A 72,089-nucleotide genomic window follows, 5' to 3' on the forward strand; every position below is an offset into this window, starting at 1 on the left:
ATTTATGTGGCCGAACACACACATGTCTATGTTAAGGCCGATTGCAACACTCAATACATTCTACAAGTATGGACACTTGCATTGACTAAACACCATTTCTATTATTTTTACTCCAAAGCCGAATGCCTCTCAAGCCCTAAGCTCATGATCCTTTCATCATTAAGCAAGTGTTATAGCACAACTAACATCCATTTTCAATTTGAACACCAACATAAAAATATTAAACATGAAAATCCATAGCCGAAACCTATACATGACATTACTCATTCCACCCATCGAAACAATATTTGTTCAAGACATCAAGCATTTTTATTTGGGTATTACATATATGAGCATTTAGAATTTATATTTTTAGCAAGATCAATTTCTTTCCTCAACACATTCTTCATCAAAACTTTAAGGAAGTAATCAAATTTCCTTCTTTAATAGCCATAGCCGAATGCTCCATCCATCCATCAAAGTTAAAAATTTTGCATGGTCTAAGTAAGAACCATGATAATTAACCTAAAACAAGCTAAAATTTCACAACTTTAACACAATATACTAACCTTATTAAGCATTCAAATGGTCGAAAGTTCTTTGCCCCTATTCCTTCCTTCAATTCGGCCAAGAAGACAAGGATGAAGCCTTTTTTTTTCATTTGCTTTCTTTCTTACTTTCACGGCAATGGGGAGGGGAAGAAACAATTACACACATCCTTTCCTTTTTCCACTTCTTTATTCCCCATACTTCTTATTATATTTTATCCTACATACCTCACTAGGCCAACATGTTCCCAACATGTTTCCACCCATAGCATGGCCGGCCACTACATATTAGGGAGGGGGAATTTGACATGCAAGTCCCGTTTTTCTTCCACATGCACTAATAGGTCCTCATGCATTGACCTATCACATTTTAAAATTTCTCATATAAGTCCTATTGACTAAATTCACATGCAATCGACTAAATCGAAGCTTGAAATTTTCACACATTCCTGATTACATATTCTAGACAATAAACATCACATTTAAACCTTTCGGTGACTCGGTTTAGCGGTCCCGAAACCACTTCCCGACTAGGGTCAATTTGGGCTGTTACAACTCTCCCCCACTCAGGAAATTTTCGTCCCCGAAAATCTTACCGGTAAATAGGTTTGGGTATCGTTCTTTCATCGAGCTCTCGGTTTCCCAAGTAGCTTCCTCGATCCCGTGTTTGAGCCATAACACCTTTACTAACGGAACCCTTTTGTTTCGCAACCCCTTCACTTCACGAGCTAGGATACGCATCGGCTCTTCTTCATAACTCATACCAGCCTGAATTTCAACCTCCGACGGACTAATTATGTGCGAAGGATCAGATCTATAGCGCCGAAGCATCGAAACATGAAAGACATCGTGCATCCTTTCAAGTTCAGGGGGCAAAATCAATCTATATGCAACCGGCCCCACTCGTTCGGAAATTTCGTACGGCCCAATGAATCTCGGGCTCAACTTGCCTTTACGGCCAAATCTGAGTACCTTCTTCCAAGGTGACACTTTAAGAAACACTTTATCTCCCACCTGATATTCAATGTCCTTTCGTTTTAAATCCGCATACGATTTTTGACGATCTGTGGCTACCTTCAGACTTTCGCGGATTACCTTTACTTTTTGTTCGGCATCTTAATCAAATCAACTCCGAAAATTTTACTTTCACCGAGCTTGGTCCAAAACAATGGCGTACGGCATTTACGACCGTACAAAGCCTCATAAGGTGCCATCTTAATACTTGATTGAAAACTATTGTTGTAAGCGAATTCAATCAAAGGTAAATACCGTTCCCATGAACTACTGAACTCGAGGATGCAACATCTCAACATATCCTCAAGTATCTGAATTATCCGCTCGGATTGACCATCGGTTTGGGGGTGAAAAGCGGTGCTAAAATGCAGCTTGGTACCCAAAGCTTCTTGCAATTTCTTCCAAAATCGTGAGGTAAATCTCGGATCTCTATCCGACACGATAGAAATAGGTACTCCATGTAATCTCACAATCTGAGAGACATACAATTCGGCTAGTTTATCCAATGAAAGATCCATACGCACGGGGATAAAGTGAGCCGACTTAGTCAGCCTATCAACAACAACCCAAATCGCATCCTTCTTACTTGCGGACAATGGCAGTCCGGACACAAAGTCCATTGTGACTCGGTCCCATTTCCACTCGGGTATCATGATCGGCTGAAGTAACCCTGAAGGCACTTGATGTTCTGCTTTCACTTGTTGACATATTAAACATCTCGAAACAAAGTCGGAGATGTCTCGTTTCATACCATGCCACCAAAACCGACGTTTCAAGTCGTTGTACATTTTCGTGCTCCCCGGGTGAATTGACATTCGGCTACAATAGGCTTCGTTCAGAATCATCGGAATGAGTTCTGAATTCCTTGGAACACACAAACGACTTCTAAACCTCAAACAACCATCATCATCAATCTGAAACTCCGATTCCTTGTTCGGAACACACTCAGCTCATTTTGCAACCAATTCATCATCGACTTTCTGAGCTTCACGAATTTGATGAGTCAATAATGGTCTGGCTTTTAATTCAGCTACTAACACATTGTCAGGTAGAACATACAAGTGTACATTCATCGCTCGCAAAGCAAACAGTGATTTCCGGCTTAAGGCGTCCGCAACCACATTAGCCTTTCCCGGGTGGTAATCAATGACAAGCTCGAAATCTTTCAACAACTCAAGCCAACGTCTTTGTCGCAGATTCAAGTCTCGTTGAGTCATCAAATATTTGAGACTTTTGTGATCCGAAAACACATGGCACTTCTCACCAAACAAATAATGTCGCCATATTTTCAATGCAAACACAATGGCGGCTAGTTCGAGATCATGGGTTGGATAATTTCTCTCGTGTGGCTTCAATTGTCTCGACGCATAGGCCACAACTCGACCTTCTTGCATCAATACGCAACCCAACCCAAGTAGGGATGCGTCACTATAAATGACAAACTCTTTACCCGATTCGGGTTGCACCAAAATTGGAGCTTCAGTCAAATGAGTTTTCAGTTGATCGAAGCTTTTCTGACATTTCTCCGTCCATTCGAACTTAACATCCTTTTGAAGTAACTTCGTCATTGGTGTGGCCATCATCGAGAAACCTTTGACAAATCGTCGGTAATAACCGGCGAGTCCTAGAAAGCTCCGGACTTCGGTAACATTTCTCGGAGGCTTCTAGTTAAGTATGGCTGAAATTTTGCTCGGGTCAACTCGAATACCCGATGCGGATACCACATGACCCAAGAAGCTAACCTCTCTTAACCAGAACTCACACTTACTGAACTTAGCATATAACTGCTTATCCCACAAAATTTGTAACACTAGCCTCAGATGCTCAGCATGTTCGGTCTCATCTCTTGAATAGACCAAGATGTCATCAATGAACACAACTACGAACCGATCCAAATATGGTCTGAAGATCCGATTCATCAAATCCATAAACACCGCAGGGGCATTAGTGAGCCCAAACGGCATCACTAAGAACTCGTAGTGACCGTACCTCGTTCTGAAAGCAGTTTTGGGTACGTCCGAATCTCGAATCCGCAACTGATAATAACCCGATCTCAAATCTATCTTTGAAAACACCGATGCTCCCTTTAATTGATCGAACAGATCATCAATACGCGGTAACGGATACTTATTCTTTATCGTCACTTTATTCAGTTGACGATAGTCAATGCACAACCTCATGGTTCCGTCCTTCTTTTTTTTTACGAACAATACTGGTGCACCCCAAGGTGAGAAACTCGGTCGAGCGAAACCTCTATCCGTCAATTCTTGCAACTGAGCTTTCAACTCTTTTAACTCGGTTAGTGCCATACGATACGGAGCGATTGAAATTGGCGTAGTTCCAGGTACAAGCTCAATACCAAACTCTACCTCCCGAACAGGTGGCAAACACGGTAGCTCTTCAGGAAAAACATCCGGGTATTCACAAACCATCGGCACCGATTCGGGTTTCTTTTCTAACTCCTTGTCATCAAGTACATATGCGAGGTATGCTTCGCACCCTTTTCTTACATATTTCTGGGCCAACATTGCCGATATTACAGATGGCAATCCCCTTAAGTCCGTAGACTCAATTCGAATTATCTCGTTATTTGCGCACCTCAAATCAATGGTCTTGCTTTTGCAATTCACAACCGCATCATGCGCGGTCAACCAATCCAAACCAAGAATAACATCAAACTCGTCGAACGGCAAAAGCATCAAATCGGCCGGAAAACAGGATTCTCGGATTATTAAAGGGCATCTCTTACACACTTTATCAACAAGTACGCATTGACCCAAAGGGTTTGATACTCGAATTACGAGCTCAATAGACTCAACAGGTAGAGTCTTACTGGTTGCTAAGGTTTCGCATACATATGAATGAGTAGAACCAGGGTCAATCAATGCAATCACATTAGTATCAAAGAGAGTGAAGGTACCAGTGATGACGTCGGGGGAGGATGCCTCCTCTCGTGCGCGAATGGCATATGCTCTAGCAGGAGTACGGTTCTCGGCTCGATCGGCCGTATCAGAGGCCCCCCTCTGACTACCACCCCTGCCTCCTAAAATTCTCGGTGGTCTACCTCTAGATGTCACTCCACTAGGTCTTGCACCTTGAATCTTATTCTTCTCATCCAGCTCCGTGCAATCTCTAATGAAGTGGTCCTTCGAACCGCATCCGTAACAGGCCCTGCTAGTAGACTTGCCCCAACATTCACCTAGGTGTCGTCTTCCACATTGGGGACATTCAGGTTTCTCGTGACGATTATTGCCCACACTAGCTACCGAAGTAGCTCGGGAGCCCATCGATGGTCTTGCCCTGATGGAAATTCCCGCAGTCGCCCTCGACTTATTAATGTCCTCCCTGAACTTCTTTACAGCTGAGAACGGAGCTTTACCCGTCGATCTTTTACGATAATCTCTAGCTTCAAATTCAGCCTTCCTCTTCTCCTTTCCAAGTTCTTCCGCCTTGCAGGCTCGTTCGACTAGTGTTACGAATTCTTTTATTTCCAAAATACCCATTAGTAGCTTTAAATCTTCATTCAATCCTTCCTCGAATCTTTTGCACATAGCAACCTCATCAGCTACACACTCCCGGGCATACCTACTGAGTCTTACGAATTCATGTTCGTATTCAGATACAGTCATACGGCCTTGCTTGAGTTCCAAGAACTCCTTACGCTTCTGATCAATGAACCGTTGGCTAATAAATTTCTTTCGGAATTCCGTTTGAAAGAAGTCCCAAGTTACTCGCTCGTTCGGGACTATGGAAATCAAGGTCCTCCACCAATAGTAGGCTGAGTCTCGCAACAAGGATATAGCACACTTTAGACATTCATCGGGTGTGCATGACAGTTCATCAAACACCCGAATGGCGTTATCAAGCCAGAACTCGGCCCTTTCAGCATCATCAGTAACTATGGCCCTGAACTCCTCAGCCCCGCGCTTCCTAATCAAGTCTACAGGTGGCTTACTCAGCCTCACAGGATCAGTAACTGATGGCATTACTGGCTCCGGGGGTGGATTATTCAAATTTGGGAATTGTTGGACAGCCGGGTTGGTTCGGGCATATTGCGCGACCCACTCATTCATCATGGTAAAGAAGGCTTGTTTAGCCCCCTCACCTTGATTATTCGCAGATGACTGAGGTTCAACAGGCGGCGTCCCTTGTGCAGGAGCAGCCGCTACGCTCTCAACGTCATCCGCTAGGGTTCTTTCCACACCGGGATCCATTTACTAATCAAAACAAAAACATTTCAACCGTCGGAAGTCATCACACATTTAAACATTAACATTCGGCATGTATAGCTAGACTCATACGCGCTATGGTAGTCCTAGAACCGACTAAACCATAGCTCGGATACCAATAAAATGTAACGCCCCGAACCCGAGACCGACACCGGAGTCGGACACGAGATGTTAACAAACTTTGAAAAATTTTTCCAGACACTGCCCAGTCTGAGTACTAGTCGCTTCAAAAATCATATCTTGTGTTCCACAACTCGAAAATCAGTTTTGTGATTTTTCCCTGAAACTAGACTCATGTCCCCACCTATGTATTTTTTCTAGAATTTTTGGTCTGGCCAATTAGTACAGTTTATTAGTCAAAGTCTCCCATGTTACAGGGGTCGACTACACTGACCTTTTCCCATTACGACTTGGATATCTCTCTGCACAGAGCTTCAATACTGATGCCGTTTGTTTCTATGGAAACTAGACTCAGAGAGGAATCTGTACATATATGGTACGACCCCTAATTATCTCTGGTTAATTTATATTGAATTTCCAAAGTCGGAGCAGGGAATCCAGAAACCGTTCTGGCCCTGTCCCACAAAAATCTGATTATCTCTTAATATACTGCCCATATGATCTTTTCGTTACTTCCTCATGAAAATAGACTCATCGAGCTTCGATTACATAATTTATTCATCAATTAATTCCACTCCTACTATTTTTAGTGATTTTTTTCAATCTCATGACACTGCTGCTGCCAGCATCTGTTACGAAGGTAACTAGGTCCATTTCATGCCTACCCTTGATCCAACTCAATCGAACATTCGTGCCATCTTCGCATGGCTTAAAGTTTACATGCCAAAGTTCAAACACAACTTAATAGCTTATACATGCCAAAATGTTCTTCTAAGCCAACTAAGAAGAAAGTACCAAAACTTGCTATCCGGTGTGATGACTTCGGTGACGGCCTGACCCCGCAAAAATAGATGAGTCCAAGCAACCTATAATGGGTGACAAGGAAACACCGAGTGAGTTTATAACTCAGTAAGTCATAAGCTATGCACTACCATCCATCAATAACATTATCACAAGAGAAAACAAAATGGAACGAGGCTAATTACTCCATCCATTCCGAACCATACCATAGTTCCTCCAACCTATCGATTCAATTTCATATCAATTCATGCATTCACGTTCCATATACTCATCAATAGGACATTGAAGCATTTTCATAAATCAATTTATTTTCGTTACAATCAAACGACTAAACGGCCTTTCACCCATCCTACGATAAATTTTATGTACGTGACTTCAAGTATATTTGTCACATAGGTTCAAACTTACCGAGCTCAACACCAAGTATAAGCATAGCACCTATTAGCCATGTACTCAAGACACTTACCCGATCCGCTGTCCGCGATCGACTCAATAGTGTCGCACACATAGTGTCCATAATGATTCACGAATGTATATTGAGCCCGCACACTCAGTGCTATATAATCAACTCGCACACTTAGTGCTATGTAATCAAATCGCACACTTAGTGCTACATAGTCAAACTCGCACACTTAGTGCCGCATGGTCAATTCGCACACTTAGTGCATCATATTCATTTCGCACACTTAGTGCAACATAGTCAAATCGCACACTTAGTGCTGTACAATTTAATTCCCGCGCACTTAGCGCCAATCTCATGGTCATAAATGGTTATATCCGCACGTTTAGTGCCGAGATCAACATCTCAGTACATCTTACCTCTTTTCTTTTCATTCAACAATTTCATCATCACATACGTACATGCATATATATATATGTATATTTATTCATTCCATTCAGCATCAATACATAAACATTATGACCATTTGAAATAATACCAACTACATGCTTAATGACTTACCTTGTGTTGGGTAAGACGGTTCCAACTCGGCTACTCGATGACCTTTTCTTTGCCTTTGCTCGATTCACCACCTTTAACTCCTTGAGCTAAATCAAACAAATTTGACTCATTAAAGTCTCATTTTGCTAGCTTATGGCCGAATATGACAAGGAGTTTGATGGGTCATATGGCCACCTTTTAGCTCAAATACACAATGGTCATATGCATTTTTAATCACATCAAATGATTCAATACAATTCACTCGAACATCAAAAGAGAACCTCAAGGTACTTAGTCCATATACACATTAGACATTAGAGTCACATATGTACGAATTCACGAATCGAATTCGACATATTGGCTAATTTTCCCTTTAGCCGAACCTTCTAAGTCAAGATAAAGCCATCAACATGCTTACCTTTGGCCGAACATACACATCAACTTAGGTGCTCATTTATGTGGCCGAACACACACATGTCTATGTTAAGGCCGATTGCAACACTCAATACATTCTACAAGTATGGACACTTGCATTGACTAAACACCATTTCTATTATTTTTACTCCAAAGCCGAATGCCTCTCAAGCCCTAAGCTCATGATCCTTTCATCATTAAGCAAGTGTTATAGCACAACTAACATCCATTTTCAATTTGAACACCAACATAAAAATATTAAACATGAAAATCCATAGCCGAAACCTATACATGACATTACTCATTCCACCCATCGAAACAATATTTGTTCAAGACATCAAGCATTTTTATTTGGGTATTACATATATGAGCATTTAGAATTTATATTTTTAGCAAGATCAATTTCTTTCCTCAACACATTCTTCATCAAAACTTTAAGGAAGTAATCAAATTTCCTTCTTTAATAGCCATAGCCGAATGCTCCATCCATCCATCAAAGTTAAAAATTTTGCATGGTCTAAGTAAGAACCATGATAATTAACCTAAAACAAGCTAAAATTTCACAACTTTAACACAATATACTAACCTTATTAAGCATTCAAATGGCCGAAAGTTCTTTGCCCCTATTCCTTCCTTCAATTCGGCCAAGAAGACAAGGATGAAGCCTTTTTTTTTCATTTGCTTTCTTTCTTACTTTCACGGCAATGGGGAGGGGAAGAAACAATTACACACATCCTTTCCTTTTTCCACTTCTTTATTCCCCATACTTCTTATTATATTTTATCCTACATACCTCACTAGGCCAACATGTTCCCAACATGTTTCCACCCATAGCATGGCCGGCCACTACATATTAGGGAGGGGGAATTTGACATGCAAGTCCCCTTTTTCTTCCACATGCACTAATAGGTCCTCATGCATTGACCTATCACATTTTAAAATTTTCTCATATAAGTCCTATTGACTAAATTCACATGCAATCGACTAAATCGAAGCTTGAAATTTTCACACATTCCTGATTACATATTCTAGACAATAAACATCACATTTAAACCTTTCGGTGACTCGGTTTAGCGGTCCCGAAACCACTTCCCGACTAGGGTCAATTTGGGCTGTTACAACTTTCTTATACATACACATATGACATAACTCCCATCATCAAAATCATGTCATTCATTCAGGCAATGCAACATTCATGTTGGCTTACACAAATTTTCCTATTGTCCATTTAGACAATATACTTATGCATACATTCTATGTTTTCTAGATAGCTTTACTTATCCATTCATTTAATTAAATTAAGTCATGCTCATGACATCATATAAGACCAAACAAACATAGGTATTTGCATCACAATCACAACTTTCATTTCGTGCATCATCATGTACATATCATTACAATCATATAATTTAGTCCAACAATTTAACACAGATAAGTTCGTTTCATTATAATCCTTTATCTCATAAAAATTATATATCATTAGCATTCATCAACACTTGGCGTCCAAATCAAGACAAGGACATTTTCATTCGTATCATAATATTATGACTTTTATTCATACCTCTACTACTTTCTATTTATTCCGTTCATCTTATCAAGTAAGCCATATACACTACATCATATGAGCATGAAGCAAATATGGATATTTATCACATATGTATCATAAACTTTTATTCATACTTTTCTGAACCGAGACTTATCATAATCATAATTTTACTCAAATACCTTCACATAACATTGAACATGGTCGGCACAGCTCGGTTGGAGAGTACCCTGTCTAAATAAGACAGTACTCATACGCGTCGGAAGACATCACACTATCACAGATCAATGGCATGTATAGCTATACTTTTACACATTCTAGGTTAGTCCGAGAACCGACTAAAGTCAAACACGAGGTGTTAATAGACTTAATTCATTACTTAAATAGCTCAAACAATTTATTTTTAAAATTTTCAGTCAAGCTAACAATCTGCGTCATAGTCGCTTAAAAATTCATATCTCCAGTTACGAAACTCGAAATCCAATTTCGTAAATTTTCTCTAAAACTAGACTCATATATATATTTACTAATTTTTTATAGAATTTTTGGTCAAGAAAATTAGTACAGTTTATTAGTTAAAGTCTCCCTTGTTTCATAGTTTGGCTTCTCTGACCTCTGTGTATTACGAATCAAATATCTCCCTGTACAGAGTTTCAATGACTATACCGTTTGCTTCTAATAAAACTAGACTCAATAATAAATTTGTACATATAAATTATGACTTCTAATTATCTTTGAACAATTTATGGTGAATTTTCAAAGTCAGAATAGGGGATCCAGAAATTGCTCTGCCCTGTTTCACAAAAATTTAAACATCTCATAAAATATAACTCATATACCTGTTTTGTTCCATCCATATGAAAATAGACTCACAATTCTTCAATTCCATATATTATTCATCATCTAATTGTATCTCTACTATTTTTAGTGATTTTTCAAACTCACGTCACTGCTGCTGTCTGAATCTATTTTATGGTAAATTTTACCTATTTCATGGTTTCCATGGATTAGCTAGCAATTTAGCATACATAACACCAAATATGATCATGATTAGCCATTCCAATGGCTAATCATTACCAAGCATTTCCATACCACTCAATAACCATATCATAAGGCCATATACACAAAATGATTATAATGCTATAAATGCCATACTCAAAATATACAAGCCATTATGCCAAGATGGTATACGGATAGTGTGAGCGTGCCGCCGACCATTTTCGATTTCTGAGCTGGCTTGTCAACACTACAAGGAATGAAAAGGAGGGAGTAAGCATAAATGCTTAGTAAGTTCACATGCAAATAGCAAGTAACATAACTATATAAGCAAACATAAAACATCATTTGCATAATCATCACCGAGACATTCATATCACATTTTCATTTATCATCTTACCATATTGTTGTTATATCGAGTTTTCAACCCGAGGGTTAAGTACATACCTGTTCAAAGTATTCATTTCACAAAACTTACCAATACGTCCCTTTCATCTCGAGTATTCCTCCGCTTGAGTAAAATTTTACCCGTTGAACACATCGGAATATAATTCGGATACATGGAAAGTTTGCACATAAGTGCCACATATGTAGCCAAGCTACTATGTAACCTGCCCATAAGCGAACTCGGACTCAACTCAACGAGCTTGGGCGTTCGCATCCATGAGTGAACTCGGACTCAACTCAACGAGTTCGGATGCCTAGTTACATCTCACGAACTCGGACTCAACTCAACGAGTTCGGACATTTACATCCATAAGTGAACTCGGACTCAACTCAATGAGTTCGGATGCTCAACCATCCTAGTGACATGTCACTTGTATCCTAATCTATTCCTAAGGTTCAAACGGGATTTTCCTCGAACACATCTCCATGCCATCTTCCGTAAAATACCGAAACCAATACTCGGTAGCACTTTATATTTAACAAATAATTCACATAATTTGCATTTTATTCGAAAATAACCACAAAGCATATATTTCATGATAAAAATCAGCATATCATATAATTAACATCAATAACTTAAAAATAACAATTATACTACATTATTTACACATGAACTTACCTCGTATGCGAAAATGGCTACTTTTACCATTTCGTCCACAACTTGGTATTTTCCCCATTTTAGCCCGAATTTTAGTTTTCCTTGCTAATCGAGCTTGGAAGCTTGAAAAACCCTAGCCATGGTTTCTCATTGCTATATTCGGCCATGGGGTTGAAGATGAGCAAAATTGGCTTTTAATTTTGTATTTTAATTCATTTTACCCCTAAATGACCAAAATGCCCTTACTACTACTAAACTTTCCAAAAATTCCATCCATGTCCAATTTTTGTCCATAGACTTAGAAATTGGTAAAATTGCTATTTAAGACCTCCTAATTAATATTTCAAAACAATTTCATACTAGAAACTTCTAGAATGCAAGTTTTGCAAATTATTCGATTTAGTCCCTAATTTCAATTTAAGCACTTTATGCATAAAATTTCTTCACGAAATTTTCACACAATCATGCAATCATATCATAAACCTCAAAATAATCATAAAATAATTATTTCTATCTCGGATTTTATGGTCACGAAACCACTATTTCGACTAGGCCCAAAATCAGGATATTACAAAATTAATTATTTGAAATGATGAATGGCAGAAAACATTTGTACAATCAATAAGTGTGTTAATTTGCTTGGATTGAACTATGTGATTATGATGATATTACATTAATGATGAATACTAAGTTATATGTGTGTATTTATGAGAGTTAAGTAGAGGCTTTACAACCTCACCCCCTTACCAGTGTTGCAATGTAACGAAGATTCACGAGAATCATGTTGAATAAGTCCGTAAGTGTGAAACTAAAAAGTAAAGTGATAGAATAATTAGTAATGCAAACAAGATTGAAAATAATTTGATAAGTGAATATAGTTTGAAAGAGATATCATATTGTTCTAAAGATCATTTAGATTATGCAATGTCATGGTTAAAGAATTTAGTCTCGGCTAAACAACTAAGTTAGATATGGAGTCTAAAAATGTGTTTAACGAAAGTTCTTCTGAATCGATTTTCGCTGGTGAGCGAAATTGTAACAACCCGATTTTGGGCCTAGTCGGAACAGTGGTTTCGGGACCACAAATCCAACAAGGAAAAAAATATTTTTATTATATTTTTTATGGTCTACATTTCATGGAATGATTTCGTGAAAATTTCGTTCAAAAATTTTGATGTTTGGGCACTCAATTTAGTTAAAAGGACTAAATTGTAAAAAGTGCAAAAGTTGAGTTCTAAATGTTAGAGGTGTCCAATTATTATGAAATTTTAAATTGGAGGTCCTTAAATGGTAATTAGACCATTGGTTAATTTGTTGGGCAAGAATGGACATGAAATAGGTGAAATAGAATATTTTTAAGTTAGGAACATTTTGGTCATTTACTAATTAATATGAATTAAAAACAAAATTAAAAGCTAATTTTTGTCCATCTTCAACCCCATGGCCGAATTTCACAAGGGGAAACCATGGGTAGGGTTTTTCAAGCTTTCAAGCTCGACTGTAAGTCCATTCTAGCCTCATTTTTAATGATTTTTACATTTTTGAGATCCTCGTAACACTGTTTAGCTATTTCTACCATTAGTTTGAGCTAGGGTTTGTGTTTAAAATTTACCCATGGATGACATACATGTGTTTTGATGTTTTATGGAAGAATATGAAAGTTTGGAGTGTGATAAACAACTTTTACTAAGTGATTTTTGATGAAATTTCATAAAAGGACCTATTTGTAAAAGTTCAGACTTAGAATGAGGGAAAAACGAGTGTTGGACAATTTGGTCCTTTTCTCTATTTTAGGTCGAGGTAAGTTCATATGTTAATAAACGTTATTAATTTGTGTTAATTATGCAATATTATTATATATTTGACTAAATTGTGAAAATTAAAGTAGACGGTCGATTGAGTAAAAATGCAGGATCGATCACGATTGTTGCATAGTGAAATATAAATTGACGGTAAAAGACAATGGTTAGACCATGGCAATGTGCTAAGTGAAATAATTCCTTGGCATCTAAGTGAAATAAGTCCATGACATTGTGCTAAGTGAGAAATTTCCAGGTTGAACCTTAGGAATAAAATAGCTTTGGGCACAAGTGTGGTACTATGTGAAGGCCACTTTGTGAATATAATAGCTTTGGACACAAGTGTGGTACTATGTGAAGGCCACTTTTTGAATAAAATAGCTTTGGCTACAAGGGTGGTATTGTGTGAAGGCCACCATGTATCCGTTATTATTCCAATGTGTTCAATGGGAAATTACTAAATGTAAACAAATATGACTATGTGATGATTAAATGTGAAAGAATTATGAACCAATAATATTATTTGATGTTGAATTGAAATAATATGTTTTCATTGAGGTTTAGGTGTATCAACTAACATAGCCAAGATAAAAAAAAATGAAATAACTGATTTAAGCGATACAGGTACGTACGAAATCTATGTGAATGTTGAATGAAAGTTAATACAAAGAAAACATAAGAGAGTAAAATTAGCAATAAAATAGTTTTGGACAGCAACAGTTGTGTGACTTTGAAAAATCATCAAACATAGTGGAAATTTAATTAGAGGTTTAATAAGATATGAAATTAAATCTTATTGAGTCTATTTTCACATAAAATAAACGGTGTAAGAAAAAGAATTTTATATTATGAGATTTTTGAATTTTTGTGAGACAGGGTCAAAATGTTTTCGAAATCCCCTGTTATGACTTTTGAAAATCATTAAAAATTGTATAAAAATAATTATTGGTTATAGTTTATATTTTTAAAATTCTTATTGAGTCTATTTTCTTTCTTTTTCTTTCTTTTGAAAGAAAATGACCCGAGGGTCAACTCATTTTATAGCATCATTTAACACTAAATCATGAATATCCACCGGATAATCCATGCTAAAGTTTACAGTACAAATATTCGTCATAGCCAACTTACAAAGCTTATCTGCAATTTTATTACAACATCTTGGGGCCCACTTAAAAATAAAATAATTAAACGCATCCAACTTCATATGGATCTCACGCATGCGATGACCAAACGTAGTCAAATCAGAGTCTCTTTTATTATACCGATTAACAAGGCTGACACAATCGGTCTCCAATTCCATCTTGTTCCACCCCTTCGACAAACAGGAACATCATTCGAATCTCATACGTTGAGATAATTAATTTTTAGTGAAGAAGGGTTGAAACTATTAAATAGCAGAACAGGGGAGACTTTAAAGAATAAACTATACTTATTGGCTAGACCAAAAATTCTAAAAATTTTATAGTAAGAATATTTGTAAGTATAGTTTCAGGGAAAATTACCAGATCTTAATTTTGTGTTCCATAGCTCAAGATATAAATAATTTAGTGACTGTGACTCGAGTAGGCAGCTTGAGATGAACAAGAGTAAATAGTTGAACTATGTGCAAATATGATTGTATTATCTTGAGAACATATTGTGAGAATTGGTAAAAGCATGTTAATAAATTTCTTATTATTTACATACCAACTTACTAAGCTATATAGCTTACTCCGTTTATTTTCTGTGTTTATAATGTCATTAGGTTAGCTTGGGTTGGAAGTCACTGAAGAACCTATCATACGATCAAACTAACAAATTGGGTATTGATAATTCTTATACTTAAGGTCATGGCATGTATAGGGGACTTGGTTATTTATGTATGTGTCATAATTGTTTTGGCCTAAAATGTTGGCCTACGCTATTTGAAAGTTCATTGTTGTGTAAGGCCATTTGATGTTGGTATATTGGCTATATTATAAGTCCATGATGATGTATTTCAAGGATGTGTATGCTTACATATGTGGATGAATGAGTGGTGATATCTATGTGTGACGTATTTTTGTTCACAACAGCAAGCTAGATTAGTGCACGGGCAAGGTACATGACCATGCGAGCCACACAACCGTGTCCTAATATCACACGGGAGTGTGCCCCTATTTTTCATGAAATTTTTTAAAGTTTTCTAAAGTTCTCGGTTTGGTCCCGAACCGTTTCCAAAGCATGATTTGGGCTTCGTAGGCCTATATTAGGGACTTTAAATGAAATGTGAAAAGTTTTAAATTTGAAGCAAATTCATGACCCAGTTTTATACGATTGCATATGTTTATGTTCGATAATGCCTCATACCCTGTTCTGGTGTCAAACACAAATAAAGGGTGTTACAGAAATAATACAGGGTTTATGATAATAGAATTAGTTAGAAAAATGATGTTTGAGTTGTAAAGATGTCTATGTGTAACAGCTATGGTTGAATAGATTACGATGATCTCTTCTGAGTATTCTGTATATATATATTCATTCATCCTCAGGGGTTCAATGTCTGTTTTTTGATGAAATTCTTATCGAGTAAGAATGTTAACTAACTTTAATGTTAGGCAAAATTACTGATGGTCTGTTTGATTTATGGTTGGCACTGCCTTATCTCTTCGAGATTCAACCCTAAGATGTTGGAATGAAGTCGGTGATAAAATTTATGTGAGATTATTCATCTATTTCGATTGGAAGTTGTTTTGCTATATATATAAATATTTGGAAAGTGTATTACCTCTGTTACCATAGAATTCCAAAGCTGGAATATGGTGATTCTGGTATCAGGATTTCTCTAATTTTCGTGGAAGAAATTGACGTTGGGAAGGGTATAAATGGTGAGAGCACAAGCTTAAATTGTATGGTAGTTTTCTTTCCTCAGGTAAGTTTGAATAAGGTCGATGAATTCAAGCAGGATATTTATTTCCACAAACTAATACGATTACAAAGGTCTTTGATAGCATGATAAGAGAATTTTGAAAGATTGTGTGTTTGAATTGTTTTAATAGCATGAGAAAAATGAGCATTTTAATATGTTATTACTTGATAGTTGAGATCGACTCAGTTGTTTTGTCAGAACAAGCTGGTCAGCTAAAATGTGATGTGAGCTATATGTGTCCAAGTATGCCCTTAGATAAGAAAATGGATTTTGTGTATTCACGAGTATATCAATGTACAGTCTGAATGAAGAATTGATGATCTAGAGTGTGACAGCCCTAATTTGACCCTAGTCGGGAAGTGGTTTTGGGACCACAAAACTGAGTCATAAAAATAATTAATTGTTATATTCTATGCTTATTATATGTGTACATGCATATGTGAAAGTTTCATGCTCTAATTTTTTCATTTGTATGTGAAATTATTAAATAGGACTTATGTGAAATAATTGTGGAAGGTGATAGGTAATTTTAAAAAGAGGTCTATTAATGCATGTCACAAAAAGTTTGGACTTGCATGTCAAATATCCAATTTTTTATTATGGTGGCCGGCCATAATGATTGTTGATGGGCAATATATATGTTTAATTAAATATTATAATAAGAATTTGCATTATTTTGAAATAAAAATATTAATTGAAATAAGAAAAGAATAACAAAAGGTTTGGTTCATCTTCTTCCTTGCTTAGCCGAACCTTAAAGAAGAAAGAGGAGATAGCCATTCGGTAACTTTTGAGCTAGAATTAAGGTATGAAATTTATGTTCATTTTTTAAATTGTAGCATATATTAAGTTAGTTACTAAGTCCCTAACTTAGCCATGTCAAAATTTTGATATTTTAGTAGTGATATGAGTAATCGGCTATGGAAGATTTTTGAAGAGAAAAAGATTAAGGATGTCACCTGATTCTGGTTGCTGTTAAATTTTGCATATCTTGTACTGTGGGTAAAATGCACAAAATAAATATGGTTAGAACCAACATGCATTGCTGTTCGGTTTATGCTTGAGGAGTTTAAAAATTTGGGAGCTTAAAATTGTTTAAATTGCTATTTATATTGCTGCCCAAAAGTTTCAATTTTAGTAATGTCCCATTATTAATAGTTGAAACTAAGAAACAAGTATTTGATGAAAGGATGTAGGTGGCTAAATTGTCTGAAAATTTAATTGTTGTTAGCTCGAAAAGTATTCGAATGCGTGCTGGAAATTAATATCTAAAGGCATGCTAGAGTTTAATATGCCGAATATGAACAATTATAAGTTAAATTAAGGTTTGCTAAATTACAATTGTCATTGCCGAATATGTGCTTAATTAAAGAAGAATTTGTTGTTGAACGTTTTAAATGATTTAGATAGTTATAAATTAAGTCGAAGCTTGGTAAAATTGAATAATTGTGGCTTAATTGTTTAATGGCAATTGGCTATTATAGTGAAATGCAATGTTAATATTTAGTTGCTAGTGTTATATGTGTGTTAGCCGAATTTAAACTTGAATAATGATTTGAGCACGATGTATTGTATTGAGATTATGCTTTAGTGAAATTATAGATATATGTGATGAAATTGATTGGTGATTTACATGTTTAAATAACATGCATGCAAAGAATGTGTGAAAGAATGAATTGGTAATAAATCTGCTTTGGACAGCAACAGTAACGTGATTTTGGAAAATCACCATAAATTGTGGGAGTTGAGTTAGAAGCTGAATAAATTATGTAATTAAAGCTTAATGAGTCTATTTTTCTTATAAAAGAAACTGTGAAAGCAAAAGAATTTCCGATAATGAGATATTTGAAGTGATGTAGGACAAGGTCAAAATGACTTCTAGATCCCCTGTTCTGTATTTATAAAATCATGATAAATTGTACAAAAATGGTTATATGATGAAGTTTATATGCTTAGACTCCTTAATGAGTCTAGTTTCAAATGAAATAAATGAGGACATATTTTGAATTCTGTACAATGATAAATTTGATTTGTAGTGAAGAGTGGTCAGATTAGACAAACAGTGAAACAGGGGAATTTTTAAGAAACATCTGGTATTTATTGGCCAAGCTAAAAATTCTGAAAATTTTATGGATAAAATATATATGAGTCTATTTTCAGGGAAATTTTACAGAAATTGATTTGGAGTTTCGTAGCTCCAATTATAAATAATTTAGTGACTGTTGCTCAGGAAGACAGCTTATTGTGAATTTGTGATTATGTGGTAAATATTGAAAAAAATTTGTTAACGAGTTGCTTAATGCTTTCTTATAAACTTACTATGATCTATATGTGTGAAAGTCGTATGTATATTATATTCTGAAAGTAATGCTTGAATAGTCGAATAATGACTAGTTTAAAATTGTTGAATTTAAGCTCAAGAGCATAGAGAACTAAGGTTGGACAAGGGAAAAGAGAAAGTAGTTGGATAGCCAATCTGAGACTGTTCGAAAATATTTGAGGTAAGTTTTGAATAGTCACATTTAGTACTTAATTGGTAATGTCTTGATATGTGTATGATAACTGTCCTGCGAAGTGACAAATAATTTATGTTTAAGGCTTAAAGCCGAATAGACATTAGAAGTCCAGGTACGTATTACTTACTTATCGGTGAATTGATTTCGAATTGAATCATTAGCATCAAAGAAGAATATATATATATAAATATGATTGATGGTTATATTTGCGAATATGAGAATGATTTGATCGATCATGGTATATTTGTATATGAATTATATGTTAAAATTTCTTTATGTACTCATGTACATTCAGTCAATGATTTTGTGAATTATTAGTATCAAAGAATGATACTTAAGTGTGAATGATTGTTATATCTACGAGTAAAACAATGACCTATTCGGTCAAATGTTGTTATTATATGAGATTATGTGATTTAAATGCATTGCATGAACTTTTAGTAAAACAAAAATATGTGCTGAGAATCTATGTTTATGTTTATGTGTATCCGACCATGAAGCAATTTGAATTGAGAATAAGTCTGTTTAAATGAATGTTTTGATTTTCAATAAGTTTTAATTATTTGTGATGCTTAAAACTTACTAAGCTTTGAAAGCTTACTTCGTTTGTTACGTTCTCTGTTTTATAGATTGTTGATTCCAGTTACCTGCTCAGAAAAGGAATCGTCAGCTACTCGTCACACTATCTATCATTTTGGGGTACTACTATATTTTGGAGCTAGTATGGCATGTATGGAATAGACTTAAGCGAATGATATTTTGAGATGTACTTATATGTAAGCCATGTGAATATGGCTACTTTTGAATGTCGATACAAGTTTGAATTTTGATCTTTAACTGAGTTTGGCGATGTATATTTTTATTTTATTTTTATTGTGTATGTTTTTTTTAAATATTAAATTTTGGATCAGTAACTCTTTATAACCCACCCCGGTGACGGACACGGGTTATAGGGGTGTTACATAGAGAGTATGATACTGAGATATGCCTATTAGATTTATTCTAATCAGATGATGTTATTACGAACTGAAGTTGTTTTAAATGATAAATCATCACATTTATGAAAGATTGAATGATCTATGCATGTTAACGAAGTTGGAAACAATAGAAGGTATTATTAACCGAAGGTTCTAGTTCTGAGTTTAGTTTGAATTGAGTAAGGAATTTATGATTTTCAGCGATGTGCTATTGAACGAATTAGAATGTGCCTTAATACAAGAGTGTAAAAAGGTAGTTTATACTTTTAGAGGGTTAAAGTTACATCAAAAAGAACTGTTCGACTGGTGATTTAGAGACAACCACTTTTATGTCGCTATTGTGAATACGATGATATAGTGTGTTCAATAGAAAATGTTATATGTTTCCTGGTTCTAATGGTATAAAGTAGCTAATGTTACTGTAACACCGCTTACCCGTATTTGACACCGGGACAGGGTTCGAGGTATTATTGGACTTAAACATTCACAACATGCAAAATCGGGCCATAAAATTTTTTCCCAAAATTAAAATATCTCAAATACATGCATATCGTCCCTTATACAGGCCTTCGAAGCCTATAACATACATCGGGGTGGTTCGGGACTAAACCGAGAACTTTGAAAATCTTTGGGCAACTTAACCAATTTTCTTGCTTTGGAGTTGGGCCGTGTGGTCACATACGTCTGTGTGGCTTGGGACACGCCCATGTCCCCAGTCTGTGTAACTCTCTGTTTATGACATTAGCCAAACAAATTGATCCACACGGTCAAGCCACACGCCCGTGTGCTAGACCGTGTCCTCCACACGGCTGAGACACATGGCCATGTCTCTGCCCATGTGGCCAAAACTTAGGCTATTTTCCAAGCCTTATGTTTTCCTTAATTCTTTCCATACTTTACAAATCATGAACCCAAATTATAGCATCAATTTAATGATTAATCGACCTTGAGAAAGATTCAATTAAATAATTTGCATGTTGTCTTACAAGTGTTTATTACCCAGCACTTAATCTCTACACATTCTAAAATTGTCCATGTTTAATCATTATCAACTTACTACTAGGCCACATATTCATTCTATGGCCATGACCACCTTGAATGGTTATAGGGCATTCATCATATACATGTGTTATACTAATTATTCATAGCAACCAATTATAATCACACGACATGCATTAACCCATAGAAGGAATAATTAGGCTTACAAGCCATAACCATAATAAGCCACATCTCATGGCAATATACAATAGATTAATATAAGCCGATACATTTGGCTAATCATAACAACATCTAATATAAAAACTACACGTATAACAATACTCCTAAGTTGATAGCTTGATAGTGTGATGTTGTCTCCGACGATCTCCAACCCCGAGCCGACTTGGCAACACTAAAGAAATGGAGAGGAGAGAGTAAGCTTAAAGCTTAGTAAGTCCATATGAAAATAATAAGCATTATAACAACATGTTTCCTTAGGCAATCAACCATAATGACACTTTTACTCATATTTTGGTTAAGTTGTTTTCTCGAGCTGTAGTTACTAATTTATTTATATCTGGAACTACGGAACTCCAAATTAATATCCGTTAATTTTTCCTGAAACTAGACTCATTTATCTTCTTACAATAAAATTTCCAGAATTTTTGGTCTAGCCAATAAGTAAATTTTATTATTCAAATTCTCCCCTATTTTGTTGTTTGACAATTTTGACCTTTCTTCACTAAAATTTATTTATCTCATAGTACGAGACTCAGATAATGTTCATGTCTCTTTCCCCTGAAAGTAGATTGGATTTCAGTCATATGGTTCCTAAATCATAATTATTTTTGTACAATTTCTAGTGATTTTCTCAATTCAGAACAGGGGATTCCGAAATCATTCAGACTCTGTCTCACAAGAATTCAAATATCTCATAATATGAGATTCCTTTACTAGCACCATTTCCTTTATCTGAAACTAGACCCAATATGCTTTAATTTCAAATTTTATTCAGTCTCTAAATCAATTTCCACTATTTTTTGTGGATTTTCAAAATCAGACTATTGCTGCTGTCCAAAACTGTTTTAGTGCAAAATTCATAGTAACTATCATAAGCTCATTGATCATGGACTCATCATTTCATGAAACCCATATCTCATTACACAATGTAAATTAACATGATATTACAACACAATTCATAATCATAAGCATAAGGATAGTTCATCTTTCAAACCTTTTTACTTGTTTGTCATGTATACACATACATATGCGTGAATTCGCTTACTCATCATTTATCACATTTCAATAAGGCATCACTTATGAGTATAATGTATGTGCATGTACATATCCATAGCATATCAGTTAACTTTACCTTTATCACCACTCCCATCTCAGGACTTTTATCGCATTATTCATTCTAATACCCGTTGAATTTCTCAGAAATCTTGATGGATAGCTCATTTACCGTCAAGTCATACAAGTGATCGTTTTCAAGCAAGCACTCCCGCGAACCTTACATCTTACGGCGGGATTACCAGTCCAGGCTAAATCCCCCGTAATATAAGCTCATAGAGTGGTGTCGGGATTACCAGTCCAGGCTAAATCCCTTGTAATGGCAAACACTCTTAATGAGCTCGGATCTGAATTACCAGTCCAGGATAAATTCAAACCCTAATCGGATTACCCGTCCAGGCTAAATCCATAATGCACACATATTCTTCAGGAGGCTCCATCACTCAAGGAACACCCGTCCGAGCTAGATCCTTTCTATACCGAGACTAACGGATTACCCGTCCTGGCTAAATCCTTTTCTGCAACACATGCAGGATCTCGTATCATGTAAGAACAGCGTATCCATCAGATATCCCTTTATTTTCAACCGGGATTTTCTCTTTTCACCAAGTATACCAATAAGCATAGCTGATCATGCAATATACATTCAATTCAACACATTTTCATGTTTATTTAGACATTTGTCCATGAAATAAACATGATATTGCACATAATTATATTTAGGCATTTGTCACAATATATAATCTTCATATCAACTATATAAATATTCATCACAATGTTGGCACATCAATTTGAGTTCAGGCATGAACAATAATATCATTGCATTATCATTGACATAGGAAGTTACCTCGGTTTTGAGTACGACTATTTATTTCGAGTTTGTGCTTAGCCTTGTTCTACCTCGTTCTAAGCCCGAATCTTGTTTTCCTTGATCTATAATATCATATTTTGCCTACTAATTAGTCACATTATTCATATGGGTCCAAAAATCATATTTTCAAAAATTTGCATTTTGACCCCTAAACTTTCACATATTTGCACTTTTGCCCCAATGCTCGTAAAATGATTTTATTATTCAATTTCATTGCATTTCAAGCCTAGCCAAATCATTTTCATAACTATGGCAGCTCCCAATTTACACTAAATCACCATTTTATGACTAATTTTATAGCTTTTATGATTTAGTCCTTTTAAGTATTTTTACCTAAAATCACTTAGCAAAAGTCATTTATTACACACTGAGCCTTCATATTCTACTATTAAACATCAAAATACATGCATATCATTCATGGGTAAATTTTTAAACACAAACCCTAGCTAAAATAAATGGTAGAAATAGCTAAATCTTGTTACGAGGATTTTAAAAACGTAAAAATCATTAAAAACGGGGCAAGAACGGACTTACAATCGAGCTTGGAAGCTTGGAAAACCCTAGTAATGGTTTCTTCATGTCATATTTGGTCAAGGAAGAAGATGGACAAGAAATTTTGGCTTTTATTTTGTTTTTAACTCATTTTAATTACTAGATTACCAAAATGCCCCTAACTTAATAATATTCTATTTCACCCATTTCATATCCATTTTTGTCCAACAAATTATACAATGGTCTAATTACCATTTAAGGACCTCCCATTTAAAATTTCATAATAATTAGACACCTCTAACATGTAGAACTCAACTTTTGCACTTTTACAATTTAGTCCTTTTGACCAAATTGAATGCCCAAACGTCAAAATTTTCGAACGAAATTTTCACAAAATCATTTCGTGAAATCATAAACCATAAAAATATAATAAAAATAAATTTTCTTATGTCAGATTTGTAGTCCCGAAACCACTGTTCCGACTAGTCCCTAATTCGGGATGTACATTTCTCCCCCTTTTAAGGATTTTCGTCCCCGAAAATCTTACTAGAAGAGTGGTTTATTTCCTCATAATCTTTACTATCTCATAATTAGTGCTAAAGAACTTTTACTTTAGCCTTCAATAAAATCTAGGGTTTTATTTAGCTTTCCCAATAACCCATGATATATAAAAGTCCGGATCTCAATCCAATTAACCAGGACTAACTTTCCGATAAATTTGACAATCTCATAAATACATAATTCCATTAACACGTTGGCAGATTTAACATTTACTAAATTGATTTGCGAATTTCATCATATGTCAATCAGAAATCCATATATCCTTTTTCTCTTTCAAATATAAGAATAATCCTGACAAGAAGTCCATAATTATCTCGTTCTCATTTCCATTCTAATATCACTACTGACGAAGATCGTTCTGATATCACCCAATGTTAAGCAATAGTCCTGATAACCTTTCATGTATTCAATTACAAAAATCAGAAATGTTAAGTTCTAAACTCAATCATCAATGTATTACTCCTGTGATTTTTCTAGCAAACTCTCTGCATAACTGTAACACCCCAAACCCGGCCCAGACGTTACGGCCGAATCCGGTGTCATATTGAAGCATTACTGTATAGGTCATGTTTTATCTAAAATCTTTCTTAGTGATTTAAAGAGTATTTTCGTTATAGGTTAAAGTGAATGGAAGCTGTGCACCAGGTAGGATGCCAGAAAAAGAGGAGGTGAGTCTATTAGACTGCTTAAGTACCAAGCTCTCCACGGATCCACTCCTAGACATGCACACAACCATTGCCACATTTTAACTGAATGATTGTTCAGTAAAAACCATTTCGTTTTAAGCCTTTGAAAGCACTTATTAATTTTGAAAACGTTTTCCTTACAAAAGCTTTGCTTTGTTATCACGATATTTTGAAATCAAGTAACCTTTTTAAAACGCGCCCTAAAGCTAGTCAATTTCATACGATTAAAACAATATCATAACTAAGCTAACAAAACATACTAAAAACAATTAAAAATAATTAAAGCGGCCTTGTTACAACCCGAAATATAACTAAAAAATAATTTAAAGGAATACTAATTTAATTAAAAACCATCTGCACTGTCCACGTGGCCACCCTAAATCCTACCAGCCCCAAGTCCCCAGTTTAAGGCTCACCTACAAAGATGGGAAAAAGGGGGGTGAGTTTGGAAAACTCAGTCTATAAAATAAACCCAACTCGAGCCTAAATCAGTTCAAGCTTTACTGGGCCTAAGCCCTATTAAAAAATCAGAGTTAACTGGGCCTCAGCCCATAGCAATATTAATCTGGGCCGTAGCCCCTTACAGTATCAGAGTATACTGGGCCTAGCCCATATCAGAATCAATCTGGGCCGTAGCCCTATTACAAGTTGAGATATATTGGGCCTTCCCCATATCAACACAATTGGGCCCATTTCAATACAGTTGACCCATAACAAAACAGTCTCATATGATTAATGCATGATAACCCCATCCAACCTTGCACTTGCCTCCGTCCATCCCTACACTTCCTGTGGGGAATAAATCACCCACGCCATCCCTACACTTACAGTGTTAGCACCGGTTACGGCACTTGTAACACCCCTAGCCCGTATCCCTCGCCGGAATAGGGTTCGAGGTGTTACCCAACTTAAACTCAGTCAATCACACAAAAACCATGCTGAAAAATTTCAATCAATTTAAAACTTTTCTTTTCACATGTAATCTATCCATATATGGGCTTACGAGGCCCAAAACATCACTAGCCAACATAGGCCTATTTACATGGCCAAAACACTTTATCAATACAAGCCACCACCTTTGGCTAAATTATAATATCATATACTCAACATTAAAACCCTATACATGCCATAGACTCAAAATACTAGGATTTACTTACACCAATAGCGTGAGCTTGAAGTGTGATAATATCTCCGGCGAACTTTAACCTGAGCAAGTAACTGGAGCCAACAATCTATAAAACAGAGAACATAACAAACGGAGTAAGCTTTCATAAGCTTTGTAAGTTTTAAGCAGTGCAAACAATGAAATGCAATTATACTTTGATTATTCAATTTCTCAAAAGGCCATTTTCTAGGTATATTACCATTTGGCTGAATATACACAAGCACATAATGCACATTCAGCATTCTTATAACATTTAATATGAATTCATATAATATAAATAAATCAAATACTTTCACACCTTGACCGAATGTATCATGGTCATAGATATAGTTATAACATTTATTCACATGTGTATCACATTATACACTCGTGATTCCATTCAAATCGAACTCACATATGAATACATAGTGCGTACCTGGCCCACTTAACGTATTGAATGTATTCATTTGTCAAACTAATACGAGGTGCCTTAACCTTAGACTTTCATTCATTCACTGGCATTTTGCCTACTAGGCTCGAGGCCCAACATCATTTCACCGGCATTATAGCCTGCTAGGCTCGAAAGGCCCGAATAATGTCTCACCGGCATAATAGTTTGCTAGGCTCAAAGGCCCAAATATAATACCATCACTAGGCCTGCGGGATTTAACCCAGATATAATACCAGCACGAAGCCTGCGGGATTTAACCCGGATATATTACCAGTACGAAGCCTACGGGATTTAACCCGGATATATTACTAACACGAAGCCTGCGGGATTTAACCCGGATATAATACCAGCACGAAGCCTGTGGGATTTAACCCGGATATAATACCAGCACGAAGCCTGCGGGATTTAATCCAAATATATTACCAGCACGAAGCTTGCGGGATTTAACCCGGATATATTACCAGCATGAAGCCTGCGAGATTTAACCCGGATATCATATTTCGATAACAATTCACCTGTTCTTTCCCACTTTCATAACTTATACTTCAATCATGTATAACTGAAACACATATCTATGAACAAATATTTTCATCCTTTCAACCACATAGGGTTTAATTTCACATTGGAACGCATATCTTAGTACATCAGTTAATTGTATCAAATTCGACTAGATATGCTAGTCACATACGGCTCATAACTTAAAATTTAATGTTCATTCAACACAAAGAACATATGTATATTTTCACTGAAGCATCATCTCAATACAATACATCTTGTTCACTGATTCGCACGCAACCATTCAAATTAGCAATTATAAGATAGTTCCGCACATAGCCCATCCTTATCGATAATTAGGTTGTTCATACCTAAATAATTTACTTTACGGAACGAATCCACATATCGTAATATCTCTACCAGCACATATACGGCATAGTTTATTCATTATAACACTCATTTAGTGCATCAAATTTCCAAATCCAATTCAACTTAAGCATAATAGCCATAATCAGCTTATAGCCTTAAATCATTACATATTCGGCACATTAACTAAATAAAATTTACATTCTCTTTGCCATATTAATTTAACTCTTAGGCATATAAAAAGGAATCAAGCTTAAGCACTTAAGAACTTACCTTGAATGTTGCCAAATGATTACAACGGCTATTCGATTACTTTCTCTTTTCCCTTATTTGAACTTGCCCCTCCATGCTCTTGAGCTTGCACTTTCTTCCCCCTAGTGACCGAATTTGTCAAGAGCTTTCTCCTCTCTTGCTCTCCTATTTTCGGTTATGATGAACAAAGATGGACAAAACTTTGTCCTTCACTTCCTTTTGTTATTTTATTACTCTTTATTTATGACATAAAATGACACATATCAATTAGTACCATAACTTCATGTCTTAATTTATTATTATCAAGTGCACATGTTGTCTACCACCAACATTGTAACATCCTGATTTTCGGGTTTTTCGCGATTCCTGATATTTTAAGTAATTTTCTAAAATTTGGTATGTGATTATGGAATTCATAATTTGGGTGTGTAAATGGGCTTATGGAAGGCTTATGAGTTAGCCAAAACCCGGTTGAATTTTTTTAAATTTTGGACTTAGGAGTTAGGGGTTCTGGCTAGGTGCCCTTATATTAAGTTGTGGGTAAAGTGTATCACAAAAAGAGCTTTGGTAGAGTGGCAAGGGTGACACCACTAAGCTCCTAAAAAGGTGGCGTGTGGAGCATAAGGGAAGACCTGGGATCGATTCCCTGTGTTGGCAAATAAGAGTATTTATTTTTATGTGCAGGAAGGGTAAGTGTTGGAACCTAAGTGGATTCTGTAAGAGGAGAGTTGGATCAAGTCAAACGTATGGATTAAGGAGGGATAAGGGGAGAGATTTTAAGGATTTGAGAGAAGGATAGAGCTTAGCCGTTTGGAAGGGGTTAGAGAGGGGAATTCGGAAGAAGGGTATTAGGTTAGTAATTTCGGCATTGGGGTCTTAGCTGTGCCGTTTTCTCCTTTGTTTTAGTTTTTTTTCTCTTCTTTTTCTTCCCTAGCCAAATCTACCATCTTTCCTCTCATCTTTTCTCCCGTTTCTTTTGCAAAAACCAGCCCATTACTTTCCTCCACTCATTTATTATTTCTTTCCCTTATCTCTACTTCTGCCGAAGTACCGCAAAAAGCCGAAATCAGTGAAGATAGGGGGTGTCGATTCTTTGTGACCAGCAACCTTTTCTTTCCTTTTCAATTGTTGGCATTCAATTCCTTTACCTTTTAGGCATCCGGATTCAATAGGAGAGAGACTGTGGTAAGTGTTCAAACTCTAAACAATTCCTAGTGTAACTTTGGCCAAAAGCCGAAACCCCTCTAGTTTAGGGGGGTGGCCGAATGTAGGTATAGGCCTTATGGGGTCTTCTTTTAATATTTTTGTGGTTTATTTAGTGGAGGAGCAGCAAGGTGTAGTGTCGACTTGGAGTAGCTTGGATCACCGGAGTAGCTAGACCTAGTCATCAATCGCGACAAAGGTAAGATTCCTAAGGCCATTATGGATGGTGGCCGAATGTGTAAGTATTAGTATTAGATGATTTTTGGTTTGGTTCAATTATGGGAAGCTGATTATTAATGATGGATTATAGGAGAAATCGTGTAGGAGATCTCGTCGAGGAATATCGCCAAACAGGTGTGTAACGAACCCTTTTTCATAGCTTAAAGTGATAAAATGCCGAAAAGCCGAAATGCCGAAATTCTGGCATTTCGAGGACTTGTGAGCAAGCGAATGCTCACTAGTTAGTTAGAATCGATGAGATGATGATCGGGAACAATGGAAACGGTAAGGACGTGTTTTTGGCGTTCACGGTAAGTTGGGCCTCGAGGGGCTGAAATAGGGCCCAATAGGCTTTCGGGCCCATTTGGGTAAAATTGGTAGAAAACGAAAATATGTTAAATTGCATGTTAAGACTGTTAATACTGTTATGGATATAGGCTAAATGGGCCTAGATGACAAAATCAGCTGAGTAGGGCCCATTAGGGGTTTTTGGCCCAATAACTCGTTTTCGCTAAAAATGGGCCAGAATCACTGTATGCACCCATGAATTGTTTGTAACCGTTAATGAACATGGAAACCCTAATTTTTGGTAAAATTACAAGATTACCCTTATAATATGAAAATGACCATTTTTCCCCTAGGTAAAAATGACCATTATACCCCTAGGGTTTATATATGAACTTAATGCATGGGATTTTGATAAACATGATATGTATGATATGCACATGATATGTATGATATGCAGATGACATGTATAGTATGCACATGATATGTATGATATGCACACGAGATGTTCATAAATGCATTGGGTTGGGTTTTATATGGATGGAGGAAGTGCAAAAGGGCTTATGCCCCAATTATTAAAAGGGATTATGCCCCAGTTATTAAAGGGCTTATGCCCTAGTTATTAAAAAAGGGCTTTGCCCCAGTTATTAAAAGAGGCTAGGCCTCCAGTTATATGATAAAGTAGCTATGCTGCCAGTGGAGAGTTATGGCGGGGTGGGTCGAGTTAATCCCCACATGGTGTGTTGGTTGGTACGGGTGGAGAGTAGCGGATGGTGGGTTAAGTAGCCTCCCCAAATGGGTTGCATTCTTTCATTAACATTACATGTGACATAAAAATGGACCTTTGGGCTGTACCGTTTACCGTAAAGGCTTCGGCCCAGTAATATGAAATATGAAAAGGCTTCGGCCCAGTGTTATGAATTATGAAATATGAAAAGGGCTATGGCCCAGTACATGTTTGAGATTGGTTTTGGGCTTAGACCCAACAGGCTGTTATTGTTTTGGGCTCTGAAAGGGGCTTGTTGCACACTGAGTTTCCAAACTCACCCCCTTTCCTTAACCTTGCAGGTGAGCCTTGATGTGGGGACTTGGGCCGGAGGGGATTCAGAGTAGCCACGGTGATTGTCTTTGGACTTTTAAATAAGCGTTGGTTTTCATTAGAATCCCTTTAATTATTATTGATTTTTGGGTTGTAATAAGGCCATTTTAACTTTCCTTTTATTTCTTTTCGGGATTATTTTATTTTAAATAACTTCAAACCTAGTTAATAATTGTTCAAATGGGCTAGACTTAGGACGTGTTTTCAAAGCGATACTTATTTTCAAAATATCTCAACACCATGATTAATCGATTTATCAAAGACGTCCACTTAAACAAATTTAAACTCGATATAACAAAATGTGGCTATGGTTGTGGGCATGTCTAGGATTGGATCCATCAAAGAGCTTGGTACTTAAGCAGCCTTCATGGCTCACCTCCTCTGTCTCGGATACCTACCTGGTGCCCAGCTTCCATACACTTTGTTAACTCAACAAAATATATGGTTTTTAAAACACTAAAATGGAACGTGGGTTTTCAACTCCAACGTGGCACGTCAGATTCGGCCATAATGTCTGGGCCGGGTTTGGGGTGTTACAAACACGATGGTCGGCCACTACACATAAAATGGGAGGTTTGACATGCAAATCCTCCTATTTTGCTCTACAAATTATTTGGCCGCTACAAATTAGCCTATAGCATTTTCAGAAATTTTCACATAAGTCCTATTTCATAATTTCACTCACAATTGACAAAATCAAAGCATGAAATTTTCACACATGCACTTTCACATGAAACAAACACAAAATATAACATCTAATTATTTTTGTGACTCAGTTTTGTGATTCCGAAACCACTTTCCGACTAGGGCCAAATTAGAGCTGTCACAACTCTCCCCCATTAGGAATTTTCGTTCCCGAAAATCTTACCAGAAGAAATAGTTTCCACTCTAAAAACGTTTTCACAAAATTCTCGGAATCACAATTTTCCATTCTTCACATATATCTCTTTTTACTAAAAATTCAGAACTTTGGTCTACACCAACAGATCACATTATAGATACTTTAGTCACTTCATCAAATAAAACCTTGTACATGCAAACCCTATCTTACTGATCTTTTCTTGTCAGATGATAAATCATAATCCAATAATATTTCTCTTAGAAAATAATAAAAATTTTGATTCAATTTGGATAGAAATTCTATCTCACAACCACTTCTATAATACCACTAATTTATTTTATTCCATATACTTGTATAATCTATTACAACTCAGATAAACAAACATTTCACAATCAGAGTTCATATAAAGATCTTTTACATAACCTTTAACCCAGTTGTATACTTATTCCATACCAGAACAATAATAACATTAACAGAAATCTTATATGTCCTGACATACAAAATCAAATAACTGTTATTCTGAACTTATTTTGAACTATCACATCTCATATACTTTTATAAGATGGAATACCATTCAATAGAAATAGAAGAATAACATCGTATGAATTTATCCTCGAATTTATTCTGATCATACTACAATGAAATCTTATAATAATAACACTGATAAGAGGGTGGGGTCGTTAAGCCTCGAAAGGAACTTTCATATTTGTATACACAGATAACTTTATCACTCATCATCATAATATTACTCACATTGACTCAAACATTTCAAATTTCCAACTCGTTACAGATACATTTTCACATATCTTAGTAATACACGCAACTTTATTTCATGTGAATATTAGCAAAACATTAGTGAATTTATCACAATTCGAACTTTCATTTCTCTTACTCAAATTACCAATAATGTCTTATCAAGTTTCCACATTTAGTCTTGATCACTTGTCAATATTTATCAAATCAGAAAACGTCTTACGGTTTTGAGTACATCGCTTTCTTAATGCCATAGTCCAACTATGGTCTTATACTAGCTCTGCTCTGCCCGTGCTGATGCCTATTCCCAATAGGTTTTATACTAGCACTCACTAGGCTGTGCTGATGCCTATCCCAGATAGGTCTTACGCTTACCACAAGTCGAGCTGATGTCACGTCCTCGACGGGTCTTACACTAGCTCATCTATCTAATGTATTGCCATGGTCCAACCATGGTCTTTTCCATCGATTCATTAGCGAACGATTGTACTCATTCCCTGCGTTCCACCCAATTTGATCTTTCATTGCCATTTACCTTATACAATCTCATACATATCTTTACACTGATGCACACATATCATAAACTTCTTTTCATACCTTTCAATTCGGTCATATCACAAATATATTACAATCAGTTCAATAGCATTTCCGGATCAATTAATAATAGCCCGGTTGGAACACATCATTACCTGAACAAAACAATTTATAAGAGCCGGGAGACATCACACTATCACGCTTTACTTATGGCATGTATAGCTAGATTCTTATACTTGCTATCTTAGTCCGAGAAACGACTAAACCATAGCTCTGATACCACTAAATGTAACACCCTTAGCCCGTATCCCTCGCCAGAACAGGGTTCGAGGTGTTACCCAACTTAAACTCAGTTAATCACACAAAAACCATGCTGAAAAATTTCAATCAATTTAAAACTTTTCTTTTCACATGTAATCTGTCCATATATGGGCTTACGAGGCCCAAAACATCACTAGCCAACATAGGCCTATTTACATGGCCAAAACACTTTATCAATACAAGCCACCACCTTTGGCTAAATTATAATATCATATACTCAACATTAAAACCCTATACATGCCATAGACTCGAAGTACTAGGATTTAATTACACAACAGCGTGAGCTCGACAGTGTGATAATATCTCTGGCGAACTCCAACCCGAGCAAGTAACTGGAGCCAACAATCTATAATACAGAGAACATAACAAACGGAGTAAGCTTTCATAAGCTTACTAAGTTTTAAGCAGTGTAAACAATTAAAAGCAATTATACTTTGATTATTCAATTTCTCAAAGGCCATTTTCTAGGTATATTACCATTTGGCCGAATATACACAAGCACATAATGCACATTCAGCATTCTTATAACATTTAATCTGAATTCGTATAATATAAATAAATCAAATACTTTCACACCTTGACCGAATGTATCATGGTCATAGATATAGTTATAACATTTATTCACATATGTATCACATTATACACTCGTGATTCCATTCAAATCGAACTCACATATGAGTACATAGTGCGTACCTGGCCCACTTAACGTATTGAATGTATTCATTTGTCAAACTAATACGAGGTGCCTTAACCTTAGACTTTTATTCATTCACCGGCATTTCGCCTGCTAGGCTCGAGGCCCAATATCATTTCACCGGCATTATAGCCTTCTAGGCTTGAAAGGCCCGAATAATGTCTCACCGTCATAATAGTCTGCTAGGCTCAAAGGCCCGATTATAATACCAGTACTAGGCCTGTGGGTTTAAGCCGGATATAATACCAGCATGAAGCCTGCGGGATTTAACCTGGATATATTATCAGCACGAAGCCTGCAGTATTTAACCCGGATATAATACCAGCACGAAGCCTACAGGATTTAACCCGGATATATTACCAGCACGAAGCCTACGGAATCTAACCCGGATACATTACTAGCACGAAGCCTGCGGGATTTAACTCGGATATCATATTTCGATAAACAATTCACCTATTCTTTCCCACTTTCATAACATATACTTCAATCATGTATAACTAAAACACATATCTATGAACAAAGATTTTCATCCTTTCAACCACATAGGGTTTAATTTCACATTGGAACACATATCTTAGTCCATCAGTTAATAGTATCAAATTCGACTAGATATGCTAGTCACATACAGCTCATAACTTAAATTTAATGTTCATTCAACACAAAGAACATATGTATATTTTCACTGAAGCATTATCTCAATACAATACATCTTGCTCACTGATTCGCACGTAACCATTCAAATTAGTAATTATAAGATGGTTCCGCACATAGCCCATCCTTATCGATAATTTACGATGGTTTTACCCTTACTCACCTATATGACATAGGCATTTTCACCTATGCTTCTCAATTCACATTCATGATTCAATTCCAATCGATTTAACATGCATATGTACATATCGCATACCTGACCAACTTAACGTATTGAACGAAATCGATTTTCGATTTAACACAAGGTCTCATAGTTGAACATAAACATGAAACCATTTCTTATATGTTCGATTCACATCAATCATCAAATTCATTTAATTCACATGTACTTAATTAGGTTGTTCATACCTGAATAATTTACTTTACGGAATGAATCCACATATCGTAATATCTCTACCAGCACATATACGGCATAGTTTATTCATTGTAACACTCATTTAGTGCATCAAATTTTCAAATCCAATTCAACTTAAGCATAATAGCCATAATCGGCTTATAGCCTTAAATCATTACATATTCGGCACATTAACTAAATAAAATTTACATTCTCTTTGCCATATTAACTTAACTCTTAGGCATATAAAAAGGAATCAAGCTTAAACACTTAAGAACTTACCTTGAATGTTGCCGAACGATTACAACGGCTATTCGATTACTTTCTCTTTTCCCTTATCCAAATTTGCCCCTCTATGCTCTTGAGCTTGCACCTTCTTCCCCCTAGTGACCGAATTTGTCAAGAGCTTTCTCCTCTCTTGCTCTCCTATTTTCGGCTATGATGAACAAAGATGGACAAAACTTTGTCCTTCACTTCCTTTTGTTATTTTATTACTCTTTATTTATGACATAAAATGACACATATCAATTAGTACCATAACTTCATGTCTTAATTTATTATTATCAAGTGCACGTGTTGTCTACCACCAACATGATGGTCGGCCACTACGCATAAAATGGGAGGTTTGACATGAAAATCCTCCTATTTTGCTCTACAAATTATTTGGCCCCTACAAATTTGCCTATAGCATTTTCAGAAATTTTCACATAAGTCCTATTTCATAATTTCACTCACAATTGACAAAATCAAAGCATGAAATTTTCACACATACACTTTCACATGAAACAAACACAAAATATAACATCTAATTATTTTTGTGACTCAGTTTTGTGATCCCGAAACCACTTTCTGACTAGGGCCAAATTAGTGCTGTCACAGCACTAACTATAATCCGCAGCAAAGCTGCTTATATCAGAATATGTGGCACAGCCACCAGAACGAATTCTTCCTCTAAAACAAAACCCAACCCCATGCAGTATGACATGTATGCAGAATATATATATAATTAACAAGGCATGCTTCAGAAAGACAGTCATATTATAGCGTAAGAACAGTTATTTACCCTCGAGGGACGTAATCATAAACTTACCCCTTTAAAGGTATTACGATAATTCTACCTTACAGAGGTATTTCAGTAATTTTATCAGTCTTTTTAGGGTTTCATTCTCATTAAAGTTATTAACATATTAACAGAAACACTTACTGAGTGTTTTTACCGAATTGGGCACGTTGGCCTATTAACCCGATTTCAGCCCATTAAGCCTAAATATACCGAAGTGCACGAAATTGTGCACTCTACAATCTTATCGTTCAAGTTACCAAAATTATCAATACAAACAATCCCACGAGTGTTCGCATGCTTGCAAGTTCTCGAAATACCGGCTTTTTGGCATTTCAGCTTTTGCCGATCTAGTCTACTAGTGGGTGTCGTTTACACACCTAATTTACGACAACTGCTACCGAAATCTCCCACGATATCCTACAATCATTTACTAGACATATCAACTCCAAAGTATAATGGCAAACATCATAAACTTACTTACCATAATCGGCCATCAATACATATGGCCCTTGAGATCCTACCTTTTCCAAAACTAGTGACTAGATCTCGATCTAGTCGTTCCAATTGTCCAAGCCTTCGATCAGCAGCCTCTATATCACACTAACACCAAAACAAATCAATTGTTACAACCCATAGAGCCTTAAGCTCCATTCGATAGTTTCCCTATGCCTTTAGTGATTTCGACTTTTCTAAAACCCGAAATAAAGAATAGATCTGAATACTTACCACAGGTTCTTTCAACTAAAACAATTCCACTTCAGTTTCTACTCAGATCTGATGCAGATCTAGCCTTTAAAAACTTGCAAAAATTGAATCTAGAGATCTAAAGATTCGGCTATATGTCCTTAAAAACTATGGTGTTTTCAGTTTTTGGAACTATGAAGAGGAAGATGATTTGGTATGGTGGTTTTTGTAATGGTATTGCCGACAGGGGTTGAGGTTTAGAGGATGTGAAAGTCAGCCAAAAGAGATGAAGAAAATAGGAGGATTTTGACTAGAAGAAATCGGCACAAGAAACAACTTTCGACATTTCAGCTTTTATGGAAATCGGCTATAGAGGTTTAGAAGGAATGGGAATGAAAGAGGAGATGAGTAGAATGGTAGGAATGTTTTGGCTAGAGAAGAAAAGAAAGAGAAAAATAAAATAGAAGAAGAGAGGAGAAGAGAAGGAAAAATTCGGCACTCAGGAGATCTAACTTTGCGCTTTCGGCTTTTTGTGACACTGAGAAGAGAATAGAATGAAAGGGAAGGCTCTAGGTGGCTAACCCTAATTCAGCAAAACAAAAAGAAAATAAAGCTTGCCCTAATGGCCATTCAGACCCACGGCCCAACCTTCCTAAAGCCCTAGCCGAATTTCCACTTAAGCTCTATCATATGCCTGGCACATGCACACAAAAAATAAAAGTAACAACACGCTTACCTTGTGACTTGAACTCTGGCTCCCCCTAAACATCCACACGTCACTCTCCAAACACCAAGGTGGCGCTACATGCCACTTTACCACATATCTTTTTTTGTCCTATTTTACCACCTCAATTTTAAAAGCCCATATCGCCAGAACCCTTTCTCTTCAAAATTAAAAATTCAAGAATTTCCTTGAATTACATTTACTATTGGGGCTTTTAAAGGCCCACCAGCATACTCAGACCCACAACAGGCAGTCAAAACACAGTATTTCTAAAAGTGGTAGGAAATTACAGAAATCTCGAAAATTCTAAAAATTGGGGCATTACAATAAGCCCGAAATTTTTTTATTTCAAGTACTTATAACCGCATTTTTCCCTTCTCAGGGATCAGGCAATAATCGACTTAAGTCTTTTGCACCATCTCACACTCAATTCCCTTTATAACAATAGATACATTATCCATCCCATTGTTTTATTGACTTAGAACATATCACAATTTATTCAATAACACATTATTGAAATTCAAGAAGTTTTTGTTTAGCACATACCCCATCGGTTCAAAGACTTTGGTCAATAACGTTCTCGTTCATTCAAAGCTTTAATAACATGTAATAGACCATTCAAGTTTCACAAGATGAAATCTTTATCATTCAGAACAGCTTTAAATTTAGACTATCTATCTTTTACTCGGAGAAAGGTAAAATCTTGTTCCCAAACACGAATACCTTATTTAGTCTTTCAAATAATAATCAATACCACTTGAACCACTGAGTCAGTATTATTCATCAATAAATGACATTTTAAGAGATCCTCTTTTTTAGTTGGTAGGATAGTTTGACATGAAACCATTCAAAACTCACTTTTCATACTAATCAAAGGCAATTTCAATTGCATTAGCTCAATATAACAAAAATGCCTCAATTGAATGCATTAACTTTGATTCACTTACTCGAGGAAAGTAATCCACCAAACAAACTGAAACTGCAATTTCATCATTTATGCCTTTATTAATATCAGTTCTTTTAATAAACCATCAATTATACATATTTTTACCCCATGTTTAATGCATTTTATGGATGATTTCTCATTAGAATTGGTGAATTCGATCTCCTAATGCTTTAATTTCATGTTTTCTACTTAGGAAAGCATAGGAGAGCGAAAGGAACGAGAAATGGGCCAAAAACGGAGAAAATGGGCTAAGGTACGAAATCAACACGACCTGGACCTCCTCACATGGGCAGACCACATGGCCGTGTCAATTTGGTAGGCTCAAGCACAGCCTGAAGTAATCGAACACGGGCGTGTGCCACGGGCGTGTCCCTGCCGAGCCCAAGTTGAGTCCAATTCAGAAAAGGCTAATTTTGAGGGCTTCTAGGCATTCGAAAGCCTATAAATACACCCTAGAGAATGAAGAAAAGAGGAGATGGAGAATAGAGAGTAAGGAATTACTCCAAGGAAGCTGATTGATCATCTCAAAAGCTGGATTCATCATCAAGATTGAAGATCTCTCCTCAATTTCCCTTCAGGAGTTTTAGGTTTTCTTTATGTTTTGTATTCTTTATTCTTCTAAGATGTTTTCTTATTTAGTTATGAACTAAAACCCCTAAATACCTAAGGGGAATGAAACCTAAGACGAATCTTGTTATTATTTTCTGAATCGTATGATAAATATTTAACTTGTTCTTAATTATGTGTTCTTAATTCTTGTTTTGATATCCTAGGATACTTATTCAAGACATGCTCTTATTGAGAGGAGGAATAGACCTTGTCTAAGAGTACATTTTTCATAATTAAGCGGAGTTGATTGCGCGCCTAGACATAAGGTAACAAGATTTTGCCGGATTAGGGTGAAACCAAATAAGGGGATCCATAGATCGAGTTAATTCAACCTTAAAGTGTTAAGTAGAGAAAATTCTTGGTTATTTAATCTAGGGATTAGACGTTATTAGTCTTGAATAGGGATAATAACATAACTTAGGGATCTCTACGGAACAAGTTGAATGAATAAATCGTCCAATTCGGAGCCAGAATAACAAGTAAAGTCTAAATGGACTTTTCCTTAGGTATTGTCTTAAGTCAATCGATTTTTGCCAAAAGCAATTCCCCAATTCTTTTCTCTGTGCGTTCTTAGTTTAGATAATTAGTTAATTAAAACAAAACCTCTTTATTCTTAGGCTAGATAATAAAAAGACAGTCATTACTAGTACTTTTAGTTTCTTTAGGTTCGACAATCCGGTCTTGCTAAAACTTTACTACTGTTCGATAGGTACACTTGCCTACATCGCAATAATAGTTAGTTTAAGAATGAGTAATTATAAAAATTTAAAACCTATCATGAAATAAACGCGATCATCTTTATACGAAGATTTAGAGAAATCCAAATATGGGGGTCATCACGTTACTATAATCAAGTCAGAAGCATGTTCATAATCGACATAGTCATCATAAGTTGAAGAACATACCTTGGATACGAGTGATCATTAGTAATTTACGAGATGAAGATAACAAGAAAACCAGAATAAAGAAGTCCAAGACAGAGGAATCCAAGATAAAGATATCCAAGGTACAGAAATCCAAGATACCATATCATAATGAAAGACCTAAAAAAAATGTTCATAAGAAAAATATGAAGGATCTTGATAATTCTTCAGATAAAAGAAGTCTAGAAGAATATATCAATCCAACCCGCAGGGATTAAATGCAATAAGGATAATATACCTTACCATATATGTATATTGAATAGAGCATCAATTAGGAGAAACAGATTTATATCATCATGCATATTATTTCATCAAGTCCCATTAGATGGAATGTAATGGAATGCCAGAGAGACATAGAGTAATAAAAATTATGTACCAGTCAGGCTATTAATACTTTCGTCTATACATCGTGATTAGAAAGCACTCTCATGAAATAAAGATTTTATTAGTAGGGCAGTAAGTGTAAAGATATTTGCGAGAACAGTTAAACATACAGAATACCTAGGAAAAGACTACCATAATCTGGTATCTTACCTTTCAACTTATTCCTTCAATTATTTCTACCATCGTAAATCTCACATTATGCTTTTCGTTAAAGAAGTTCAGTTCTGAAGAAATTTCCAGTTAATACATTTCCCAACATTTTACCTTACTAGTCCTGTCATTACTTATCAATCCAATTTAATCTCTGATCATGTTCATAATCATTCTATAGTTTAACCCTTTGGTATCATACTTGTGAACTTATTCAATGTGATTCTCGTGAAGTTCCTTCACAAAACACCACTCTGGTGAGGGGTGGGAATAGACAAGTGAAAGGTGGTTGAACTGTATGTTGAAATTATGATTACTCATAAATGTTATACATGTGATTTAGAGGATGGGAATAACTTGTTAAATAATTTGATAAGTTATATTGGAGAGACTATGGTGGTTAGGCTAATGCCAAGGCATGTAAATGGTATTTATAAGATTAAAGAGTAAGCATTATGAACAAGTAAGTGGTAATCATGAGAATTAATACAATTTGTATTAATAATGTTCTTATGGATGGGTAAATTAAATGGATGTTAATAATTTTTTATTATTTTCATATGAACTTACTAAGCTCTAAAGCTTACTCCCCTTACTTTCCCATCTCTTATATGTTAATTTAGCTAGTTCGGGTTGGAGATCGCCGGAGAGACCATCACACTATCAAGCTATCATTACTGGTATTGATGAATTCAAGTAGTTTGCGTCTATGGCATGTATAGGGACTTTTTCTTTTAAGTAATTATGCCATTGTAAATGTGACCAAATGAGTTGGCCTAGAATGGCCTGTGGTCCAATTGGTAGAAGGCCATGAGATGTGGCTCATATTGATTATTGGGTTGTAAACCTAATTGTTTATGCATGCATGTGTCTATCCAATTGTAATGTGGTTGATTATTGTGTGTATGTGATGGAATTTTGAATGAAATGCATGATGACAATTAAGACTTGATTATGTCAAATAGGAGTAATCTACCACTCTGAATGTATGCAAAATTATAAATTTGGCTTGACAAAGTATGAAGTCTTATGCATGTGTAAGTAGAGATGAAATGGTCATGATCATGTCTTGTTTGTGTATGTTTAAGTGCTCAATTATGCCCTGCTAAGTGCCATTGAAATCATGTTTGTGTATGCACAATTAAAGGTGGAAATTGGCTTGGAAAATAGCCTCAATAATTGTCCACACGGGTAGACACATAGGCAAGTGTCTAGGTCGTGTGTGACACACAATTTGCCCCATGGGCATGCGGTCCGGTCGTGTGTCCCCTGTTCCCTAATTAATGTAAAATAGAATGCCTAGTAGTAAACACACGGGCAGAGACACAGCCGTGTGTCTCGGCTGTGTGAGGGACACAGCCTCAGGACATGGGCATGTGCCCAAGCCGTGTGAAGTCTACACCTGATTTTGGAATTTAATTCACCACACGGTCTAAGGACATGGGTGTGTGCCTTGGTTGTGTGTCCACATTTTGTGCATAACGTCATAAGCAAAAAGTTACACGGGCTGAGGACACAGGCATGTGACCCTCCAAAATGAGAAAATTTTCTAAGTGTGGTAAAAGTTTCGAAAGTTTCTGGTTTAGTCCCGAACCACCCTTGATGTATGTTTTGGGCCTCGTGGGCCCACATAAGGGATGATATGCATGTGAATAAAAATTTTTAAATTTGGACGAAAATTCATGTCTCGATTTTGTAAGATTGTCTGAGTTTATGTCTAGTAACGCCTCTTACCCTATTCCGACGTCGAATACGAGTAAGAGGTGTTACAGCTCCAACGTCTTTTCACTTGGCAAAGTGATTACTTTACAATGTTCTTTTCTAAAAATTCTTAGGTTTTCCATGTCGCTCAGCCAAATACCTTGGGGGCTGGTTCTGAGCTCATTTGGTAGCTGTCCCATTTGGTTTCCTAAATTCTTCAATGTTGCTACTTGGCTTTGGATTAGTTTATCATTCTTCGCTATGTACGCCTTCAGCAAATTCTCAAGATTACTTGAAGATTCAGTTAGCGGTGGTTGTTGCACTTATTGAGAATATTCTGGCAAATAATTTGGTCAAAATGGCATAGAAAAGTCACTATGGTCCACCCATCGATTACTCTTTGGAGAAATTGAATGATTCTTCCATGAAAAGTTGTAATAATTTGATTGCGAACCATTCCAATTCTGATTTCCTATGTAATGTTTTAACTCTTGATTCGATGGACAATTTTCAAAGAAATGGCCATCTCTACAGTATTCACAAGAAATATTCTCAAATTGGTTCAGCTATTGACTTGTCAGATTACCATTGAAACCATTAACAATTATGTTCTTAAGCATAGAAGACAAAGAGGACACTTGGGCTCAGAAGTAAGTGCATCAACTTCATGTATTCCTGATACTCATCTTCTTGAGGCTACTCGATTGGCTGGCCAATGATAGTTATTGTTGGCAATTCTTTCAATAATTTTGTAAGCTTCGTTGTAAGACTTAGAAAGTAAGGGCTCCATTTGCCAAAGCATCCACCATCATTCTAGTATGAATATTGAGACCAATATAGAAAGTCTCCATTTGGACGCAGTAAGGAATGTCGTTATGAGGGCACTTTTATAATAACTCCTTGAATCGCTCCCATGCCTTATATAAAGATTCTTCATCCAGTTGCTTCAGTAAAGTGATTTCATTTTGGATCTTGGCAGTTAAAGATGGAGGGAAATATTTCATTAAGAAATGTTCAACCAACTTTTGCCATGTAGTTATGGAATCGAATGGTAGGGAGTTCAACCATGCTCGTGCTCTATATTTTAAGGAGTATGGAAATAATCTCAGTCTCAAGCCATCCTTGATCACCCCGACTAGTTTAAATGAGTCACTCACTTTCGTGAATAGCTGGAGATGAAGATGTGGATCTTCAATAGGAATCCCACTAAATTGACCCATATTTGGCAACATTTGGAACATGACAGGCTTCAGCTCGAATTATTTTGCCTCAATTTCGGGTCTCCTAATACTTGGATTGAGCTCGTTGAATAAAAGAATGGCATATTTTCGAATGGCACAGTTCCTGTCATCAGCAACAATAATCGAGTTGTAAGTATTATAAGCGAATGCTCCTCCTTGATTTTGGTTTTGATTCTCGAAATTCATCTCTTCGGTCATTTCTTTGGTTCGCTAAAATTCTTTCAATTTCAGAGTCTATGGGGAGTAAGTCAACAATTTGATCAATACTCATAAACACCTGAAATAAACACAAACAAAAAATATTGGAATTAAAATTTAATAGAAAAGAATAGACCAAAATGCAAAATTAACAACTTCACAAATAATGTCTTTTAAAATAGTCCCCAGGAACGACACCAAAAACTTAGAACGATGGAAATGTGCAAGCTTAAACAATCGCAACAAATACTAAAATGACAAGTAAATATCAATTTATCGTACCCACAGGGACTGTTTAAGAAAATTATTTATGCAATGAAATCCAAACACTTAGGTGATTAAAAAAAATTTTGATTCGAGGAAGTAATGAAAAACTAAAATTTAACTAAGTAAAATAAAATAAAATAAAAAAGCTCCAATGCACAATTTCAAAAGATGATTTTAATCGATGACATAATTGTGTTAGATTAATTACATTTCTTAACTTAATATTACCAAGACAATATTCATGTTGTTATGAATAAATTCACGGCAACTTGGTAATTTGTTAACTATAGCACATACAGACTTACTAAATTAACTAATATCTTAAACATATCACTATGCCAATTCAAACAATTAATCAATTCTAATAAGCAAGTAAAATATTAAGTGAGGTAACAATATATACCTATATTGAAACAGTTTAATCACAAAAATCTTGCAGGTTATGCAAGCCTAATGTACCATTTAATATCGTCGCTAATTTAACCTTTATCTACCTTAGAAGATTAAAAATGCACTGATTAGTATTGTGTCAATTAATTACAATTTCAATATGATTAATAATTAATTCATTAATTGCCTCACAATTGTAATGCAAGTATAACATAATCATGGTTTTACTTAATCAAACAATTTACCAAGACTTATAACAACATTATTTTAATAACTTAAATTGACGAAATGCAATCAACCAAACACGAATTAAATTTAAGCCGTGTTAATTAAATTAAGAATAACAACATAACAAATATTCATGGAGATGTTCATAACAATAACAATAAAAGTTAAAGATAGAGAACTAGAATCAAATTTGGTGTTTTTCCGAAGCCAGACTATTTTGCTCTGCTCCTTATTCTCCACTCGTTCTTGTTAAACCAAGGCTTCTACAATCACTTGAATGTTGGAACCCAAGGTGGTTGAATGGATTTTTTCCAAGAGGGAAATCGGAAAGGGGAATGGATGGGAAAAAAATAGGAAATGACATAGAGAAAAGCAAGTGAAAGGGAGGAGAAATATGTAGAATAAAAGGTGTGAAAGGTGTGTTGAAATGAGTAGCAAAGGGGGTATTTATAGGTGGGATTGGCTGCTAAAAATAGCAAAAATAAGCAGCCATAGAACCCCATTTTCTGGCCACACACGTGAGAAGTTTGAAGGTTTCAAACTCGCTAAATTTAGCTAAGGGCAAATCCATAAAAACTTGATAAGTGGAGGGGTTTGAATGCAATTTCAAGGAAACTTCAAGGGCCGATTTTAAATTCAAATAATCAAATAATTTGAGCTTATTAGGTCAGCATGTTGGATGGTTTTGTACAGCCTTTTGCTCAGTTGGATCGGTCTTCTCAATTCAGCATAACTGGGCCACCTTTCATAATTTAATTAATACTAATTATTTAACCCAAAATAAATTTGATTAAAATTAAAATTAATTATATTATGTATTAATATTCATAATTTGGACCATTTTAGGCTGAAAAATTAATTCGCCTCGATGCTTCAAAAGTCGCATCCCGATTTTGTGCTTCTAGCACTGTCTATCGAGCCAATTTTCACTCTTTGTGCGAATCTGTTGAAAATAAATTAAAATTTATCAAAATTAATTAAAATTAAATATGTTAATAATTTAAGTGCAATATAAATATTTTAGAATTATATTCTATATTTCGACAATAATTATTACGAGATTGCATGAATTTGAGTTAAAAATGGTACAAAATACTCTCTATATTTTTGTGCTTCCACAAGATGCAACAGTCTTCCTTCTTGAAGCATATGCTACCACATTAGCCTTTCTAGAATGGTACTCAATTGCCAGATCATAACCTTTTAGAAGATCCATCCAATGTTGTTGGCACAAATTCAAATCCTTTTACATCACCAGATACATTAAAATCTTATGGTCTAAAACCACACGACATTTCTCTCTATAAAGGTAATGTCTCCAAATTATTAGTTCCAACACTACTACTGCAAGCTCTAAGTCATTAGTTGGATAATTCTTTTCATGTGGCTTGAGTTGGCAAGATGCATATGCCACAACCTTTCCTCTTTGCATATGCACACATCCTAGCCCATTAAGATATACATTCGTGAGCACAGTATACTCCACACTAGATTCTGGTTGGGCTAAAATAGAAGCATTAGTTAGAACAAATTTCAAATTATCAAAACTCTTCTGACACGCCTCTGTCCATTCGAACTTTTTTTTCTTTCTTAACAACCGCGTCAGAGGTGTCGCCAACATGGCCAACCCTTTTATAAATGTTCTATAGTAACCCGCCAAACCCAAGAAGCTACACACCTTAGTAACGTTCTTTGGTGTATTCCAATTAAGCACGGCTTTAACTTTCTCAATATCTATCTTAATACCTTCAATAAAAATAACATGACCAAGGAAATGAACTTCAGTTAGGAAAAATTCACATTTGCTGAATTTGGAATACAACTTATTCTCATGCAAAGTTCTTATCACAATCCTTAAGTGCTTCTCATGATCAGTCAAGCTTCTTGATTCAGAGGAATCCATAATGTATGACAAGTTAGAATATGCACCCTTAACTAATAAGTTTTTGGTGGATACTACAAAAAATTTTCTACTCGCCAAACTGGTCTATACTCCAAGCATGAACACTTCTTTGCCTATTGTAGTCAACAAACATACACCTCTAGCTCAACAGTCAACTACAACATTATGTCTGGTCAACCAATCTAATTCGAGAATAGCATCAAACTCATGAAAACTGAACAACAACAAATCCACCAAAAAGGTGTGCTCGCCACAAATCAACGGATAGTTCTTAATAACTCTATTAACCATCATACTTTGACCAAGGGGGTTGGTTAGTAATACATCTATCTTAGAATAATCAACTTCAAGACTCGAACCTTATATGAATTTAGTGAAGATGTATGAATAGGTTGACCCCGGATTTATGAATACATGAATGTTGTTTCCAAGAAAAGAACCCGTTATAACCTCTGGCAAATCAACCTCTTCTTTGGCTTTCATCACATATGCTCTGGTGGATACTCTAGAGCTGGGCTTGGTGAAACTATTTTTCGGAGCCCAGAACTGATCCTGGTTTTATTGCCACACTTCATCTTGCTTCTTGCTGAAAAGTTTTAAGCCCACACGTAGGTTCTTCACCGGAACCTTGGAGGGACAGTCTCTAAGCTGATGGGCTAAAGACCCACACCCAAAATAAGCTCCAGTATGCCTCTAGCATTCTTCTCTATGGTTTCTTCCACAATGCTCGTAAACTGAATTCCTCATCTTTCTGGATCTACTTATACATTCTATCGAGGTAGGTTGTCAACCACCTCCATCTCGCCTGAAACTCATAGGTTGTGAATCTTTCCTTGATGCCGAGAAGCTTCTATCTTTCGGCTTCTTAAAATTCGAAGTGGGTGGTGGACTAGTAAATCCACACTTAAATCTTTCTCCATCATACACCTTAATCTTCTTTTGAACTATTCTCTCTATTTTGTGAGTCTTGGTTGTCATGGCCACTAAACTCTTACATGTTAATGTCGCCACTATGGCGCAAATTTCATCTTTTGAGCTCCATTCAAACTTCGCACAGAAAGCTTTCTCAATGTGAAGCATATCTTTTGCATAACAATGATTTTAACAAACTCCCATTTATATTCCATCATTGACATTTTTCCTTGCTTAACATACAAGAACTCCTTTTCATCTGCTCAATATACATCTAGTTCACATACCTTTCTTTGAATGTCTCTAGAAAGAATTCTCAGTCGATCAGCTTTTCAGGGGTCACACTTGTTAGCGTTTACCCGCTCTAGCAAGGAGACTACACACAAGAGGCTATCCACTGGCATGCACTTTAACTCATCAATACTCTAAAGATGTGTGATAATTGTTCTGCCACTGTGGTATCATCATCTTTGTCTCCTATAAATTCCTTGGTGCCTCTTTTTCTTATTTCTCTCACTAGATCACCCTTGGATTGGGTTACAGTTGGTACTAGAGGTACATGACGCACTGGTTGTACTATTTTTGGTTAAGATTGCGGAGGTTAGGGTGCTTGAGTTGTCCCCATGAACTGGTTAAACGTCTGACTCATCACGGTGAAGAATACATTTTGAAAAGCATTTCTAGTAGCAGCTAGATTAGTTGTAGGAGTTTGCTAATGAAACACCCCAAACCCGGCTTAGATGTTACGGCCAAATCTGTGATGTCACATTGTAGTAAGTTTTGAAAAAACATAGTTTCATCAAAAAACAAAGGTCATTTGTTTTAAAACCTCGATGTGTCCTTTTTGAAAAGCTACTTATCTTACTCATTTGTTAAATTCCAGAATTTTTTAGGCAAAACATGTCTCTTACTAAGATTGTTACTACATTTTTAAATGAAGTTCGTTGCAAAAGCATTCAAAACAAGTTACGTAGTGTGGTAGTTGAAAACATTTGTTTTCTTTTTAAACTCGAGTCCTAGTGCTAACAGATTTAAGTCAATTTAAGTAAATTCCCAAATAAAAACTTAAAATGGCCTTATTACATAAATTTACCCAAATAAATTTACTTTTACTAAAATCAACATGAAAACATAACCAGTGGTGTGGCCATCTCTGAGTCCCTTGCAACACCGACCCGCCTAAGGATTACCTACATAGATAGGTAGAAAAGGTGAGTTTATGAAAACTCAGTGTGTAATCCATATTTATCAGTCAGACAAACATACAGTGTTGAACAATCTCGGCCTAAGCCAATTCAGTCGCAATAACAGTGCGGGCCTTAGCTTCATACAGTAACAGTATCAATATGGGCCTTAGCCCGTCTCAGTACAGTATCAATAATGCACGCAAAGGTCCTACCCATCCATCCTCTACACTCCACTCTGTCCAACCCTACACTCTATGTGGGGATAATATCGACCCACCCATCCCTACACTCCAAACTACAGTACCAGATTCAATACAAACAATAATTGCGGTAGAGTTGCCAGTAATATGCTTATAGCCTTTCAGTACACTTCCTCCAATATCATAAGTCCCACCCCATGCAATGCAACATAATATAAATGTACATAGATAATAAAGATGGCATGCTGAACATTCAGATATCACATAAGGATATTTTTGTCATTTACCTCATAGGGGTATTACAGTCATAACATAGATTAGGGTCTAGGTATACTTACCGACCCATCAGTAGGTCCACAATCGTCTCGCACGACCCGTGCAACCTTAACAACCAAACAGTGATTATGGGCCCAAGCCTATAATATGGCCCACGTGGGCCCATACGGTCGTGTGGCCCAATAAGCCCAAATAATGACCATGGCCGTATAAACAACACAGTTGGCCCAAAAGTCTCCACACATTCGTGCTATTTACCAGTGTGAGGCCCACGACCCCGTAGGGCCCACACGGCCCATTTTGGCCCAATGTGGCCCAATATGACCTACGTCCACAAGATCGCTTGTGGTGATCTCTATGGTCACATGCTCGCGCTTATGCGTTTAAACGACCGCACATGCGTGTGCACGCAAGCATGATATCGATAATAACTATTTTTCGGCTTTTTCCGTTTAACAGTGGAAACAATGTAACTACACACCTGATTTCGGATATGTGCTCCTAGCCCATGAGTTTCCACACCTATCACAGTCAGAAGTTCGATTAGTCACTTATCAACATTAGGGTTAGACACCCTTCACTTTACTCTTAATCCAACTAATGTTGATACTTACCTTGATTGGCCAACTGTGACTTAGTCTTCCTAGGTCACTGACCAACATTGATCCCTTACTCTTTATCGAAAATCTACGTCATCAAAGAAAACCATTAACACGATCACTTAACACATAGTTTGTAACATTATGTCCTACCATCTATAAACAACCACAAACTCCCTAGAAGGGAAAAGGACATTCGGCCAATCACCAAAGAACGCAAGCCCACACGCCTTATTTGAACACTCAAACCACAATAAAGTTACCTTCAATTGGGATGATGCGGAACGGTTCCAGACCCCTTAGTCACCACTTGCCCTTCTTCACTTCACGAGAAGGTCTAGAGTCTAGAAGAACATCATGAGAAGTGGGAGAAAATGAAAATCGGTTAGTAGGAACAAGAGAAATATTGGGTTTCAGCAGTGTGATAGAGGGGAGGTTTGAAGACAGATGAAAGAGTAGAGAGAAAACAAAAGCCCGAGTGCACTCACTGACTTGTTAGAGCACAGTTATCAATTCGAAGCAGAAAGGAGCGAGCGAGAGATGGAGTAATTGGTTTGGGTTACAAAATGAAAGAGGGTGCAAGAAGAATAATTGGGAGAGAACGAGAGACGGAGAGGGTTTATAGAGTTCGGCGAAAAGAGAAGGAAAAGAAAAATGCAACCCCAACCAATAGACCCCCAATTACCAAAAGAAAAGACGAATACGTAAGATCTCCTATCACCAATCGGTTCTTCAAAGAAAAAAATTCCAAAAAGAAAAACCATTCGGCACCCCTAAGACTGATTTTACCAATTGGTTTTTCCCCAAATGGCACCCATTTGTCTCCCTCAATTGGTTCCCCACTTTCCTCAACCGCACACTAACCCAATCCCCTCAAAATCTCCTAAAATCACTTCCCCTATCTGTCCACACCTTCTTCCTACAAACATCCTCAACAACCCATTCAAACCCCAATAATTTCATTCAACTGAGGACACTTTCACGACACCTAGCAAAATAAAATACTTAAATGCATTGCTAAGCCTCGAACCTCAGACCATAAAAACAGTCCACACGCCCTTTGCCACTTGACCAACACGCTCTTCATGTCATGCCATGCTCTCATCAAGTTAAAAAGTCCACGAGTTGGAGACAAGGGTTTACTCAATTAGGAGCAAAATTTTGCTCAAGCCAAGGCTTGAGCTCAAGACTTCTCCAATACTTCTCAGAACACTTAAACACTGAAGCAAGCATATATCTATGCCATAAGCATACCAAAAATAATTTTTACACAGTTTTTTGGATTTGAGAAATTGGGGCGTTATAGCTCCTAAGCTAGAGGAACATGGCTTCCAATCTCCTCAACAGTTACTTCTCTTGATCCTTCTTACATTTTCTTTAACAACTACAATAAGATTCAGATTAGATCAAATTACAGGACTAAGCTAGAAATGTATCATGCATGGCGAGGCATGACATAACTTTCAATTTTTTAAGAATTGACTCAACCTCGACTTTGATACCAAAACTTGTAACTCCCACGCCCATTCTAATCTCCAAATTCAAGTATGGTAAGTCACAACGTAAAACCATTTAGGTTTAACAAAAATACTTGAAAATTTTTTAAAGGTTTGAAGTTCAGTGTATACCCCATTATAATAGCATATAACAATTAAAATAGTAATATGCCAATAGAGATGTGTTTAGACAAACATCTAGCAGAAGCCTTATAAAAGTTTACAGGGTTATATAAAACATATGATGGGTTATTCCCATACAATAGTTTGAAGTGCATATTTAACATTCAATACCATTTGGCGTATATGCCAATAAGACAATCTCATAGACCATGATATATTAGATTAAATACATACATCAAAAGTATATAAAAACTCTCATAAACCGTATCTTGACAAAAGTGGTAAATCATTAAAAAAATAGTAAATTATTATATAATTTTACTATATATTATATTTTTAAAATTTGTATTTTCTATTATTTTTAATTGTGTTTAGTTAATTTCTAATACTAGCTTCTTAAAAATATAAAGAAAAGGGAAATGTATTGAATTGAATAAGTTCAACCATAAATAAAATAATTAATAGAGGTGGAATGTCTCTGTGTTTTAAAGATGAAAGTTTTGGTTAGGAAGTTTGAGGATAAAATTGATAGAATATGCAACTATTGAGGACTAAATGTGTTATTATACCGATTAGAAAAAGACTTTTCGTTATCAATTTAATGGCGAGTGACCAAAACATGAATGAATTCAAATGGTAGTGCCTAAATTGAAAAGTTTTAAAGTTGGGTAACCAAAAAAAAGACATAAGCATAATTGAATGATCATCTCTATAACTTATCCAAATAAGTGTTTTGTAGGCTAAAATAATATAATAACATATTTTTTGACATGTACAATAACTTTCTCTTTTGCTTTTAATAAAAAATAATTGTTTAAAAGAAATTTATACAAAATTACACATTTGATTTTTTTTAATTTTATGGGTATGATTGAATTAAAAATAAGATTTTAATGTAAAATTGTATCAAAACACATTTATGGTAAAAAATTATTATTATTATTGAAATTAATTGACTGGGTATATTATTAAAAAAGGAGAGAGAAAAAACAAGCCAAGGAAACCCAACAAAAACCATTGGGCCCAGTCCTATTACATCAGACTAAGTTCAAATCCGGCCACATTAAATTATGTATTAATGAAGCCCTCCTCAAAAAAACTGTAAATTAAACATAACTTAAAAGAAATGAAAAGCAATAAATGTATATGAAAGAAAACAGGAAACTAATTATCTCCCCCAGTCAACTCAAACGGCTGGCCTCTACTACCATTCATTGATTTGTTATTTCAATACACCCATCCGTTCTGACGATAGCTATTTCCAAAGAATAAATCTTTTATTTGCTATCCACTTTTGAAATTAGATTTCTCACCTTCTCCTTCAATCAGGACTTCTTCTCCATCTTCCCTTTGAGTCGAAAGTATGCCGATTCAACTCCTCTCCCATGAGGTAAGAGATCTCTCCTCTATTTAGAGTATTCTTTGTGGTTTTGTGTGCTTGCGAGTTTCCTGATCTATAAATATGCTGAAAGATAATCTCTTGAAAGCAAGATTTCTTGTTCTGAATGTCTCTTATAATCGCTCCGATCACTGATTTATCTGTTGAAGACGATTGACATTTTTTTTATTGTTCTGGAATCCCCCATGACTTTAACCGATTGTATACCCATTATTATCCCTAACTTTATGCCTTCCAAACATGCAAATGCTTCTACTGCAAACGGGGAAGAGACATTGTTGTAAAGGGTTGACTTTAAGACCAGAATACATTTCATACACATATCTTATGTCAATAAAATACACATTACCATTGGACATAATCAACTAAAGTCATTCATTAAACATATTACTTAACCGTTAACGAATATATCAAACACCTCACACATACTTATATATATATGCCTAAATACATATATATGCAAGTGCTGAATCATCAATTAAACATATTCATTATCCAAATCCAGCATTTAGTCGAATTCACTCATCAACTCAAAATAATTATTAATATCTAATGCAAAACATACGCACATCATTTTTACCATGAGTAACCTAACAAACATATTTCATATTCATATATATACCAAAACTGATTCAACCAAAACACATCCAAAATCATCAGCCATATTCCATGCATATAGCATATATAAACATGACTAAGTTCATATAACCACTTACCATATTAGCCATTTTCGCATGGCTTAATATATACACCACTTCATACTTATCCAAATATAACCTAGCTTATACATACCATAGATCCAAGTTTAAACTTATAATGTACCAAAAACAGTCAATAATGTGATGGATTTTGCTGATGATCCCCGAGCTCGTAACTAATCTTCAAAATCTATAAAACAGAGGCAAATATAAATACACATATAGTAAAATATTGTAGCTTAGTAAGTCATAAGCAAATAAATCATTAAATGAACATTAGTATTGAACTAACTAAACTGAATCAAATAATCTATAATCAAATACACATTTTTCATGCTTGAAACTCATATACCATCACATGAACGATATGTAATAATATTAACTTGGCCGAATACACATTAGTTGTGACACCCCTAAAGTGACCCTAGCCGGAAAGTGGTTTCGGGACCACTAAACCGAGTCATAAAGATAATTAACCGTCATAGTTGATGCTCATTATATGTACATATGCATGTGTGAAAATTTCATGTTTGAATTTTGTTAATAGTAAGTGAATTTTATCAAATAGGACTTATGTGAGAAAATTTTGAAATGTGATAGGTCAAAGCATAAGGATCTATTAGTGCATGAAATAAAAAGGGGGGACTTGCATGTCAATTTCCCCCCTAATTAGTAGTGGCCGGCCATGACAAGTATGGTAGACCAAGTGTGATGGGCAAGAACATGTCATAAACATGTTAAGTTAGTGTTTCATGGGAAGTATGATAAAATAAGGAGCATGGGAATAAAATAATGAAAGGGAATATGATGAAAACAAAAAAAAAGTGTGTGGTTGTTCCCCCATTTTGCCGAAACAAGAAAAAAAAAAGAGAAAGGCTTCATCCTTTGGTTCTTCTTGGCCGGTTTGAAAGGAGGAAGAAGAGAGGTTTCGGTCACCTTGAGCTTAAGGGGAGGTTAGTATGTTGTGTTAAATTCTTAAGTTTTAAACTTGTTTCTAGTTAATTAGCAAATTTCTTACACAAACCATGGCAAAATTTCAAAATCTCGGTGATGGCTTGAGCATTCGGTTTTGGTTGTTGAAAGGAATGAGTTGGAGGTTGGATCATGTTAAGATTCGGCCTTGTACATAAACATTAAGAGTTTGATGTTTTTGCGATTTTTGGAAGGTAAATAAGGTTATACACAAGATAAATACTAAGATTTTGGTTGACTTGTTTTAGTGAGGTTCGGCCAAGGACCTTATGTGCAAGTTTATTCGGTTTAAGTAGAGAAAACGTGACGGATAGATATGAAGTAATGTGTATATTGGTTCGGCTGCTAAGTAAGGAAATAATTGTTAGTAACATAGTATCTATGCACTTATGTATATATATGTATGTACAAATAACCTATTTAGCTATGGATATCTAAGGTGTTAAATAATGAAATTCTTGATGACTTGGGTTAAATAGCATTCGGCCAAGGACTATATGGGCTTGTTAATTCGGTTTAAGTGAAGAAACTATGATAGAGAAATATGACTAAATTGTGGACTTTGACAATTTAAATGATGCATTTGACTTGTGTACCGACCTAGGACGATATGTGTTTCTATATGAAGTTAGATGGTGTTGATGAAGTTCGGTAATGCATGATGTTTAAATAGTATTGAGCAAGGTCATTGTACTTAAATTGTATGACATACATGTATTGAATGGAATTGCCCAAGTGAAAATATTAAATGAATTTATTTGTTTAAATTAAGCTCAAGAGCAAATGGGATCTAAATCCGATAAAGGGAAGGAAAAAGTGATCGAATAGCCGCCGAAATCGTTCGACCACATCCGAGGTAAGTTTTAAGTGATTAAACGTTGAGTAAATTCAATCATAATAGGACATAATGAGTTGATTTAATAAGATATGATGTGGCCATGATATGTCTTAAACTCAAATGGTAAGTTCATATGTGTTTGGACTTGGAAAGTTAAGAGCAAATTGTAATAATTTGCTTTGGACAGCAGCAGTAACGTGATTTTAAAAAATCACTATAAATTGTTGGTGTGGAATTATAGGCTGAATAAAATATGTAATCAAGGCTTAATTAGTCTAGTTTCTTATAAAAGAGACCTTGTGAGCAAACAAATTTCCTATAAAGAGATATTTAAAGTTGTGTGAGACGGTGTCAGAATGACTCCGAAATCCCCTGTTCTGTTTTTAGAAAATCATTATAAATTGTACAAAAATGGTTATAAGATAAAATTTATATGCTTAGACTCCTTCATGAGTCTAGTTTCAAATGAAATCAAATACAACACATTTTGAATTCTGTAAAATGAGAAGTTTGATTCGCAGTGAAGAGTGGTCAGATTAGTCAAACAGAGAAACAGGGGAAACTTTAAGAAAAATCTGGTATTGATTGGCCAAACCTAAAATTCTGAAACTTTTATGGATGGAAGATATACGAGTCTATATTCAGGGAAAATTAACGGAAAGTGATTTGGAGTTTTGTAGCTCCAGTTATAAATAATTTAGTGACTACTGCTCAGGAAAATAGCTCGTAGTGAATATGTGATTTTGTTGTAAACATGGATAAAACTTGTTTTAGTTACTCATAAGCTATTGATTAAACCCATACGTGAATTCTAAATCGTGATATTGTAAAACGATATATGAGTGTTAGATGGATCTTTGATATTAAAATTTGTGAAATTGTAAGTTTATGAGTATTCGAATATGAAATGATAGTATGGCGTGAAATTGAATTATTCATTGGGAAATGATTAATGTAGATTCGGCCAAGACAAAGTGTATACATGATAGTATATGTGATATGTGAAGTATATTTGGATAATTGTGATGTGAATGTATATATATGTGATAAGGCCTAATGGCCGATGTGATGAATGTGAAAGTGTATATATGTGATAAGGCCTAATAGCCGATGTGATGAATATGAAAGTGTATATATGTGATAAGGCCGAATGGCCAATGTGATGAATGTGAAAGTGTATATACATGTGATAAGGCCTAATGGCCGATGTGATGAATATGAAAGTGTATATATGTGATAAGGCTGAATGGCCAATGTGATGAATGTGAAAGTGTATATACATGTGATAAGGCCTAATGGCCGATGTGATGAATGTGAAAGTGTATATACATGTGATAAGGCCTAATGGCCGATGTGATGAATGTGAAAGTGTATATATGTGATAAGGCCGAATGGCCAATGTGATGAATGTGAAAGTGTATATACATGTGATAAGGCCTAATGGCCGATGTGATGAATGTGAAAGTGTATATATATGTGATAAGGCCTAATGGCCGATGTGATGAATGTGAAAGTGTATATATGTGATAAGGCCTAATAGCCGATGTGATGAATGTGAAAGTGTATATATGTGATGAGGCCTAATGGCCGATGTGATGAATGTGAAAGTGTATATATGTGACAGGGCCGAGTGGCCAACGTGATGGATGTGAAAGTGTATAAATGTGATAAGTCCCGAAGGGCAATTGTGTCAGTACTATATCCGGGTTAAAACCCCGCAGGCTTTATGCGAGAGTATTATCCTGATTAATGTCCGTAGGCTTCGTGCTCGTACTATATCCGAGCTTTAAAGACCCGACGGCTAAATGCTAGGATTCAAGTAAGACTTTGATATTGAGTATCTGCATTAAGTTACCATCAAATAAGTATTATGTATTCAAGATGTTCAGGTACGTATTACTTACTCATCGGTGGAGTGATTTCGAGGTGAATTATCAGTATCAAAGAGGTAGGTAAATGTGATTAATATTATAACTCCAAATGTGAGAATGTGCTTTGGAAATATTTGACCATCTAGGTCATTATTATTCGAAAGTATATATGTGGCAGCCAAGTGTTGCGTTTAATGATATTATAGATCGAGATGAAGCTCTAGATTAACTTCATCGAACAGTTGAAATGAATGACCAATAATAGTGATTGAGAACACTTTGTCTTGCTTAAAACTTACTAAGCATTAAATGCTTACTCCGTTCTTTGAATCTCTGTTTTATAGATTTGGGTTCGTCAGCTATCGGACTCGGGATTATTGAAGTCGAAGTCGCCCACACTATCAAAGCCCTTTTGGTACACCTTCGGTTGAACTCTGAAAATGGCATGTATAGGACTACCCTTTTGTAGTGGGTCATGGACCCTTTGGATTTGTATAATTTTGGATAGCCATGCGAAAATGGCTTATATATGTTTGAGCATAATGTTATAATCATTTGGTATGGATATGGTTATTGAGAGGTGTGGATATGCTTAACAAGGATTGGCCATGGGAATGGTTAATCACTATCATAATTTGTGCTATTTATGCTAAAAGGGCTAGTTGAATAATGGAAACTATGAAATAGGTAAAGTCTACCTTAAAGGCAGATGCTGACAGCAGCAGTGATGTAGATTTGGAAAATCACTAAAAATAGTAGGAATAGAATTAAATAGTGAATAAATTATTTAAATGAACCTTGATGAATCCACTTTCATATGGAAGAAACGAAACGGTCATATGAGTGGTATGTTAAGAGATAATTAGGTTTTCGTGAGACAGGGCCAGAACAGTTTCTAGATTCCCTGTTCCGACTTTGGAAATTCATTATAAATTAACCAGAGATAATTAGGAGTCATGCCATATATTTATAGATTCCTCTCTGAGTCTAGTTTCTATAGAAACAAACGACATCAGTATTGAAGCCCTGTACAGGGAGATATCCGAATTGTAATGCATGAAGGTCAGTGTAGTCGCACCCTGTAATAGGGGAGACTTTAACTAATAAACTGTACTAATTGGCCCAACCAAAAATTCTAGAAAAAAATATGTAGATGAACATAGGAGTCTAGTTTCAGGGAAAAATCACGAAACTGATTTTCGAGTTGTGAGACTCAAGATATGATTTTTAAGGTGACAGCGACACAGTTAGCCAGCTGTCTCGAAAAATTTAAAAGGGACTGCAATAGTAAGCGAATTTAGTCTGTGAACCCTCGTGTCCGACTCCGGCAACGGTCTTGAGTACGGGGTGTTACAATTTTATTGGTATCAGAGCTACGGTTTAGTCGATTCTAGGACTACCGTAATACATTTGGGTCTAGCTATACATGCCATTATGTGATTATTTGATAGTGTGGTGATTTCTGACAATTGAAAATGTGTTTATTTATTGTAATGAATTCCGATCCCGATCGAGCTGTAGCAGATGGTATTGAGAGGATTGAGGCATGCTTATGATGTGTCAATATTGAGAATGGTATAACATAAGTAAGTTTTGAGTAATTGAATTTGGTATTTAACTTAAAATGCCATGATATACATGTATGATAAATGAATGATGTCCCATTGTCCTTATCATAATAAGGTTATTAGAGAAATGAACAAAGGAAGAGATTGGGGATATATGCTTTTGTGTGATTGCTTATTGAGCTGAAAGTTTAGTAAAAGAAGCATACATGTATTAGATTTGAATGATATTTACGACTTAAAGTCAAGAATCATGTTATATGTTTACATGTGAATGAATTGATTAAATTATAAATGTGATTTGTGCCATGTGAAACATGATAACATGTGAATAAATATGTATGAGACTCAGTGATGTGAATCCGAGTTTAAAGACCCGCTGACTATATGAAGAGATTATGTCCGGGTAAAGACCCGATGGCTATGTACAGAGATTATGTCCGGATTAAAATTCGCTGGCCTTGTGTGGAGATTTCATCCGAGCTAAAGGTCTCGACGATGATCCGGGCTAAGTCCCGAAGAGCATTCATGCTAGTGATGTACCCGGGCTAAGTCCCGAAGAGCATTCATGCTAGTGATGTATCCGGGCTAAGTCCCGAAGAGCATTCGTGCTAGTGATGTATCCGGGCTAAGTCTCGAAGAGCATTCGTGCTAGTGATGTATCCGGACTAAGTTCCGAAGAGCATTCGTGCTAGTGATATATCCGTGCTAAACCCCGAAGAGCATTCGTGCTGGTGTTATATCCGGGCTAGGTCCCGAAGAGCAATCATGCTAGTGATGTGTATTCGGGCCTTCGTGCCTAGTAGGCTTCGTGCCGGTAATTTGAGCAAAGTTTAAGTATTCATTACTATACGAATTCAAATTTAAATGAGATGATATGTTTAAAAGTGTACATACATGATGTTTATAGACTTGGTTAAGTCATTTCAATGTGTAATAACGAATGATTAGAGGCACTGTGTGTGTGCGAATTCCTTTAATCGAGCACTATGAGTGCGAGATCGGTCAGTGGGCACTAAGTGTGTGAAGTGGAATTCATGTAAGACCTCGTCTGGGACGAAAGCATTGATTTGAGATAGTGTGTAAGACCATGTCTGGGACATGGCATCGGCTCGTTATGTGAGCATATGTAAGACCATATCTAGGACATGGCATTGTAAGAGCTATATGTGCTTAATGAGTATCCGTAATGATTTCGAATGATTCAACGGGTATATTTAAGATGATAAATAAAGTAAGATCAGAATAAGTGATACAGGTATGTACGGAAGGTATGTGAAAATCAAATGAAAGTAAAAAAAAATTGTGAGTTCATATTATATTATGTTATGTATACTAAATAAGTTGAATAGTGAGATATGATGGAGTTATTAAGGATATTTATAGGGATGGTTGAGTATATGTGTACTTTTGGTCAGATTACAGCTTATACATGAATAAAAATGTGGGTTACAAATATGTGGGTTGATGATGTGAATTATACATGTTAATATGTGCTTAATATGTGTTTGAAATGCATTTGTGAATTAAATTAAGTGATTATTGCTTATGAAATCAAGAAAATGAGATATATGTGCATACTTGTAGAAATGTTTATGTATTTGTTTTAAGATAAGAAAATGATTTTATGGATCGATGCGAAATCAGTAATGAATTACAATTGCTATCGATGAGCTAATGTTTATATGGATATAATTCAATAAGAGGACGTTATCCTAAACTATGCATCAGTAGAAATTTTCGAGGACGAAAATCCCTAAAGGGGGGAAGAGTTGTGACACCCCTAAAGTGACCCTAGTCGGAAAGTGGTTTCGGGACCACTAAACCGAGTCATAAAGATAATTAACCGTCATAGTTGATGCTCATTATATGTACATATGCATGTGTGAAAATTTCATGTTTGAATTTTGTTAATAGTAAGTAAATTTTATCAAATAGGACTTATGTGAGAAAATTTTGAAATGTGATAGGTCAAAGCATAAGGATCTATTAGTGCATGAAATAAAAAGGGGGGACTTGCATGTCAATTTCCCCCCCTAATTAGTAGTGGCCGGCCATGACAAGTATGGTAGACCAAGTGTGATGGGCAAGAACATGTCATAAACATGTTAAGTTAGTGTTTCATGGGAAGTATGATAAAATAAGGAGCATGGGAATAAAATAATGAAAGGGAATATGATGAAAACAAAAAAAAAGTGTGTGGTTGTTCCCCCATTTTGCCGAAACAAGAAAAAAAAGAGAAAGGCTTCATCCTTTGGTTCTTCTTGGCCGGTTTGAAAAGAGGAAGAAGAGAGGTTTCAGTCACCTTGAGCTTAAGGGGAGGTTAGTATGTTGTGTTAAATTCTTAAGTTTTAAACTTGTTTCTAGTTAATTAGCAAATTTCTTACACAAACCATGGCAAAATTTCGAAATCTCGGTGATGGCTTGAGCATTCGGTTTTGGTTGTTGAAAGAAATGAGTTGGAGGTTGGATCATGTTAAGATTCGGCCTTGTACATAAACATTAAGAGTTTGATGTTTTTGCGATTTTTGGAAGGTAAATAAGGTTATACACAAGATAAATACTAAGATTTTGGTTGACTTGTTTTAGTGAGGTTCGGCCAAGGACCTTATGTGCAAGTTTATTCGGTTTAAGTAGAGAAAACGTGACGGATAGATATGAAGTAATGTGTATATTGGTTCGGCTGCTAAGCAAGGAAATAATTGTTAGTAACATAGTATCTATGCACTTATGTATATATATGTATGTACAAATAACCTATTTAGCTATGGATATCTAAGGTGTTAAATAATGAAATTCTTGATGACTTGGGTTAAATAGCATTCGGCCAAGGACTATATGGGCTTGTTAATTCGGTTTAAGTGAAGAAACTATGATAGAGAAATATGACTAAATTGTGGACTTTAACAATTTAAATGATGCATTTGACTTGTGTACCGACCTAGGACGATATGTGTTTCTATATGAAGTTAGATGGTGTTGATGAAGTTCGGTAATGCATGATGTTTAAATAGTATTGAGCAAGGTCATTGTACTTAAATTGTATGACATACATGTATTGAATGGAATTGCCCAAGTGAAAATATTAAATGAATTTATTTGTTTAAATTAAGCTCAAGAGCAAATGGGATCTAAATCCGATAAAGGGAAGGAAAAAGTGATCGAATAGCCGCCGAAATCGTTCGACCACATCCGAGGTAAGTTTTAAGTGATTAAACGTTGAGTAAATTCAATCATAATAGGACATAATGAGTTGATTTAATAAGATATGATGTGGCCATGATATGTCTTAAACTCAAATGGTAAGTTCATATGTGTTTGGACTTGGAAAGTTAAGAGCAAATTGTAATAATTTGCTTTGGACAGCAGCAGTAACGTGATTTTAAAAAATCACTATAAATTGTTGGTGTGGAATTATAGGCTGAATAAAATATGTAATCAAGGCTTAATTAGTCTAGTTTCTTATAAAAGAGACCTTGTGAGCAAACAAATTTCCTATAAAGAGATATTTAAAGTTGTGTGAGACGGTGTCAGAATGACTCCGAAATCCCCTGTTCTGTTTTTAGAAAATCATTATAAATTGTACAAAAATGGTTATAAGATAAAATTTATATGCTTAGACTCCTTCATGAGTCTAGTTTCAAATGAAATCAAATACAACACATTTTGAATTCTGTAAAATGAGAAGTTTGATTCGCAGTGAAGAGTGGTCAGATTAGTCAAACAGAGAAACAGGGGAAACTTTAAGAAAAATCTGGTATTGATTGGCCAAACCTAAAATTCTGAAACTTTTATGGATGGAAGATATACGAGTCTATATTCAGGGAAAATTAACGGAAAGTGATTTGGAGTTTTGTAGCTCCAGTTATAAATAATTTAGTGACTACTGCTCAGGAAAATAGCTCGTAGTGAATATGTGATTTTGTTGTAAACATGGATAAAACTTGTTTTAGTTACTCATAAGCTATTGATTAAACCCATACGTGAATTCTAAATCGTGATATTGTAAAACGATATATGAGTGTTAGATGGATCTTTGATATTAAAATTTGTGAAATTGTAAGTTTATGAGTATTCGAATATGAAATGATAGTATGGCGAGAAATTGAATTATTCATTGGGAAATGATTAATGTAGATTCGGCCAAGACAAAGTGTATACATGATAGTATATGTGATATGTGAAGTATATTTGGATAATTGTGATGTGAATGTATATATATGTGATAAGGCCTAATGGCCGATGTGATGAATGTGAAAGTGTATATATGTGATAAGGCCTAATAGCCGATGTGATGAATATGAAAGTGTATATATGTGATAAGGCCGAATGGCCAATGTGATGAATGTGAAAGTGTATATACATGTGATAAGGCCTAATGGCCGATGTGATGAATATGAAAGTGTATATATGTGATAAGGCTGAATGGCCAATGTGATGAATGTGAAAGTGTATATACATGTGATAAGGCCTAATGGCCGATGTGATGAATGTGAAAGTGTATATACATGTGATAAGGCCTAATGGCCGATGTGATGAATGTGAAAGTGTATATATGTGATAAGGCCTAATAGCCGATGTGATGAATGTGGAAATGTATATATGTGATGAGGCCTAATGGCCGATGTGATGAATGTGAAAGTGTATATATGTGACAGGGCCGAGTGGCCAACGTGATGGATGTGAAAGTGTATAAATGTGATAAGTCCCGAAGGGCAATTGTGTCAGTACTATATCCGGGTTAAAACCCCGCAGGCTTTATGCGAGAGTATTATCCTGATTAATGTCCGTAGGCTTCGTGCTCGTACTATATCCGAGCTTTAAAGACCCGACGGCTAAATGCTAGGATTCAAGTAAGACTTTGATATTGAGTATCTGCATTAAGTTACCATCAAATAAGTATTATGTATTCAAGATGTTCAGGTACGTATTACTTACTCATCGGTGGAGTGATTTCGAGGTGAATTATCAGTATCAAAGAGGTAGGTAAATGTGATTAATATTATAACTCCAAATGTGAGAATGTGCTTTGGAAATATTTGACCATCTAGGTCATTATTATTCGAAAGTATATATGTGGTAGCCAAGTGTTGCGTTTAATGATATTATAGATCGAGATGAAGCTCTAGATTAACTTCATCGAACAGTTGAAATGAATGACCAATAATAGTGATTGAGAACACTTTGTCTTGCTTAAAACTTACTAAGCATTAAATGCTTACTCCGTTCTTTGAATCTCTGTTTTATAGATTTTGGTTCGTCAGCTATCGAACTCGGGATTATTGAAGTCGAAGTCGCCCACACTATCAAAGCCCTTTTGGTACACTTTTGGTTGAACTCTGAAAATGGCATGTATAGGACTACCCTTTTGTAGTGGGTCATGAACCCTTTGGATTTGTATAATTTTGGATAGCCATGCGAAAATGGCTTATATATGTTTGAGCATAATGTTATAATCATTTGGTATGGATATGGTTATTGAGAGGTGTGGATATGCTTAACAAGTATTGGCCATGGGAATGGTTAATCACTATCATAATTTGTGCTATTTATGCTAAAAGGGCTAGTTGAATCATGGAAACTATGAAATAGGTAAAGTCTACCTTAAAGGCAGATGCTGACAGCAGCAGTGATGTAGATTTGGAAAATCACTAAAAATAGTAGGAATAGAATTAAATAGTGAATAAATTATTTAAATTAACCTTGATGAATCCACTTTCATATGGAAGAAACGAAACGGTCATATGAGTGGTATGTTAAGAGATAATTAGGTTTTCGTGAGACAGGGCCAGAACGGTTTCTGGATTCCCTGTTCCAACTTTGGAAATGCATTATAAATTAACCAGAGATAATTAGGAGTCATTCCATATATGTATAGATTCCTCTCTGAGTCTAGTTTCTATAGAAACAAACGGCATCAGTATTGAAGCCCTGTACAGGGAGATATCCAAATTGTAATGCATGAAATTCAGTGTAGTCGCACCCTGTAACAGGGGAGACTTTAACTAATAAACTGTACTAATTGGCTCGACCAAAAATTCTAGAAAAAAATATGTAGATGGAAATAGGAGTCTAGTTTCAGGGAAAAATCACGAAACTGATTTTCGAGTTGTGAAACTCAAGATATGATTTTTAAGGTGACAGCGACACAGTTAGCCAGCTGTCTGGAAAAATTTAAAATGGACTGCAATAGTAAGCGAATTTAGTCTGTGAACCCCTCGTGTCCGACTCCGGCAACGGTCTCGGGTACGGGGTGTTACATTAGTTTATAAGCATATGTAATTCTCAATTCCATAATGCATATTTCAGTTGTTCATCTCAAAAATATACTCAGCTTATCTTTTAAAACATTTAACTTAGCACATACCTGACATTTTAGCTCGATTTTACATTCGATCTAAACTTGATATTGCTTGTTGAACCATCCAGAATTGAATAGGATACTCGGATAATCACATATATCAAACAATGCCAACGTCCCAGACATGGTCTTACATTCTATCTCATATCGATGCCACTGTCCTAGACAGGGTCTTACACGAATCAAATGCGAAGCCGATGTCCTAGACATGGTCTTACACGTAACCATATATATAGATGCCAAGGTCCCAGACGTGGTCTTACACGAGAACACATATTGGATCCTATGTCATGGCATATGTATCCTAGCTATTCCTAAGGTTCGTACGGGGCTTTCGGACGTTGTAACTCGATTGAATCGAACTCACAGACTTGGTTTTCATGCATATGTACATTCGGATTTCACTTATGTAATTTCACATAATTTAATTTCAGCATATAAACTCGTACATAATTAAAATTAACAATATCTATTTGCTTATAAACTTACCTCGGGTGATGAAAAATGGAATGGGATGGCTAATCGACAACTTTAGTTTTCCCCCAATCCAAATCTGATTTCTTTAGTTCTTGATCTAAACATATTCAAATTAAATTCATTCAAACATATTTTCACTCAATTTAATCCAAAAATACACAAATTGGCAAATTATCATTTTACCCCTAACATTTCACACTTTTTACAATTTAGTCCAAATTGCACAAAACACAAAACATGCAAAATTTGTACATACCATGCTTAGGCTGAATGTTCCTTGTGTTCATTCAAGTCCATACATTTCATTTATTTCACATTTTACTCAAAATCATCAAAAATTCTAATACAAAACATATCTTTTATATTTCATCAATTAACATCATAATTCATGGTCATTATCGTCCACTTAAATTGTCAATGGCTTAATTGCATTATAAGTGCTTCACATTACAAAGACAACATAAATCAAGCACTTTCACATTTAACCTTCAAATTTTCATTTTACGCAATTAAGCCCTTTTTATTAAATCGGCACTCAAACGACAATATTAAATCACGAAAATTTCACAGATATAAATTCACACATAATAAACATAGAAAATATTTTTAAAATATTTTTTGACTAGATTCGTGGTCTTGAAACCACCATTTCAAATAGGGTCTAAATCGGGTTGTTACATGCGAACCCCCAATAAGTTGACAGCTGATCTATTATCTTCCTCCGTAGTATTTTTGCTGAAAAAACTGTTGATTTATCAAAGTTCACACATTGACCCGAATACGATCTATATTCACGAAGGATGTCCTTGAATAAGTTTGCACCCCTGGTTGTAGCCTCCCTAAATAAAATGCAATCATCAAAAAATAAAAGGTGGGAAATCGATGGACCACTTCTACTAACCTTTACACCTTTGAAAAACCCCTCATTTGTTTCAAGCCTTAGTAAACTCGATAGGCCCTCTCCACATAAAAGAAATAGGAACGGGCTTAGAGGATAGCCTTGTCTGAGACCTCTGGTGGGTAGAAACCTTTCTCCAATATGCCCATTAATGACCACTGGATAAGAAACAGTAGTACACATTTCATAAGAGCATCAACCCATTTTTGATCAAATCCCATTCGTAGCATTATCTCCCTTATGAAGTGTGACAGCCCAAAATTGACCCTAGTCGGGAAGTGGTTTCGGGACCGTTAAACCGAGTCACCGAAATGTTTGAATGTGATATTTATTGTCTAGAATATGTAATTATGAATGTGTGAAAATTTCAAGCTTCGATTTAGTCGATTGCTTGTGAATTAAGTCAATAGGACTTATGTGAGAAAATTTTAAAATGTGATAGGTCAATGCGTAAGGACCTATTAGTGCATGTGGAAAAAAGGGGGACTTGCATGTCAAATTTTCCCCCCTAATAAGTAGTGGCCGACCATGCTATGGGTGGAAACATGTTGGGAACATGTTGGCCTAGTGAGGTATGTAGGATAAAATATAATAAGAAGTATGGGGAATAAAGAAATGGAAAAAGGAAAGGATGTGTGTAATTGTTTCTTCCCCTCCCCATTGCCGTGAGAGTAAGGAAGAAAACAAAGAAAAAAAAGGTGTCCATCTTTCTTCACTTCCCCTTGGCCGAATGTTCTAAGGAAGAAAGAAAAACAAGTTGTGTTCTTTGGTTCTTCTTGGCCGAATTGAAAGGAAGAAGAAGGGAGTGAAGCAATCGGTCATCTTAGGTCACTATTAAGGTAAGGAAGTTTGTACTAGCTTTTGAAATTTTAGTTGATATTGAGTGAGTTATCAAGTGATTTTTGTAAACCATGTTGAAATTTTGATTTTGGGGGTGAGTATGGTTTTCGGCTATAAAAGATTAATAAGGGTGATGATTGTGTTTCATGCTAAACTTAGATGAATAATGGTAGTTGCTCACATCTTGATATCTATGAGTTCCTTTCTTGGTTCTACCATAGACCCCCAAAGTATATGTTTATTGGGTGTTGTTGGAGGTTTATGATAGAAGCTAATGAGTGAGAGTTTGATAGGCACCATGAGGTTAAACTTCATGAGATTGTAAGCTTGTAAGTTGGATGATGAAATTCATGCTTTGTGAAGGTAAAAGGAGTAGAAGGAGCATTCGGCCATGAAGAAAAAAAAGAGAGCAAAGGGGGAAATTTATGATGAATTAAGTGTTAAATGGAATGAAAATGATATTATATGGGGGTATGTATATTCGGCCATATGAGTAAATATATAGATGATGTTAAATTTGATTATGTATAATGGGCATTAAGATGTGGAACATAAGAAATGTAGTATATGTGGATTTACATGATGTTATAGTTGACATTGTGCATATACACATGCATTCGGCCATCTAATTGAGTATGAAGGTGGTGTTAAATCTAATTGTGATGCCCATTCCGAAGTATATATATACATATATATATACATAAGTATGCCATTCGTGATGTTACCTTTAATTATGTGTGTAATCGACTAAATGGGTAATTAGTGTGGATGGTTGCCGAATATACAAACATACATATGCATGTGTAATTGAATTATGAATGTTTAGCAAGATGGTTAAACTAGTTGATTTATTGATCAAGCTCAAGGAGTTAAAGGAGGAGAATTGAGCAAAGGCAAAGAAAAGATCATCGAGTAGCCGAGTTGGAACCATCTTACCCAACACGAGGTAAGTCATTAAGCATGTAGTTGGTATTATTTCAAATGGTCATAATGTTTATGTATTGATGCTGAATGGAATGAATAAATATACATATATATATGCATGTACGTATGTGATGATGAAATTGTTGAATGAAAAGAAAAGAGGTAAGATGTACTGAGTTGTTGATCTCGGCACTAAACGTGCGGATATAACCATTTATGACCATGAGATTGGCGCTAAGTGCGCGGGATTAAATTGTACAGCACTAAGTGTGCGATTTGACTATGTTGCACTAAGTGTGCGAAATGAATATGATGCACTAAGTGTGCGAATTGACCATGCGGCACTAAGTGTGCGAGTTTGACTATGTAGCACTAAGTGTGCGATTTGATTACGTAGCACTAAGTGTGCGAGTTGATTATATAGCACTGAGTGTGCGGACTCAATATGCATTCGTGAAACATTATGGACACTACGTGTGCGACACTATTGAGTCGATCGCGGACAGCGGATCGGGTAAGTGTCTTGAGTACATGGCTAATAGGTGCTATGCTTATACTTGGTGTTGAGCTCGGTAAGTTTGAACCTATGTGACAAATATACTTGAAGTCACGTACATAAAATTTATCGTAGGATGGGTGAAAGGCCGTTTAGTCGTTTGATTGTAACGAAAATAAATTGATTTATGAAAATGCTTCAATGTCCTATTGATGAGTATATGGAATGTGAATGCATGAATTGATATGAAATTGAATCGATAGGTTGGAGGAACTATGGTATGGTTCGGTATGGATGGAGTAAATTGTCTCGTTCCATTTTGTTTCCTCTTGTGATAATGTTATTGATGGATGGTAGTGCATTGCTTATGACTTACTGAGTTATAAACTCACTCGGTGTTTCCTTGTCACCCATTATAGGTTGCTTGGACTCATCTATTTTTGCGGGGTCAGGCCGTCATCGAAGTCATCACACCGGATAGCAAGTTTGGTACTTTCTCCTTAGTTGGCTTAGAAGAACATTTTGGCATGTATAAGCTATTACGTTGTGTTTGAACTTTGGCATGTAAACTTTAAGCCATGCGAAAATGGCACGAATGTTCGATTGAGTTGGATCAAGGGTAGGCATGAAATGGACCTAGTTACTTTCGTAACAGATGCTGGCAGCAGCAGTGTCATGAGATTGAAAAATCACTAAAAATAGTAGGAGTGGAATTAATTGATGAATAAATTATGTAATCGAAGCTCGATGAGTCTGTTTTCTTGAGGAAGTAACGAAAAGATCATATGGGCAGAATATTAAGAGATAATCAGATTTTTGTGGGACAGGGCCAGAACGGTTTCTGGATTCCCTGCTCCGACTTTGGAAATTCATTATAAATTAACCAGAGATAATTAGGGGTCGTACCATATATGTAAAGATTCCTCTCTGAGTCTAGTTTTCATAGAAACAAACGGAATTAGTATTGAAGCCTCGTGCAGGGAGATATCCAAGTCGTAATGGGCAAAGGTCAGTGTAGTCGACCCCTGCAACTTGGGAGACTTTGACTAATAAACTGTACTAATTGGCCCGACCAAAAATTCTAGAAAAAAAATACATAGATGGGCACATGAGTCTAGTTTCTGGGAAAAATTACGAAACTGATTTCCGAGTTACAAAACTCAAGATATGATTTTTAAAACGACTAGTACACAGATTGGGCAGTGTCTGGAAAATAAATTTTATAAGGGGTTAAAGTCAGTTAACACCTCGTGTTCGACTCCGGTGTCGGTTTCGGGTTCGGGGTGTTACATGAAGTTCCATTCGACCCTATCATATGCTTTACTCATGTCAAGTTTAACTGCCATAAATCCTTTCTTCCCTAATCTCTTGTGTTTCAGCAAATGCAATATTTCGTAGGCTAATAAAATATTATCTGATACTAAATGGCCTGACATAAAGGCATTTTGTTGCGCACCATCAATACATTTCTCAATAACTCCTCTAAGCCTATTTGCGATTACCTTGGCCAAAATTTTGTAAAGTACATTACATAGACTAATTGGTCGAAACTGTGTCATATTAGAAGGATTGGAAACTTTTGGAATAAGCACTATATTAGTAGAATTAATTGAACTAACCTCTATGTCCCTATTTAGAAGTTGTAAACAAAAGAAGGTGACTTCCTCTCCAATAATATGCCAGCATTTTTGATAAAAAAGGCTTAGGAATCCATCTTCCCCTGGTGCCTTTGTGGGTCCCTGTCAAACACTGTTTCTTGAATTTCCTCCTTTATGTATGTTGCTGTAAGCTTTTGATTATCTTCCTCACAGACACACCGATCAATTCCTGTCATCAAATGGTCATAGTTTCCCCTTTCCCCTACTGAAAACAACTTTAGAAAAAAAGATCGTGCAGCACCCTCGATTTCCTGCGAGGCCTCCATTTCTCTCTCATCTTCATTTTGTAGCCTATGGATAAAATTCGTCCTTCGTCGCTGTGTCGCTTGACTATGAAAAAATGTTGTATTTTTATCCCCAAATTTCAGCCAATTTAATTTGGCCCTCTGCTCCCAGTAACGTTTATCTTTCTCAATCTCAAAATTTAACTAAATTTTTGTATCAATCAACTCAGCTAAATTTTTATCATCTCTTTCATCTTCAGCCAGCTCAGCTAATTTTTCCATTAGGACCTATTTTTTTTTCCTATTTACTTGAATCTTCCCAGCCCACCGTTTCAACCTTATCTTTAAGTTTTCCAGCTTTTGTAACAGATTCCTTGAAGTTTTCTCCCATAGAAACTTAACTTCATTAATGAAAGAATCCTCCAAAGCCCACCAAGCTTCGAATTTGAAAGTGCTGTTCCTCAACCATTATTCACTCATTCTTGTATTAATTAAAAGAGGGCAATGGTTTGAAATAGAGTGCACCAGATGTTGAACTTTCACCTCCGGAAACAAAGTGATCCATTCTACATTAGCAACACCTCTACCCAATCTTTCTTGAATATTCGTCTCCGGTAAATTACCTCTCTCCCAAGTGAAACAATTTCCAGAAAATCTCACATCATTCAGTTGACATTCTTCCAAAGTTCTTCGAAATAGTTCCATCATTCTTTCATCTCTACACAATCCTCCTTTTTTCTCAAAATCATACATAATTTCATTAAAGTCTCCACAAACCAACCAAGGGATATCCATATTAGAAAACAATCTTTTCAAAACAGCCTATGAATCGTTCCCATCTTGTGCGTAAGGTGATCCATAAAAAACTGTAAATCTCCAATTGATTCCTGATTCATTGTCTCCAATTACCACATCAATATGCCTTTTAGAAAAATTATGAAGTGTAATATTCACATCAGTCCTCCAAGCTAAACACAACCCTCCTTGCGTACCATCTGAATCTATTTCAATACCATTCACAAAACCAAAAGTTCTACGAACTTACAAAGCTTTGTCTCCATAAAGAAGACTATTTGGGGATTATGTAGCTTCAGAAAATACCGAAGTCTACAAATCGTTCGTGGGCTTCCCAACCCGCGAACATTCCAACTTATAATTTTCATTGCACCCGATCAACTTCCTTTGTGGCAACCGCCAATGATAAAAGATTGAAATCAACTGTTCTTTTACTCCTTGCCATTGCATTTTCACTTTCCTCCTTTCCTGTTGAAATTATTTTTAATTTTGAAATTTATATTTAAAATTTATTTGGGTGAGAGGTGAGATTGACTCCTATGATATTAAAAATAATAGTCGCATTTAAATTAGTTATTGTAATTATCATATTGGATACAATAATGAAATTAATCAAAAATGAGAGAGGTGTTTGGATTCAATTATAAATATACAGCGAGGTGAATTCCTGGAACAAGAAGAAAAAACATTTGTAAATAATAAAGTTTTTGAAATTATTTAAAATTTGTAAAGTTACTCGCTTATATTTAATAAATGAAAATTTATTAAAAATAATCATATAATAAATATCATTTTATTAGGTTATCTTGTAAAATTAATTTTTTGTATTTATTTTAAATATTTATGAATTAAAAAATTATTTGATGAAATGAGATAATAAAAAAGAAGTTTAAATTTATAAGAAGTACGGATGATTTTGTTTACTTATCTTTTTAAGGATAAAAAATACATCGGAGGGAAAATAGTCAGAGGAAAAAGAGGGTTTGATGCGTTTGAAATCTCAAATTCACTTCCTTAGGTGTTTTCTAAGATCAAACCAATTAGAGATAATTGGCGATCCACCAAAGGGAACATTAGAGTTAATAATTGGAGGGATTAAACCGGTAATAATGTGAATTTTTCTTTTAACAGAATAGTTACAAGGAGCGGCACCAAGGGGGCCTGCTTGCCCTGGTCCCTTTTGATAATTTTTTTTAGTTTTAGATGCTCTTAAATATGTAAATTTATAAGTTAATCTATAGTAAAATTACATTTTGACAGTCAATAATGATGAAATTATGATTTAATTCATATAAAAACTATATGGATAAATTAATATAATGATAAAATTGTACTTTAGTCTCACAAAAAATTATAATTTAATTTTGACTCTAAAATAATTTTACTTAATTATAAGTATAATTATAAATTCAATTACAAATAATACACATTCAAATAGTTAACTATTGTAAGGATTAATTATTAAAAAGTACAATTGA

At 35.6% G+C, this 72,089-nt stretch overlaps 1 non-coding gene across 1 annotated transcript; it reads left to right on the plus strand.

The window, feature by feature from the left end:
* Window positions 1-42,442: 42,442 nt before the first annotated feature.
* LOC121208847 (small nucleolar RNA R71) lies at window positions 42,443-42,549 on the plus strand. Its single transcript, XR_005903971.1, has one exon. It is a non-coding gene; the product is annotated as a small nucleolar RNA R71 (small nucleolar RNA).
* Window positions 42,550-72,089: the final 29,540 nt, after the last annotated feature.

This window comes from Gossypium hirsutum, chromosome A10 (assembly GCF_007990345.1).
Source record: "Gossypium hirsutum isolate 1008001.06 chromosome A10, Gossypium_hirsutum_v2.1, whole genome shotgun sequence".
Lineage (NCBI taxonomy): Eukaryota > Viridiplantae > Streptophyta > Magnoliopsida > Malvales > Malvaceae > Gossypium > Gossypium hirsutum.